This window comes from Protopterus annectens, chromosome 6.part1, assembly GCF_019279795.1.
Source record: "Protopterus annectens isolate FY-2018-M chromosome 6.part1, PAN1.0, whole genome shotgun sequence".
NCBI classification, from domain to species: domain Eukaryota; kingdom Metazoa; phylum Chordata; order Ceratodontiformes; family Protopteridae; genus Protopterus; species Protopterus annectens.
In genome coordinates, this window is record NC_056738.1 from 403,921,484 (window position 1) to 403,993,572 (window position 72,089).

Below are 72,089 nucleotides of genomic sequence, written 5' to 3' on the forward strand. Positions count from 1 at the left end.
TGTCAACTTGGGTCCCCAGGTCCCTGATAACTTCTTCCGTGTTTAATGGATTACCACCTATGTGGTAATTAGGGGTTACCTTGTTTTTCCCAAAGGGTATGACTATACACTTTTGGCATTTAGCTTAAGGCCATGGCTCTGGCACCAGTTATCCATTTCTATGAGACCTTTCTGGAGGATGTCTGTGTCTGATGGAGTGTCAATTATGGTGCCCAGTTTGCAGTCATCTGCAAATTTTGTCAACCACAATCCCCTATGTTTGCCTGCACTTCAGAAAAATAAATGCCGAACAAGAGGGGCCCAGGACTGAGCCCTGTGGGACACCTCGTGACCGGCTTAGAGTCTGACATGGCACCAGCAACTCTAACCCTGTGTGTTCTGTCCTTGAGCCAGTTTGCAACCCATCTTGTGACATATGGGTTTACATCTAAGCTGGTGAGCTTTTCTATGATGCCCGAGTGGGGTATTGTGTCGAACGCTTTTGCTAGGTCAAGGTAGGCTGTGTGAACTGCCTTACCCTCATCAATGGCCTTAGTGACTGTTTGAAAAAGTCGACCAAGTTCAAGAGGCAGGATCTGCCCTTGACAAAGCCAAATTGGGTAGGATCCAGTGTCTGTAGGTCCCCAATGTCTTTATTTATGAGTTCCATTATGATCCTCTCCATAGCTTTGCAGACAAGGCTCGTCAAGCTTATGGGGCAGTAATTTCCAGGGTCCGTAGAAGCACCGCCTTTGTGGAGTGGGACCACAGTTGCCGTACGCCATTCTTTGGGTACGTATCCTGTAGTAAGGCTAAGATTAAACAGCAGCCTTATGTGTGGGTTTAGTTCCTCATTGAGTTCGTGTAGCACACATCTGGGGACACCATCCGGTCCTATTGATGCTGTGTTTTTTGCTTTAGAGAGAGCAGCTCTCACCTGGGCATCTGAGATGTTTGGGAGGCTAGACTCTGGTGGGATAGATATTTCTCCATTTGGGGGGGGAGGGAGAAATTTGCACTGAACCTGTCTGCCAGTATGTTGGCAATGTCTGTGGGTTCAGTGATTTTTTTATCATTTTGGACTAATTCTGAGCATATCTGGGAGTTTCCACCCAGGTTTCTAACATAGCTAAAGAAGGCTTTATGATTGTCTTTTGTGTCATTAGCGATTTTTCTCTCAAAGTTGGCCTTGGATGATTTTATGAGTGATCGTAGTTTTTGCTAGTATTGATCAGAGATGCCTTCCCATTTAAGGATTTTGCTCTGTCATGTAGTAGCTTTCTCCTCTTGTTGTAGAGTTTGTTTATGGCTGGAGTCCACCAGACCGGGCGCCTGCCTTTGGTGGAAAGGGTCTTGATTTTATTAGGGATTGCTTGATCCATACATTCCTGGAGGTGCTCGTAGAAGGCATTTGTAAGGGTTTCAGCAGCGTGGGTTGTGGTTTCCACTGGCTCGGGGCCTTGAAGGATACCACTCCAGTCTTAAGAAGTGTGAAGTTTGCTTTTGAGAAGTTCTTCACTGTGGTATTTTTGCTGGGGGTGCGGGCGGGATGTGGATCTCCAGTGAGATTAATTTATGGTCTGATCTCACCAATGAGGGATATACTTCCGGTGTGGAGCATTTTGTCCCCATGTTTGTGATGATCAGGTCTAGTATATTTTCTCCTCTTGTGGGAATGGTGACTAGTTGTTCCATAGCATTTGAGTTTATGAACTCAAGGAACCTTTGGGCTAGGGTGTTGGGGCTTGAGTAATGTTCCCAGTCTATGTTTGGGTAGTTGAAGTCACCCAATATGATGGTGTTTGGAGAGACATTTATACTCTCCAGTGTCTTCAGGAAGGCTGTGTGGGTTTCCTGAGTTTGAGAAGGTGGTCTGTAGCATGTTACAAACTGTAGGGCAGTTTTACCTATGGTTAATTGCACCTGGATGGTCTCCGATGCTTCGATGCGTTGCCACTAACCTGGAGGTGTGGGTATCCTTTATGAATATGGATACTCTCCTCCTTTTGTGGTTCGGTCCGGATTTTGGGGCCGAACGCATGATATGAGGTATAACCTGATAGTGCTGGGGTGCTCTCAGGAGCCTTGAACCAGGTTTCAGTCACAGCACAAACATCGATGTTCTCCATACTGAGGAGGGCTTCGAGGCGTGCATCTTGAGGTTTAGACTTCTGGCATTGAGCAGTATTACCCTTAGTTTTTCTCCATTTTTGTTTTCTAGGGCGGTAGGTTTATCATTTGAGCCTTGCCTAAAAAGGCACTATGGGGTGGCAAGAGCCTTTGCCAATATCCGAAGCCCAGGGTGACAGGTGCAAGCCGTCCCTTGCAAAGCAGCGTGGCTTGTCAAGCATATCATCCCAGGCAGACAGACATTGGATCCCTTAGAATGACACCAGTAATTAAGCCAATTATTAAAGCTGATCATTTTGTCTCTGTATTGTGGCATAATTCTTGGTGAGGGTAGGATACTGCTCAGGGTCAGGGTCATACCGGCCTGGGCTACATAATCTGAGAGCTCCTCTATGTCTCTTTCATGTAGTCCAGGGAGGTGCGTCTCAGGTCGTTCACACCGGCATGGACAATGACTGAGTCATACTTGTACTTGCTGTGGAGTGACCTGAGTGCTTGTGTTATGTGGCGGATTCTAGCGCCTGACAGGCAGCTAACTGTGATCTTTTCCTTGTTCAGTCTGGTGAGAGGGACGTCAGTGTGTCTGACTATGGAGTCACCTATAACAAGTGTGTCTGGCATTGTGTTTGGCCTTAAGGGCTGTGACTGTTTAGCACACTGACTTTGAGAACTATGTGTTGCATGTCTTATGTCTTGAGGTGGCAGTTGCTTGGGTGTCTGCTTTGGAGGCCTCTGTAATTTTGGTAGATTTTTGATCAGTGCCTCCGAGTATGTCTTTGTGTGTTTATGTGTTTGTTTTGCAGTTGTGATAGTTCTATGTGAAACTGGGTTTGTGGTGTACGTGGTTTCCTTCTCCTCCTGTCTGGTCTTGCCAGTCCTGAGTTGAGAGAGCTCAGCCTCCAGTTTGGCTATATAGTTGCATCTCTCACATGTATTTGTGTTTTGTGGGAGAAGGAGTGGGTATATAGTTAAAATATGTATACAAAAATATATACATATAAATAAAAATATAACAATTGATAAAAATATATGTAGATACATTTCAATAAAAAGGGGGGACCCTTAAAAATCATGGTTAGGAAACTACCTGCAATAGTTAAACAACATACAAATATATACCTTGAATCAAAAAACATAAAAGGACCTATAAAAATACTAAAGGATAAAAAAGCAAATTAGGTATAAATAAAAAAAATATGTACTTTATCTAGTCCATGCTTTCAGTTTCAGTAGGCAAGAAATAGAACATAAATCATGAATGCCCGGCCAATTATATGCATTCAGCAAAATCTATCAGGCTAATTCATTCTTCTCTAACTGCAATGTCCAGGGGCCACCCCAGAAATTTTGAATCACTGTATTAATTGGCTTGTATTTAAATGAGAGTCCTGGTGATTCATGAATGTGCTTAGCCTATGCATTGTTCAAGTTTTTTTTCCTTTATATTGCATTCATGTTCATAAATGCATTGCCTTAGTCTCCTTTCTGTTTTGCCTACCTAGAAGCATAGGCAGGCTGTACATAAGGCAGTATACAGTAATCTTTTGGATTCATAACTGAATATATCTAAATGTTTATATTTGTTTCCTCTTATGTAAAAAAAACATTCCCAGGGTAGATATATTTACAATAGTTACAAAACCCACACTTTTCATCTCAAGTATAAGGGTTTTCTTATTATTACTACTAGTTTTCTCCAACATGTCCTTAAAATTAGAGTCCCTCTGATAAGCCAGAACTGGTTTGTCTCCCAATCTGTTTCTAACATATAAGTCACCCCCTAAGATAGTCCAGTTTTTATATAAAATCCATTTTAAAATCATTATTAAAAGTAGTTACAGCAAACTTGTTAATATTAGTGTCAGTCTGAGTACCTATGATTGTTTCTTTTTCAACAGATGAATCCGTATGAGAACTGGCATTTTGATGTGTGTTACTCAAAACTGGTTTGAAATGTCCCATGTCTCTTTTAACCTTCACTTCAACTAGTTCTACTAGTAAGAATAAGAACATGGTGGACCAAACAGACCATTATTTCTATATTGGTTTATTATATTGGTAAAATGTAGTAGAGCAGTAGTGGTGCTGTGCAAGGGCCTAAAGCCATGTTGTGTTTCTGAGGGTTATTTGAGGTTAGGTATTGCGGGTCTATATTAAATCACCGAACACTTAAAAAAGCGAATGGTGATTGATCGACCCTATGTAAGCGAAAGCTTACAATGTTGAAGTGTCAGAACAGCGATTTTTTCCAAGGGAAAAACAATTGCTGTTCCAACAAAAAAATAAATAAATAAAAATCAGTTTCAAACATTACATTAAGTGGGGGACTTCGCTTTCCACACCCCCTGATGCGGGGGGCTACACCCCCCACAACCCCCCTACTTAAATATACCAACTCCGAGACCGCACTACAGTGCTGAAAACAGCAAAGTACCGAAGCGGCCAAGCAAATTCTTTCCCAGGCAAAGAATTCGTATAACAGCCGCTTCGATATTTTGCATTTTCAGCCTTTTAAGTTAGGCCAAGATGCATTCGAAAGAATGCGCCTTCGGTGTTCTAATATAGACACGGTTTTGCATCAGCTGCCTATGGATGCATTTGTCTAATATTTTGGAGAAGGGAGAAATCACTATTGGTCTTTAGTTATTAAACTCTGTAGATGTGCCACCTTTGTGCAGTAGTACTATGATGTAGGATTTTTTCCAAAGTGATGGGGCATATCTTTCTGCTATGGACCTATTAATTAGTATGGACACAGGGAAGGCTATGACTTCGGTTCTGTGGTTATTTTTAGGTAGTCTGATGGTAGTTGGTCTATAGCTATGGAAGTAGTTTTTAGTGTAAGGATCAACTTCCTTATGAGTGAGGTAGGTACTGGACTAAAATTAAAGATTTGTGGGTGGTTCTGATTGGACAGGGGTAGAGAGAGGAAGAAGATGTATTAGTGTCTAAGATAGATAATATTGATTGTATAAAGTAGGAATTAAACTGTGTGGGGATAGAGCCTGTCATGTTGCATGTTTTTGGAGAGGGAGTGGTGGTCTTGCCAGGGTGGAGTAATTTATTGAGTGATGACCAAAAAGTTTTGGGTTGTTTTTATTTTTGTCTTGTAGGTTGGTATAGTATCTTTGCCTATCCTGTTTGACATGGAGTTTGTCATGGTTTCTAAGATGTCTAAATTGCTGGAAGGCATTTTTGAGTTCTATTTTTAATACATTTTTCCAGGCTTTATTCCTTCTTGTCATGATATTTTTGTTTCTTTTGTCAGCCATGATGTGGGATTGGACTTTACTGTTTTATTACATACTGGTGCTAGATTATTTAATGTCTGTAAGAATATGTTATTAGAGTGTCCTACAGAAGTATCTAGTGGCATTGTTCTAAGTACATTCCAGTTATATTGTTTTAGTGTTTCATTGAAAATATCTTTGCTGAAATTGATTGTATTTCATATTTGATTGTAAATAATATGTTTATCTAGGTTATGATCAGTTCTAATAGCATATGTTGGTATGTGGTTAGTTATGCTATCTGAGAAGCAGACTACATTTGTCAGTTTGTCTGGTTTGTTTGTAAGAATCCAGTCTAATGTTGAGTGTCTCCCTGAAGTTTTATTGATTCTAGTAGGTATGTTTATTGAACGTCTGAAGCTGAACAAGTTTATGGATTCAGTGGGGATAGTGGAATTTATGAGTTGCCAGTGTATATTTAAGTCTCCAAGTATTATATATTCATGGTTAATTTGTTGGGATAAACAATACAGAATGCTTTCAGCAGTATTGATCTTATTCCCTGGTGGTATATAAATTGCTATTAAACATACAGTTTTCCTATTGCTGATTTTTAGGAGTGTTAATAAAAGTTCTGCATTGTTAAATATGGGCATTTCCTGTGGAAGTAAGGTGATGGTTAGGGATTTTTTGTACTTAATTGCTACACCACCTGCACACATGTTTTTTCAGTCATGCCTGAGTACATAGTATCCGAGGGTGACCTCATTATCCTTTCTTTCTTTTCTTTAACCAGGTTTCAGTAACTATGACTATACAAAGAGTGTATGGGTCAAGGTAGGCATGTATGTCATGGATTTTATTGCACATACTTCTTAGGTTCATATTTAATAAGGTGAGTTTGGGTTCTGTTTTATGCTGAGATGTATTAGGTGACTGGTTTATTCTGGGGTTGGAAGTGATGGTTTTATGAACAGTGGGATCTGGGCTGCAGTGTATACCTCCACTAATTTTTACGAATTGATATTTTACTGAGGGGAGAGTGTGTCCAGTTATACTTTGGTCTTGGTTTGGTATTTAATCTTACATTTGGATACTTAGTTTTGAGATATTTATAGATAAATACATCAGATATGGTTTGTTTGTAGAAATAGGGTGTTACAGAGAAAGGTAGGCTGGGTAGATGCTGATATTCTTTGTGAGGATTGGTTGAAGTCCTATGTATTTGAAGGAGCTGGATTTGATAACTGGTGATGAAGGCTAGTAGAGTGCGGAGTAATAGTAAAATAATTTGATTAGGAGCATCTTATTTAGCTTGGGTTTTATGTTTGTTGTAAATAACTATTAGAAAACATTAGGAGTGTATTGGGTTGGTTGTAGAGATGTAATCTGATAGTTCTAGGGGGCAAGGATTAAAGGAAAACAACGGGATATCAAATCAAATATCTCTACCTGATGTCTCTCTCAAATCCTGTTATGTGATACAGCCTCAAAAAAACATAACCGCAGCTTTAAAAAAATCCACTATTCTCTTTTACTGCTTAGGCTTCATACTTTTCCGTACTGTTTGACTTTCAGTTTTAAAACCAAGATGAAAACTGTCTAGTCGTCTCTTAAATAATGATGTCACATCTGCCATAGCTCTTGCTGAAGATCCTGGGAGGTTTCCTCCCCCAAAGTGACGTAAACACTGCCTTATTTGCATGCTGTACAGAATCCCTGTGATCCTCCCACATTGTGATGTCAACACTGCCTTTCCCAGCCCACTGTTAACCTAATAAATGGACTAGGTGCTGTGTGGAACTCCTTTTCTGTGTTAGCAAATCTGGTCGACTCTATTCATGTGAAGCACTTCTTCTTCACCAGCGTTTTGCTACTTCATAAGTAAGGTAAGTCTTATTACTTATTACTTCTTAATAGTGTATCCTAAATGTAATCTGTTCCTGTTTCTATGCCTCCCTAGCCCTGATATTGTGTCCTCCCAACTTTTTAATTGCACATTAGTGGAGTTAATCTTTTTCTGTTTGTAAGGGTGCCACGTGCTTCCCTTTCACAGCTGCATTTTTAGCTTAGCCTACTTATTTTCATTTTGATCCAGGGTTTATATTTCCCCGGTTATGTTTAATGCTGGTGTCTTTTGTATTCTTGAGTTGGCCTGTGTTTCTGTGCTTGCTGCCTTTGGGTTTCCTTCTGAAGTAAGTGTATTGCTGCTTGTAGTAATTGTATTACTGTCTAGTGTTTTTAGTTGCTTGCTGGTATTTTTTTAAAAACTATGCTGTATTTGTAGCTATATTTGGTTTTCTTTAGTTGATGCCTTGTGCTTCGCGATTGTGGTTGCTGGTGTGTTTTTTTTAAAAACCTTGCTGTATTTGTAGCTGTATTTGGTTTTCTTTAGTTTGTTGATGCATCGTGCAGCGATTGCATGCTGCAGATGTTTTGTAATGTTTTCCGCTGTTTGTTTCTGTTGTTGAGCTTCGCGTTTCGGTCTTGTCATGTTTTTTATTTATTTTTTTAATATTAGTAATCCGTTTTATTGGTTATGCTGCTGGGCTTGCTCCGTTTTATTTGTTATGCTACTGTGCTTACTCCGTTTTAGTGTGTGTGCCATCAAACCTGCTACCTGCTTGAAACTTTGCCACAGCTGAATAATACCTTTTTTTTTCCGTTAGCTGGGTAATGAAATTATTTTAATGTGGACGCTGGAGCCATTAGGCATAAAACTTATTTATTGAGTAATTCTGCAGCCTGTAAACATACTTATGAATAGTCAGCAAGAGAGTGGTAGTAGTCCAGGGGTGGTTTCTACAGCTATACTTGTTTCATGCCACTAGGCTAAGTGCATTTCTGGGTTCCCATGTAAGATTATTATAGCAGGTAAATATACAGTGATGTAGGCAATATAGAGGTTCAACATTTTGTCCATCAGTATGTGTCCATAGTTTAGAAGTAGCCTCAGACACTTCACAATGCTCAGTTACACATAGAGCGCAGGTTCTTGTAAGATTAATGTCACGGTTGCTATGATATTCTTTGACCCTGCGTGTTGTTTTGTTTTTAAATTAATGAAAAACGTAAGGGAAATAAGAGAGAAATAGAAGATAGATGGGAAAGGAAATGAGGAATTTTGCTGCTTGTACAAGCACAGCAGCTTAGTCATTGTAAAGCTGCTAAGCAGCATGCCTTGAGTGAGAGTTGCTGCCAATTCCTATTGAAATAATGGAATCGGCATGGCATATATTTTTTTTACTTTGTTATAAAGTTTGGTAGACAAAATACTATTTCTTTAGTCTGCAAAGTGATATTCTGCCTGTTAATATAACATTTTGTGAGTGAGTATAGCACACAAGCCACTGAGAAGCAAAGTCTGATAAAATCTCTAAGGCTGGTAAGCTTTTCTGATCTCAGTTTTCTGGTAGTGAAGTACATGCCTTGCAACCATTTTGTTTTTGTGGACAGGGATAGCACTATCATGGTATGGGCTCTGAGTGAGAAGAAATAAAATAGGAGGAGGAACTTGCTAAAAAATACAGGTAACATATGTAGTGCCTTCAGCTGGAGGCCTTCTAATGTCCATAGGATACAGCAAGGGGCAAGTGTGTGTGTGTGTGTGTGTGAATGCAAGCAAGCGGCAAGTGTGTGTGCGTGTGTGTGTGTTTATGTGACCTAAAAGCAAGGGGGCAAGTGTGTGTGTGTGACCGCAAGCAAGGGGGCAATTGTGTGTGTGACACCGCAAGCAAGGGGGCAATTGTGTGTTTGACCACAAGCAAGGGGGCAATTGTGTGTGTGTGTGTTTGACCGCAAGCAAGGGGGCAATTGTGTGTGTGTGTGTGTGTGTGTGTGTGTGTGTGTGTGTGAGACTGAAAGCAAGGGGGCAACTGTGTGTGTGTGAGACTGAAAGCAAGGGGGCAATTGTGTGTGTGTGTGTGTGTGTGTGTGTGTGTGTGTGTGTGTGTGTGTGTGTGTGTGTGTGTGTGTGTGTGTGTGTGACACTGCAAGCAAGGGGGCAAGTGTGTATGTGAGACTGCAAGCAAGGGGGCAAGTGTGTGTGTGAGACTACAAGCAAGGGGAGAAGTGTGTGTGTGAGACTGCAAGCAAGGGGGCAAGTGTGTGTGTGAGATTACAAGCAAGGGGGCAAGTGTGTGCGTGAGACTGCAAGCAAGGGGGCAAGTGTGTGTGTGTGAGACTGCAAGCAAGGGGGCAAGTGTGTGGGACTGCAAACAAGGGGGCAAATGTGTGTGAGACTGCAAGCAAGGGCCAAGTGTGTGTGTGACTGCAAGCAAGGGCCAAGTGTGTGTGTATGTGACTGCAAGCAAGGGCCAAGTGTGTGTGTGACTGCAAGCAAGGGGGAAATTTTGCCTCTTTCAAGATTTCTTGTGCTGTGAAGTTCATAGATACAACTGATTGAGTAGATTTTACAGGGAGCTGAGAGATGCAGGGCTGTAACAATTATTAGTGCTGCTTATGTCTGCTTGCTTTGCTAATATCACAACAGGTTGTTTGCTTTTGATGCAGAAGGCTGTGGTTTCTACTCACATAGATGCATTTGTGAAACTGTACTGCATTGCAAATGGGGTGGATGATGCACTCCTTTCTGGTGAAGAAGATTGTCATCCATTCCCTACTGCAGTATTACCAGCTTATTGTTCTTGTGTAAGATAAATAAATTATTCAAAAAGGGCAACTATGACATTATTTGTTGATGACATGACTTATCTAATTTTTGGCTAGCAGCAACCGCTTCATTAGTTACAGATCGCTTTAATGTGGAATTATTTACAGGACGTTTACTGCTTCAGAAATTGTGCGTATGTACTGATACTGGTGGACTGTAGAAGTCTGACTACACTTGTGATGGAAATATTCAGAATTGGGCAGTATTGTCATTATTGGTGCATGCATTTTGTTGCACTGTTTTCAGGAAAAATGTTTGAAACAGTAAATATAAAACACCCACTAAAACTGGACTGCATTGTACAAGGAATATAATTATATACAATCAGGAAGGTGTATTCTCATGTGCAAAGGGTCTGAGAATTTTAAAATATCACTAACCGAAAGTGAAACTTAGACTGCCACTGGCTACATGTGTTATCTTTGAATGTCTGTTTCAGTGCTGTTGCAATGTCCAGATTCTGACTGCAAGCAAGGTGTGTGTGTGTGTGTCTGCAAGGGGGCAAGTGTGTGTGTGTGTGTCTGCAAGGGGGCAAGTGTGTGCGTGTGTGTGTGACTGCAAGCAAGGGGGCAATAGTGTGCGTGTGTGCGTGACTGCAAGCAAGGGGGCAATAGTGTGCGTGTGACTGCAAGCAAGGGGGCAAGAGTGTGTGACTGCAAGCAAGGGGGCAAGAGTGTGTGGGGACTGCACGCAAGGGGCAAGAGTGTGTGTGCGAATGCACGCAAGGGGCAAGAGTGTGTGTGCGAATGCACGCAAGGGGCAAGAGTGTGTGTGCGAATGCACGCAAGGGGCAAGAGTGTGTGTGTGTGCACGCAAGTGTGTGCGTGTGTGTGTGTGTGTGTGTGTGTGCGTGTGTGCATGTGTGCGTGTGTGTGTGTGTGTGTGTGTGTGTGTGTGTGTGTGTGTGTATGTGTGTGACTGCAAGCAAGGGGGCAAGAGTGTGTGTGACTGCAAGCAAGGCTTCTTATTTTTGGATTGTTAGTCTCAATTTTTGTGGTTTTCAGTCAAACTCTTTTGGAATAAAGTCACTAAATGAGACACTGAGTTTCAGCCTTCATAACCTTCAGAAAAATGCATGCTAAAGCAATACCTGTTATTCGATCAGCTCTCTCAGTTTATACAAGATCAATTTTTTTGTACTGTTTTGATGCCCCCCCCCCCATATATTTTGCCTTGTCCAGATTTCCTGCATTAACAGGTTGCTAGGTACATGCAAATAAATTGCTTTTTTAGAATTAGGCATATCCCAACCTCTCAATTGTCCCTGAACTTGGCTCAAAATGTTGCTCTTCCCCTAATAATCCCTCCCCAGAAATTGCTATTTTGGAAGAAAACATGGAGGGTTTACCATTAACTGTAATAATCCAGTTAGGGATAACTTTCATTTCATAAATGCATGTTTTTTTTATTTTGTCAGATGTTCAAGTTAGTAGTACTAATATTAAAAGGAGCCCCTTCTTTGACAGGTTACCAGCTGTATTGTGTGGCTATTATCTTTATGAATCAAATTTTTTTTTTGGGACAATTGCTGCCAAATCATTAGAGACTGAAGAATGAAATTAATGACAGACATTTAAGTTTCAGATTTCATACCCTTTTGAAAATTCATACTAATGCAAGATCTACTATTTCATAATCTTTCCTAATTTGATAGGAGCAATAATCCTACTTCTATTTATTTATTTATTTATATTTGTTGACCGGGAGTGTCAGACTGGATGTAGGTCTATTTTTAGCGTAGGCCCGGGGAGAAAAGCTCCACAGTAAAATAGACAGTAGTTACATTGGATTATAGTGATTAACAATTTAACATAGTACTTACAACATATTTACAGATGAAGAACATAGTACATCAGTAGACAGATAGACTCTTTATCTGTGAAGTACATAACAGACATTAACAAATGTTACAATGAGAAGTTCCTGCTGTATAATAAGTACTAGGCTTATGAGCATCTGAGCTTGCTATAATCAAGGTAGTTAGTGGAGTGGAAAGAAAGGTAGTGGTTGGATGGGGTGGATGATATTAGACTGGGAGTTGCAAGGGCATAGCCAGCATGTTTTTAGTTGCGCTTTTAGTAAAGTTTTGAAGTGGGTGCATGATGGTACGGAGGTAATTGTGGGTGTTAGCTATTTAAACAGGAAGGGAAAATAAGTGGCAGATTGCTTTGCAAAGCAGGGATTATTGCCAGTGCTATGTAGCTTGGTTTTAAATTTGACAGGAGTAGTGCAACAAAAAAAGTCTCCCACTGTAAGGAGGAAAAGGCTGACAAGCAAACAGTACATTACTCTGGTCACCTGCTGTGACGAGCTGTCAATCACATGCAGATAATGGGTCAAATTACCCTTGGCTCTTTGACAGCTAGGGAAGGTAGGTGTGAAGTGGGAGGGGAGATTCCTTGAAGAGCTAGATTTCAGCCTTCACAAAAGAAAGCAATTTAGCATTTCTAAGATGAAAGAGCTAGAAAATGCACCTTTCAGTTCTGTTCTGTAGCATTTGCACTGCTTGTGTTTTAAGTGGTCATTGAAAAAGGATAACATTTTAACCAAAAGTAGGGGGTTTTAAGACTGCAGTGAATGCCTGTTAAGTCAATGAAGTGACAGCAGCTTAAGGCAAAACTTGGCAGATCTGATGCAATTTTTTGGAGACAAATAATGCATTCTGGGATACTTAGAGGCAGAGTAAACAGTCTGAATTTTTTCAATATGCCAGACCCCATGTGGTCAGAGTCAGAAATTGCATCTAAAAATATCTAAAAAGCTCAAAATAGTCTCAGAGTGCTATTAAAATGTAGGAAACATCAAACCATGATGAAATCAATATGTTTTTTGAGTCTGAGGGCGCGGTTGTCCTTTAAAACTGTTTGAGAAAGTCTTGGGTGGCAAAAAAGAGTGGATGTTACCATGGGAGCAATTCTATTGATTGTTTGCTTCTGGAGGGAACTGGTAGTATTTGAGTATGGGGGATGGGAATTGGGGGTAGGGTAGCTGAGTGGAGTGAGCCCGAAAATTAGTGAGGGTGAACAAAGCGGGTTGAAAACTTAGCAAAGAGACAAAGAAAAAAATCAATGACTTAACTTAAACTGCCACAAATCTGCAGTTTAAAAGGCTTCTGAGCTAGTAGATGAAAGTCTTGATTTTGTTGCTCTAGGACATAACTTTAATAAGACAGTTAGTCCAATATCACCTTGGCCTGACTAATGGTGATAACATTAAAAAAATGCACTTGACTGTTTGAACAACTGTATAATGTAAGGAGGTTTCTATGAATTTTGAAATGTAAAGTCCAAAGACTACCCCAAACCCCCACAGATCAGCAAAACAAAGAGAAAAAGTAAGACAGAATGCAGTAGTGCACATGTGGAAAATTACTGGCTCTGAACTCAAATGGTTACACAAAAAGAGAAATAAACTTAAGGAAGGGAGACAGTGGGCTGCTAGAAAACAATGCATGGAGCACAGTTAAAGGAGAAAGTACCAATGGGACTGCTGAGGTAGGAGAAAATAGAGCTATTATAGTGGGCAAAGTTCTTCGTTTTAGGCTGTCTGTGAAGGCTGCCAGCCTAGCCAGATAGAATTTTGTAGATAATTATGTCATTTGTATATATAAATGTAAATTACAGGCTTGTTGTCTTAAATGTAAAGAAATACTGTTACATGTGGAACTGAAAAAAAATGTGACAACAGTGCATGCTGCTGTAAAGAAAGCTAAGTCAAGCATTTCTTGTCTGTCCTTTGAAGTTAAAATTATTTCATGTCTGTCCCTTTGAAGTTAAAATTTGGAGTCAAAGAGTTTGGAGTGAAACATCCTGCCTATTGTTTTAACTTAAGGAATAATTACTAGAGTTTACACGTGGAATGTCTTTTATGGCTGTAGTTTCCTGCAGGTGCAAGATAACAAGAATGCAGTTTCTGTTAGCCTGGGAACCCTAGGAAAGTGTGAAAAAATTATGCAATGGGAACAAGGACTGCAATTTCAATTTAAACAGAGAAAATCAGAAAGCATTAAGCATTTTTGTCTTGACCATCCAACACATGAGCACTCTTCCTGTTTTCTTATGTAAGTTATCTTAGACTTGTGTTTTCTTTTAGAAATAGCTAGAAACTACAAAGATTAGACTAAGTGTTTTTCTGTGATGTCAGAACTGTACTACTGAATTATTTCATGTATTTCTCTGTGATCTCTGAACTCTTGACTAGCACTGTGTAGTAAGAAGTATTGTCTTGTGTTTTTATTATTTATTATTAAATATTTTAAAACCTTTCAACTGTGGCTGTTTTGTGTAGAGATAAGTTAAGCTCTAAGTGTACATTGCATGTATATAAGGATCCTGTACCAAGTCACTCTAATAAGCCTTGACTGTTTAGTCATACTACCAATTGGATAATAATATTCCATAGTAATAATTGGACACCCTTTTAAGGGCCTTTGAGTAGCTGATAATTATTAGTGGGTGGTGGCAGGGTACTACCATATAGTCTGGGAAAAGGGAGCACGGCTGGAGAACCTGTGCCAGCCTTCCCCAGGAGTGTCTGTGTGGTTGTAAAAACTCTTCTCAAAGTGTGTGTGTGTGTCAGCTACTTGGGCAGGGACATGAAGCACTGGTTGGACAGAGATGGTGCTAGAGGTTTTAGCTTCCCCACTAGGCTGAGATCTGGACCCTATAGCTGTGCCAGTGGGGAGTATTATTGGGGACCTGAAGAGCAAGGGAGCGACCAGCCCCGGACTGACTGTGATCTCAGTGTGCTTTTAAGGGAAATTGCACCTTACTGTGTGCATTTGTTATCCTTTCCTTCCTATATGAGACACCATCTCTGGTGTTAGTGGTGAGGATTGAGGCTTCTTGATTGCTGGGCCAGGGCACAGGCATCACATATTAATTGCTTGGCAGTGGTGGGATATCCACATCACATATTGTTTGGCAGAGGTGGGATATCCACATCACATATTAATTGATTGGAAAATACTAATTGGCTTGTAGTGGTGTGGGAAGGGTGATTCTCTGTAGCTTGTGTACAGTGAGCTTTGAAGGTATTTTGTACTCTAAAACAGCCACGCAGTGAATACTCTGAGTTCAGATCACAACTGTTTTATTTCTTTTGTTAGCTTAGTTAGTCAGGGTGTGCAGGCAGGATGTCAGCAGAGGAGTATGGAAAGCTGACAAGGAGCCAGTTGACGGAGATGTGCCAGGCTAAGGGACTGGTCCATGGAACCTGACTAAGGCAGACCTGATTGCAGCCTTGGTTACAGCTGCATCAGAAAACAGCAACCAGGAGAACAATTAGACTAGCAGTGGAGATGTAATAACCTCAGAGAATGGACAGCTCAACCTTTCTGCAGAGGACTTAAAAATCCATCTGGAGCTAAAGAGACTTGAGTTGGAGGCCAGGCATTTGGAGATAGAAGCCGAGGAAAAGGAGAGGCAGAGGAAGCATGAGAGAGAAATGTTGACTCTGTGCCAGAGTCATGGAGGTAATGGGGAATGGAATAACTGGACCCCAGAAGCACAAAATGTCAGTAAATTTCTTCCGCAGTTTAATGAGGGGGATAATTTTGATAGTTTCATTCATATGTTTGAGAGGGTATGCAAACAGTATAGTGTTGACCAAAGGCTCTGGGTACGGTTCCTGACCCCCTTACTCCATGGTAAAGCTGTAACTGTTAAAAACAAATTCCAGGCAAAGCTGTAACTGTATTGTCTAAAATATCTGACATTGCATGTTTTGATTATACTGCTGTAAAAAATTGTCTATTAGAGTTTTTTAAGCTAACACCTGAAACATATAGGAAAACGTTTCATGAGCATAGATGCAAGGCAGATGAAAATGTGTGTGAATATGTTGCTGAACTGAGCACTTATTTCCATAGGTGGGTGAGTGGATGTCAGGTCACCACTTTTGAAGGGCTGGTAGACCATTTGGTGAGGGAACAAGCCCTTAGCATTTTGCCTGAGGACATAAGGATCTGGTTAGCTGATAGACAGTGTGCTACTTCAGGTAAGTTGGGGAAAAAGGGAGACCTATACCTAGCAAGCAGGGCATCACTGTGCAGGAAAGTGTCATCCAGTGCTGCTCATGGGTCTAAAGGAACCCATGTTGGGCAGCACAGACTGCCTGAACAGAATCTATCAGTAGCGGGGGAAGCCACTAGTCCAGGTACATGTCCAGGAGCTAGGGTTAAATGTTTTGAATGCAACCAGTGGGGCCATGTGTTATACAGGTGTCTACGGAGGCAAAGTGGGGAACAAAAGGTGAGGGAGCCACTAAGTGGAAAGACAAAATGCTAATAGTAGGTTGTCTTGAGACAGCAGGGGTACTAAACTACCATCCTGCAGATGTCCTGAGATGGAAGGATTTGGATGAGGCACTACCATGTGCTTATGCAGTTACACACAGTCAGACTAGGAGACAAGCATGTGGGTCTGGTAGCCTGGGGGAGACCAAGACAGACTGCATACTTGCAGCCAGAACTGGTGAGGTGGTTACTTCAGGGAGGGAGCTACTCTGTAGCAGTGAGACTGAAGAAAAGCCACAGCTGCTTGTGGGTACTGATGATCCCTTGGACAGAGTGACTGCAAAAGTAGAGGTGAGTAGTAGTACCCAGGCTAACAGTGAGGCACCACTGTCAGAGGATGCCAGACTTTCTGTGGAAGGGGAGCTGGGAATGGTTACAAGGAGAGAGTTGAGACAGGCTCAGCTCTCAGACCCTACATTGCAAGGCCTGAAGCAGGTAGCTAGGGAGGCACCTAATTCTTAAGGAAAGGGGGAATCTGTATCCTGGGACAAAGGGTTACTATACAGAGAGTGGACCCTTGAGGGAGGGCTAAAAGGTGAGAGAGTACAGCAGTTGGTAGTGCCTAGAGCCTACTGCCTGGCACTTCTAGCCATAGCCCATGATATTCCCTTTGCACATCATATGGGCATAAAACGTACAAAGAGGCATATCATGCATAACTTTTACTGGCCTGGAATTTCCAGAGATGTAACAGGGCACTGCAGGACCTGTGAGCAGTGCCAAAAAGTAGGCAAGGCAGGAGACGAGGTTAGAGCTCCTTTGATGCCTTTGCCTGTGATTGAGGAGCCATTTCAGAGGGTAGCTGTAGATATTGTGGGCCCTCTGAGTACCCCAAGTTCCACAGGGAAAAAGTATATCCTAGTGGTAGTGGATTATGTTAAACGATACCCTAAGGAGGTGGCTTTGTCATCCATTGAGGCAGAGAAGGTGGCAAATGCTGTGTTAGAGATTTTCAGCAGGGTAGGTTTCCCAAATGAAATACTGACTCAGAGAGGTGCCAATTTCATGTCAGACCTGCTGGCTTGTCTGTGGAAGTCCTGTGGGGTGAAGCACGTGAAGACCACCCCCTACCATCCCCCAGATTAATGGTCTTGTTGAGAGGTTAAACTCTACAATCAAGTCCATGCTACAGGCATTTGCAGATTAGTTTAAGAGGGAGTGGGACAAATATTTGCCCCATCTGTTGTTTGCTTACAGAGAGGTTCCCCATGAATCCACAGGTTTTTCATCCTTTGACTTGCTGTATGGGCATAAGGTGAGGGGACCTCTAGATTTAATTCGAGATGAGTGGGAAGGTGAGTGCGAGTCTCATAAGGAGTCTGTTGTGGCATACGTCCTAAACTTCAGGACAAGGCTCAGGGAACTCATGGGCTTGGCTCAGGAGGATCTGGCAGAAGCCCAACAACAGAAAAAGGTGTGGTTATTACAGGAATGCTCGAGCGAGAGAGTATGCTGTGGGGCAGCAGGTAATGGTTCTCATTCCTGTCAGACACAACAAGCTGCAAGCAGCTTGGGAGGGACCCTACAAGGTGGTAAGAAAGGCAAGTGATGCTACTTACATGGTGGAACTGCTAGGCAGAATGCAGGGGCACAAATTGTACCATGTTAACATGATGAAACCATACCACAATAGGGAGGCCCTTGTGCTGAGCATTTGCAGTGGATTGCAGGAGGAGTCTGAGGGAGATCTGGGGACTGATCTCCTCAATGAAGCTCGGACTGACACCTCAGTGGAAGGGGTAGCAATGTCCCAGCAGCTATCTCCTACCCAGGTTTGAGAAATCCGAGCAGTGTTGCATGAATTTGGGGACATGTTCACTGAGAAACCAGGGTGCACCCACCTGGGGCAGCACCAGGTGGATACAGGACCCCAAAGGCCTATTAGGCAGGCCCCGTATAGAGTGCCTGAGAGAGTCAAACAGACTCTGAGGGAGGAGATACAATCGAATTTGGAACTAGGGGTGATTCAAGAGTCCAACAGTCCCTGGGTCTCCCCAGTGGTGTTGGTGCCAAAGAAGGATGGCAGCACCAGGTTCTGTGTGGACTACAGGAAATTAAATAGTCACACAGAGTCGGATGCTTACCCCATGCCTAGGACAGATGAGGCCCTAGAGCAGCTGGGAGGGGCTAAGTATCATACAACCATTGATCTTACCCAGGGTTACTGGCTGGTGCCCTTGACTCCCAGTGGTAGAGAGAAGTCAGCCTTTGTGACTCCTTTAGGCTTGTTTGAGTTCACAAAGATGCCCTTTGGGATGAAGAATGCCCCTGCGACTTTCCAGAGGTTGGTAGATCATATCCTAGCAGGAGCAGGAGGGTTTGCCCTTGCTTACCTAGATGGTATTGCCATCTGCAGACATTCCTGGCCAGAGCACCTTCAGCATGTCAGGGAGGTGCTGGGCAGACTACAGAGGGCAGGGGTGACCATTAAACTGAGCAAATGTCAGGTGGGTATGGCAGAGGTCTCCTCCCTAGGACATAGAGTGGGGAGTGGTAAGATAAGGCCTGAACCTTCCAACATGGAAGCCATTGAGGCATGGCCTGCACATGTTATTAAAAAGCAGGTGAGGGCATATTTAGGGACAGCAGGGTATTACAGAAAGTTTGTCCCCAGTTATAGTACCATAGCTGCTCCCCTCACAGACCTGACAAGGAAGAACAGGCCGGATAAGGTAGTGTGGACCCCAGCATGTGAGCAGGCATTCCAGAGGCTTAAAGAAGCTTTGGGAGGACCCCCTGTCCAGTCCAGATTACAGCAAATAATTTGTTGTGCAAGTGGATGCTTCAAACCATGGGGTGGCGGCTGTACTTAGCCAGATTTCTTCAGAGGGAGAAGAGCACCCAGTGGTTTATCTCAGTCATAGGCTCCAACCCAGGGATGAATGCTATGCAGCCGTAGAAAAAGAATGTCTAGCCATAGTGTGGGCACTGCAGAAACTTCAGCCTTATCTGTATGGAAGGAAATTCACTGTAATTACCAATCACAATACCCTAATATGGTTAAACAGAGCCAGCCAGCAAAATGCCAAGTTGCTAAGATGAAGCCTAGGGTTGCAAGCATATGTCAGTGGAGCACCGCAGTGGGAGTAGCAATGCCAATGCAGATGGGCTCTCAAGGCAGGAAATGGGGTATGTATACTCAAATAGACCTGACCCTCTCAAGCAGCATTTCTCAAGGGTCACTTGATAAACTAGGTTGAGTTCTCCGGGGGGGGGGGGGTGTGAAGGCTGCCACCCTAGCCAGATAGAATTTTGCAGATAATTCTGTCATTTGTAAATATGAATGTAAACTACAAGCTTGTTGTCTTAAACATAAAGCAATACTGTTACATGTGGAACTGAAAAAATGTGACAACCATGCACTCTGCTGTAAAGAAAACTAAGTCAAGTATTTCTTGTCTGTCCTTTGAAGTTAAAATTATTTCTTGTCTGTCCCTTTGAAGTTAAAATTTGGAGTCGATGAGTCTGGAGTGAAGCATCATGCCTATTGTTTTAACAAGGAATAATTATAGAGTTTACATGTGGAATGTCTTTTATGGCTGTAGTTTCTGCATGTGCAAGATAACATGAATGTAGTTTATGTTAGACTGGGAACCCCAGGAAAGTGTGAAAAAATTATGTAATGGGAACAAGGACTGCAATTTCAATTTAAACAGAGAAAATCAGAAAGCATTAAGCATTTTTGTCTTGACTAGCCAACTCAGCAGCACTCTGCCTGTTTTCTTATGTAAGTTATCTTAGACTTGTGTTTTCTTTTAGAAATAGCTAGAAACTAGAAACATTAGACTAAGTGTTTTTTCTGTGATGTCAGAACTGTACTACTGAATTATTTTAATTATTTCTCTGTGATCTCTGAACTCTTGACTAGCATTGTGTAGTAAGAAGTATTGTCTTGTGTTTTTATTATTTATTATTTAATATTTTAAAACCTTTCAACTGTGGCTGTTTTGTGTAGAGATAAGTTAAGCTCTTAGTACATTGCATGTATATAAGGATCATGTACCAAGTCACTCTAATAAGCCTTGACTGTTTAGTCATACTACCAATTGGATAATAATATTGCACAGTAATAATTGGACACCCTTTTAAGGGCCTGTAGCTGGTAATTATTAGTGGGTGGTGACAGGCTACTACCGTATAGTCTGGAAAAAGGGAGCACAGCTGGAGAACCTGTGCCAGCCTTCCCCAGGAGTGTCTGTGTGGTTGTATAAACTCTTCTCAAAGTGTGTGTGTGTCAGCTACTTGGGCAGGGACACAAAGCACTGGTTGGACAGAGAGGGTGCTAGAGGTTTTAGCCTGCCCACTAGGCTGAGATCTGGACCCTATAGCTGTGCCAGTAGGGAGTCTTATTGGGGACCTGGAGAGCAAGGGAGCGACCAGCCCTGGACTGACTGTGATCTCTGTGTGCACTTAAGGGAAATTGCACTTTACTGTGTGTATTTGTTATCCTTTCCTTCATATATGGTGTTAGTGGTGATGATTGAGGCTCCATGATTGCTGGTCCAGGGCACGGGCATCACACTGTCATAATATTTATAATTTACATAAAAAATATAGACCACAAACTGGTGTTCAAACTGCAGACTTCATTGTTACATGCATATCCGTTTGTTTGCAGGGACACATTTATAGCAAAATAAAAATACACTAAAGAGACAGTTGCGTGCTGAGTCAGTGCTGACTGTACACAAACACTAGCTCAGAGTTGAAAGTGGTTTTATAACTGTAACAAGTAAAACTTTAGAAGCTTGGTCAACTATGCTAGGAAATGATCAAAAAAGATGATACAAGTCTCCTATAAGAAGGGGAGAGGTCAAATGTTAAAAGGGTATGGTCAGTATGATGAACTGTTAATAATAGTGTAAAGTAGTTTTTCAGGTAGAACATGCAGGAGAGGTAGATGGGCATAGCCATGTGTTAGTTATGCTTTGAGAGAGAACTTAAATACATGGAGTCTTGGTATAGCTCTAATTGCATGTGGGATAAAGTTCCATAGTTTGGCTCTGCAGTGTGAGTGTAGACTTTGTCCCATACTTTTTTTTTGGTTTATATATTTCAAGCAGGTTTTTGTCTTGAGAGCTCAGAAGGCAATTTGGGCGATAGTGATGAAGTATTGAGGTGACAGAAGGGTAGGTAGAAGGTTATATAGTATTTTATGGATTAGAAGAAGTTGTATGTGGGCTGGTTGATATGGGAGTTCTAACTAGTTTTGAGCATGTATTACAGAGCAGTGATGAGTTCTCTGTATGTGTCAGGTTAGTTGCAAATCTAGCTATCTCATTATAGCATTGCTCCAGTTGTGATTTAAGAGAGATCTAGATTTAAGTCAAAATAGGCGAGCCATAAAGAAGAGAGGGTATAAGAGTTGTTTAGGGTGTTTCTACAAGAAGTAGTAAGGATTCTTTTTGCTCTGTATAGCAGACCTAGCTTTTGATGATTTTTATACAGTTTTGTATGTAAAGATCAAACATTAAGAGCCTAGAGTTTAACAGTGTTTTCATACGTCACAGAGCTGCTTAACAAAGTTGTATTGCCCTGTCATCTATGGTGACTCCAAGCAATTTGGTATGGGTAACTACTTCAATAGCTGCATTGCTTAGAGAGGTAATGTGGAAGTTACTGTTAACATTGGCATGGGACTTTGGACAAATAGTAGTATTTTAGTCTTTTGGTGGTTAAATGAAACTTTTCATGTAGCCACAGTTCAACTGAGTTGAAGGCTTCTTGTGCCATGGATTGTCATTGCAATGGCCTGTTAGAAGAGCAGATGAGAGTTGAGTCATCTGAATAGTAAATTTGTTGACAAATTCATCTAGTGGTGGGTTTTGAGTAGAGACCATCTGAAGGATTTCAATAAATTATTGAGTGCATCAAGATGAAAGTAAGAAAGATTTTGGGTAGTTTTATAATATTTTTTTTAGCTAGTGAGTGATTTCTCTATTCACAAATGTAGGGTGATGCTCACTAAGGGAAGCAGGTAGTACCCCAAAGTTAGCATAGCCGCTGGGCTCTGAGACAAGTATCCAGTCACAGATATAATTTATGACTCCATTTGTTAACTCAAGTAAAAAAAGAAATAAACTGTTTGAACCCATACAAGTTTAGAGTAGTAGTTGGGGAGTTAGAGGTCACAGATAATCAGTCAATGTTAACATCTCATAAGATAATAGTTTCAGTAGTAATACTTGTAGTTATTCAACAAAGAATTTTTTCTAATAAGATAATATTATTCCCTGTGATATGCATGAGGCAACTATACATAGCTTCTTATGTTTATTAACATTGAGAAGAGCAATAAGAAATTCTGAATTGTGGAAGGTTATTATACTAGTTTTGAGGGGTGAGAAAGTGAGAGTGTTATTATAATACTACTGCCATGCCGCCCCCATGTTTGTGTAGTCTGTCAAATCAAATTATATTGTAGCCAGGAGAAAGAGTTTCAGAGCATTTTATATGGGGTTTTAACCATATTTTGATAATGACAGTAACATCTGATGAGTATTGAAGAAGCCAAGCTTGAAAGTCTGTAACTTTGTTTAGAAAACTATGAATATTATTAGAGGAGGTAAGGAGAAATTTTGTAGGTGCACAGAAGTTAGGGGTAGAGGAGGGTGGAATGAATGAGTCTGAGGGGCCAGAGTTTTTGGATGAATATCATCACAAAGAGTGATTTTAGAGAAGAGTGGTTGGGGGATTAGTTATTTATTTACCTTTTATAAAGTATAATAATTTATTCCAGGTTATATCAAAATAAACTGAATTGTTTGAAGTTTTGTATTTGAAAAAGTGAATAGGTTAGACATTAGACAAATTTGAGGAAATGGGTATGAAGGAGGGTTTAGCTGGTAGGTAGAGTGGCTGGTAGTGTATGAGTGTGAATAAAGTGAGAGAGTACCATGGTAGGTAGTAAGGTGACAGAAGATAAATAAGAGATGTGAAGATGCATAAGGATAACATGGTAGATACAGAGGACTAAGGAGTAGTTAAGGGGAGATTGTAGTTGAATGAAAATGAAAAGATGTTAGAGGACAAGGAAGGAAGGTAAAGGGAAAAAGATGATAGTGGAATTGGTTTGCCTGAGATTCCAGACAAGATGATCACTTATTAAGGGAATGGAGAAGGGTAATATTTTAATAGAGAATAGTCAGTCAGAGGAATGTAGAATATACCACAGTGTAGTAGGGTGAAACTGTGAATTAGAGGAAGTACTAGGAAGAGAATAATTAAGTGGGAGATATGTATAATAAAAGGTTTGTGAGTATTATATTTTGTGTCAATATTATGAAAAGGAAGGGTAATATTGAACAAGGACCATCTAATGAAGAAGGTGTGAATATTGTACAAGGGGGAAAAGGGTAATAAAAAGTATAGACTTTAATGTTAAAACAATAGAGATGAGCAAATTAAATGAAAAGCAGTAGAGAATAGTAAGTGTGGAGGTAAGGTGACATAAGATTGTAAAAGGTTTGGGTGAATGCTATTGGATAATAAAGTAGTAGCAGACATTGATGAGGATAGAAGGAAGAGGAGGAGATATTGCAGTATACATTCAGATAAGGAGGGGTGGGTGGGAATTGGAGCAGGATAGGGGAGCATAGGGAGACAGAGCAGGCTGGAACTTCTCACAGATGGAATTATTCAGTCAAGAAAAACAATCAGTGACAATGGAGGTAAGGGGAAGATTTAAACAACAGTATGAGTGCTTTTTCTAATATAACGTGAGCAATTGAGCAGGTTGGTGGAGCAAAGAATGTTTATTAACGTTGCTCATGAGTAAGAAAGCAATACATTAAAGAAAAGACAGGCTGCTCATGGGTAAGAAAGCCATACATATCAAGGTATGGTGGTTTTAACAAGCCTGCAAGTTCAGTGGTACAGATGGTTTTAGTAGCTTATCTTGTGGCACTCAAAGGTGGCAGTCTGTATACTAGCTGCAATTAAAAATATTTTTTTGCAGGCTACATAGCATCCCAGGGGAAGACAGATAATTTTATGCAGAATTATGCAAAAAGACAAGGAAACCAATGACTTATTTATGTATAACATTAGGTCTTTTTATTTATTGATTTACCTTTGTTTACCTAGAAAGTTGAGCAAAGTTCCCTTTTCAGCTTAGGTTGGGGGAGTAAATCTCCACATTACCACATCTCTCAACTGTACCTCGTTATGAGGAAAATGTCTCTCAACTGTCCCTAATTAATTTATTTATTCAACATTTGTTTACAGGAAAAGTATGACTGGGCTTAGAACCTATTTTCAGTGGAGGCCTGAGAGAAAAGCTCCAATAACAGGACATTTACTACATGTACAGTAAGACGTACAATTTGCCTATTATTTTTGGTCTGTCCCTCATATTTTCTTTTTCGGACAGCTCAGTGGTGCAGCGGTTCCACTGTTGCCTCATATCAAGAGGTTCTCCGGTTCAATTCTCGACTGGGGTGCCTTCTGTGCAGAGTCTACATGTCCTCCCTGCATTTGTGTAGGTTTCCTCCGGGTGCTCCGGTTTCCTCCCATGTTACAAAGACTTGCGTCTGGGGTGTTTCTCCCCAGGCCTCCACTGAAAATTGGCTTCATTCTAAGTCGGACTTTCCCGGTAAACAAATGTTAAATAAATAAATAAAATTATTTTTTTCTTTCTTCCTTTCTTTCTTGCTAGTTGGTAAATCATTGAAGACTGCAGTCACTAAATAAGGATAAACATTTGAACTTCAGTCTTCATATCCTTCAGAAAATACATACTAATGCAATACTGTTATTCTGGCAGCGTTGAAAGTATGTAATATCATTATCTAAAAACCTGTCTCTGATTTTGGGTCTTTGTCTTTCATTACAGTTTGGCACTCTCCCTGATTCTTGTTCTAAGAGGTTGAGAGCTATGATGAGGAACATTTCTCAGGTGGAGTCTTAGATTCTGTTTTCTAGACTGTTCCACATTCAAAGGGTTTTACTTGCATCCATTGTTAAAAAATGTCGAACATATACTCATAGTAAATAACAGTGAAAGTTGCAGAATCATTTTATTTCAACAAAATAACAGTAATTAAGTATGAAGAAACAGTTAACAGCCATACTGTGAGCTTCCTAACTGAAGTTTTTAGTACATATTACACATTTTGCACATTTGTTCCATATTGTGAGAGGTAGTGTTCAACATAAGCTAACAGTAAAACTATACCATAACTCCCAAGAATATATAACTTAACAGCAGATAACCAAGTTACATACACTATATACAACATGGTAACATAAGACACAACTACAAAAAAATAATATATTTAATGTGAAACACACAAATACATTAATAGAAAAGTCAGCATTATTTTCTAATGTATGTACATATTCTCACTGCAGTATTAGCACGCAGACAACCAATAAGGCATGTGCATATTTTATCCAGTTAAATTCATTTGAGACCCATAACCAGGGGATTACTAAGTATGAGAATTTTGTGACATCTGTTTAATTTGAGTAGGGGATTAGTAATGGGGTTGGTATTGTTATATCAATACGCGTGAGTTCACTGGGATTGTAAATTATAGACAGGATACAATTTAGAATACAAAGGGGATTTGATAATGGGGTTGGGGTTGTTACAAATGCAGGACCATTTGTTGGTACATCAAAGAAATTTTAAATTGTAGATAAGATGAGATAGTTCTAATATCTGCTGGGCTTGAGTTCTGCAGTTTAGCAATGTATACAAACTACTAACAGCATTATGATTTCTGAGTACTAAACATTGGTTTAGTGAGCGCATTTCTCTGGGTGGTATGTACCAGTTTAATCACTTGCTGGAGACAGTGTATCTGCCTGTGTGGAAGATTTTGAATTAATATATATATATATATATATATATTTAATCACTGTATATTAATAAAGATCAGATAATGGTAGTAGAAATAGTGAACTTAAACTCATCCTAAGTCAAAAAATAATAAAAAATATATTTTGAAATATTATACAGAATTACTAAGTAATCAAAAGTAATACAAGCAGGGTAGTCAATCTGTTTCCAGTTGAAAATCCTTTATTAAGCACACAGACAAGCAATCAAAGTAAAACAAAATTAACAGAATAATAGTTTCATCACAAACTTTCTAACTATATATATATATATATATATATATATATATATATATATATGTATGTATATATATATAGGTTACCGTTAGAACATCGACCGCTCGAAACATCGACACATGGAAACCTGGGTCCCAAACTAGACACGTCACTTCTCCCAAACATCAAAATATCGACGTACAAATGATCGACACTCAGATAATCGACAGGGGAACACCAACACATGCAGAATGCCAATCTGCATTGAACGGTCCAAGTAACTCGGCAACATCAGCATAAAACAAATTAACACATAGCGGTGTATGCAAATAAAACACTTCCCAGACACACTATTTCCCGTCTCACACTTCAGCTCCTCAACATGCCCATGTTTAAACTGAGTGTTGAACATTTGCAGGTTGACCAATTACACTGTCGGTGAAGTAACTTGTCGATGTTTTGGACCCGGGTTTCCGTGTGTCGATGTTTCGAGCGTTCGATGTTCTAACGGTAACCTATATATATATACACACACACACACACACACACACACACACATATATATATATATATATATATATATATATATATATATATATATATATATATATAGATATAGATATATATACACACACACACACACACACACACATATATATATATATATATATATATATATATATATATAGATATATACTTTTTATCAGGTATGGAGTGGTTTATTGTGCTTTGAAGCACATTGTATTGGCATACATATTAACAAATTCACATACCTTCCCCCATCAGTGTGAAATTCAAACTGGTCCTGCCCTACTTAGTAGCTGACATAATAATATAACCCTTAAATACTTTAAATAAAATTAATAATGATGTGGTACCTCTTATAAACTTAAGTGTAGGATTTCATGTCATCTGGCAGAAATCCGCTCTGGATGTAAAAATAATGCACTAGCCAAACACCTTGCTCTGCATAAAAGATACACAGGTTTTAGATTCCAGATACTGGATTGCATAGACATGGGTGATCTGAAGGAGACATCCTGAATATGCTGGAAAAACTTGAACTCATGTGGCAATTAAACCTGAACTCTTTCAGGAAGCCTGGACTAAACTACTACTGTTCAATTAAAAGTGTACTAGAACTTAGAAAATTGCCACATTGTTTGCATGACTAATTTTATTTTATTCTTCCAGTTGGTTTTAAATACCATAATAAATAATTTTTAATAGAAGTGTATATTTTGTTTCTATCATCACATATTTTCTTCTTCTTTTTTCTACTTTATTTGAAATGATAATTAATAACAATAATATCTAATTATACAATATTTTTTGTAGATAGTTTTTTAGGGTTCTTGTACCCAGACCGGAAGAAGTCTAGAAGGACAAATGCGGTCTTTGTTAACAACAGGTTATGGAAATAGAATATGGTTTGCACAATGGATTTTTTATACACAAAATGTATATGTATATAATATATATATATATATATATATATATATATATATATATATATATATATATATATTTTTTTTTTTCTTTGTTTTGTACATTGCCAGATGGTCTAAGGTTTAAATATTTCCAATCATGTAGTCTATTGTCTTGGATAAAATATTGTGACTTAATAATCTGGTTGATAAGAGGTACTGCATCATTATTAATTTTATTTAAAGTACTTAAGGGTTATATTATTATGACAGCTACTAAATAGGTCAGGACCAGCTTGAATGTCACGCTGATGGGGGAAGGGATGTGAATCTGTCAACATGTATGTCAATACACTGTGTTTCACAGCACAATAAAACACTCCCATACCTGATAAAAAGTATATATATATATATATATATATATATATATATATATATATATTTAGGAAGTTTGTGATGAAATTATTCTGTTAATTTTGTTTTACTTGGATCACTTGTCTGTGTGCTTAATAAAGGATTTTCAACTGGAAACAGACTGATTACTTAGTAATTCTGTATACTATTTCAAAATATATATTTTTTAATTATTTTTTGACTTAGGATGAGTTTAAGTTCACTACTTCTACTACTATTATCTCATCTTATAATTAACTAGATATATATGAATTGAACATCTTCCACACAGAGATGTTTCTTACACTGTTTTGTTTTTGGACCCACTGTACTTGTTTAATCAGTTGTTTGAGACTTTGGGGATGCCACAGAGATTGCTTGATAAATAATAGCTACAGTAAAGTATAAATCAGGGAAGAAAATAATGAGTGTAACAAAGTTGCAAAATTAGGAGCAACTTTTCAAAAATAACTCTAATTTCCTCAGAAAGACTTTAGTCCTCAGTAATTTATCAGAAAATCAAAAAAATGTATGATAGGACACAAGCATGAGGTAAATCCAGGGACAACTGAAAGGTACAATACTGACACTTCCTGTGACATGATGAATAAACCCAGTCCTCCTAATGTAAAAACACAGTAGAAGAGACCCACAAGTGCAACGGTACCCCAAATCACTTGAACAACTCCTGGAAATCTTTTGCTGAAGGCAGTTTCAAGACAGTCTTACAGCAGTAACAATGAGAGAAAGAGCATTTTTTTTGTTACAAAAAAAAGTCAGTGAAATGCACACATAAAGCAAGAAACAGTAGCAATTTAGCAATCAAAGGTACTTAACTTTGTCTGGATGGCACTGGATAGAAGTAACACACTTCTAGAATATAGGCTAGGACTGCAAGCTTTACTGAGCTCCTGGAAAATGAACTGGAGACAATATCTAGTAAAGGAGGTTTACTCGAGAGCAATAATGGTTTGCTGGGTGAGAACTCAGTGGGTGGTAAGAGTACATAAATAGTTTATACACAGGGGCGGCTCATGCTATAGGACTGCAGGACTGCATCCCCCCCACCTGTAGAAAGAAGAAAAAAAACAAAGCAAATTGTCCCTGAACTCTACGCATGTGTGTTTGGAGTTCCTGGAACTCAAAGAACTCCAGACTGCTGTGTCAGCAGTCTGGATGGGGAAAGGCATCTCTGCCCTGCAGATGCCCAGAAGTCTGTACAGTGACGACTGCATAGAATGGAAGAACTCCAGACTGCATCATCTGCTGGCTGGAGCCAACTCTTGCAAGGACAGTTTAGCCTTCTCACAGGGAGGAAACCAGCCATTAGCTAGTGCGGGACGGGACTGAGGATACTGGAACACTCACTGAATTCAGGTAGTGTGTGTGTGTGTGTGTGTGTGTGTGTGTGTGTGTGTGTGTGTGTGTGTGTGTGTGCGTGTGCATGTGTGTGTGTGTGATGCCCCAGTTGCTATATACAGGTGGATAGAGAGAACACATGGTGGTAGGTAGACAATACCTCAGGCTTGAACCAAGGGCCTGAATTCCCTACCCACCACCATTTGTAAACAAAATGTGCAGATTTTTGCCTCATATTTGTTCTGTTCCTCATAAAATCTGTGGTTTCTGTATTGAGTAGTGCAGTGGTGCAGTGGTAGCATTGTTGCCTGACAGCTACAGGTTCTCTGGTTTGATTCTTGGCTGGGGTGCCTTCTGTGTGGAGTCTGCATGTCCTTCCATCTTACAAAGACATGTGTCTCTCCCTGGGCCTCTGCTGAAAGTTGGCTTTTGTTCCAAGTCAGACTTTCCTGGTTAACAAATGTTAAATAAATAAAAATGACAGGCATTTGAATTTCAGACTTCATCTTCTTCAGAAAGTACATAGTAACACAAAACCTTTTATTCTAGCAATTTTCTAAGTTTATAAGATGGATATTTGAAATGTGTCCCTATTTATGGGACTGTATCCCTCCATTATTGGCTTCGTCCAGGTTTTTTGTGCTAAGGTTGAAAGCTATGGTGAGAACTGAATTCACTGAATATGTTTGGGGGCTGTATTCCCCCATTACCGTCTTTGTCCAGGTGTTTTTGCTAAGAGGTTGAGAGCTATGGTGAGAACTGAATTCAGTGAATATGTTTGGGAGCTGTATTCCCCCATTATTAGCTTTGTTCAGGTGTTTTGTGCTAAGAGGTTGACAGCTATGGTGAGAACTGAATTCACTAAATGGTAGCCATTAAAGTTTCAGTCTTCCTCTCTTTCACAAAACAGCTGATTTGGCATAGTGGTATGTTGCTCTGACTGTTTTGCACAGGGTCCTGGGTTCAAGACTTGGCAGTGGAATGTATGGTGGTAACACAGCATTTTATTCTAGCAACTTTCCAACATTATACAAGCAATGTTTAAAATGTGTCCCTGTTTTTTTGGGCTTTTGTCCCCCCAATAAATTTTGACTTTTTCCAGATTTCTTGTGCTGCAAAGGTCAGAGATACAACTGAGTATTGAGTAGATTTTACAAGGAGCTGAGAGCTGCAGGGGAACAAACGTTTAGTGCTGCTTATGCTGAGTCTGCTTGTATTGTTAATAGCACAACAGGGGTAGTATACTTGCATTTGATGCAGAAGGCTGTGGATTCTACTCCCACAGTAGGTAGAGGCATTGCTGATACTGTACTGTGTTGTAAAGGGGGTGGATGCTGCAGTCCTTTTTGGTGAAGATACCTAGTAACTATGAATATGTTATCAATTTGCCATCCATTCCCTATTGCAATATTACTAGCTTATCATTTTGTAATGCAACATAAGCAATTTATTCCTCAAGAGCAACAGGCACTTTATTTGTAGATGAAACAATGAAATATAAAGTTGTTTGCTAGCAGCAGCCTCTTCATTAGTTACGTATTTCATTAATGTGGAATTATTTAGATGACTTTTACTTCTTCAGAGATTGTGCTTATTTGCTGATACTGGTGGACTGTAGAAGTTTCAGTAGACGTTTATGATGGAAATGTTCTGAACTGGGCAGTTTTGTCATTATTGGTGCATGCATTTTGTTTCATTGTTTACTGGAAAATGTTCAAAACAATAAATTTAAAATGCCCTCTAACAACTGTACTGTATTATACAAGGAATATAATTTAATACAATCAAGAAGGTGTATCAAAGAGCACGTGTATGTTTTGTGTGCAAGGGGCCTATGATTTGAAAACACCCCAAAGTTAATCTTTATCTGCCACTGGCAAAATGTATTTTCTTTGAATGTGGGTTTCAATGCTGTTTCAATGAATGTGAGTTTTAAGGGCAGAGAAGTTTTAATGCTGTCTTTTTTCATTGTGAGACTGCATTGCTTTGTTTAGCAGATATCTATTGGTGTTTGTGCTGTAAAATGCAAAATAAAACTTTCAAATGAAATCCAAATCATTGCAGAAGTAAAGCAGTATGCACATTACAGTGTTTATGGTAAATGGAGCAAAATAACTAAGGAATGGGACATAGGAATGGCTGCAGGGGGAGGCTCCATTCGACCATGATTTTGTGAGGGGGAAGGGCAACAAAATCAAAGACAGCCCTGGCTGAACTATACCTCTCAACTGTCCAGATTTTTGCAGAATTAATAGATTTTTGCTTATTATTTTTGGTTTGTTCCTCATAAAATGTGTGGTTTTTCTGGCAAATTATTTAGGAATGAAGTCACTAAATAATGACAGACATTGAGTTTCAGACATCAAACCTTCAGAAAAATACATGCTAAATCAAGACCTGTTATTCTAGCAACTGTCTTAAATTTATACAAGAGCAATTTTTAGTACTGTTTTTATGTTCCCCCAATATATTTGACCTTGTCCAAATGTCCTGCATTAATAGGTTGAGAGGTACATGCAAATAAATCACTTTATAGAATTAGGAATATCCAAACCTCTCAAATGTCCCCAATTTTGGCTCAAAATGTTGCTCTCCCCCTAATAATCCCTCCGCAAAATGGCAATTTTGGAAGAAAACGTGGAGGGTTTACAGTTATAAATAACTGTAATGATCAGAATTATAGATTACTTTTATTTCAGAAATGCATGTAGATTCTCTTATTTTGTCAGCTGCTCAAGTTAACAGCACTAATATTAAAAAGGTATCCCTTCTTTGACAGGTTCCCAGCTGTATTGTGCGGCAGTTTTATATTTTTGCATCACATTTTTGGTCTGTTTTTCATAAAATTGTGGTTTTCTGGCAAATTAGTGGCAAATCATTAAAGATTGAAGTTAGAAAATAATAGCAGACATTTGAGTTTCAGATTTCATACCCTTCAGAAAATTCATGCTAATGCAAGACCTACTATTTTATTATCTTTCTAAGTTTATAAGAGCAATATTTAAAAATTGTCCTTATTTTTGGGCCTGTGCCCCACTTCTATGTATGGCTTTGTCCAGATTTGTTGCTCTGAGGTTAAGAGGTATGAGTGTCAGAGCCATCACCGTCAGGCAGAGACATTTCAAATTGTGACATACTTGTTGCGCCCCACTCCCCCATGTAGTGACTCTGGATGTGTCCAAGCAAGGCAAGGAGCAGTTATGCAGTGTAAGTATGCAGAGTATTCCCCCATCCAAGGTAGACACAAGAACAACAGTGGCTTTTCATCTGTCCCTGATTTTGCAGAATGTTCTGTTTTTTTGTCAAATTTTTACACTGTTAATTTATGCTTCTTATTATTCAGAAAATGCATGCTTTCGCAGTGCTCTGTTGCTCTGTGTTTAAGTAGCAATGCTTTAATGACCATAAGGCAAGCTTGTCGGAGATTGTAAGATGCAAGTAAGCTTTAATAAGCATACTGTTAAAGAATTACCAACATTGAAAGCCTTTTTGTTGTTGCCATGCAGAGAATATTTACATAACTAGATAATATATAAGCCTTAAGTATTGAAATGCATATGACAGTATTTGTAATAAAGGACACAATTACAGTATTTTCAGAAGCTCATTACGTTTGTTGGAGACTTGCAGTCATCTTTGCAGGCTTTATCCATAAACTAAACAGAATGCCAGTCTATCATGTGTGGTCCATCACTTGTGCAGTAATCCTTTAAGCAATTTATCTTGAGCTTGTTTCTTGTTTGCTGTTCATTTTTATTTTGATCATGTCTTCCCCATAAAACAAGTAGATAATTGTCAGGCAGCAGGTCTTTTTTGGATAAGAAACATTTTTACAGGTGGGGGTATCACAGAGATTGCTACTTTCATCATGTTACTTGGTAATTTTATAAAGCTGAATTATAATTAGAACTGTAGTGCAAGGAAAAGTGGTTTGAGTTGAGTGCTGCTTGTTTTTTTTTTATACTTGATTTTAACTGGCATTCCAGTAATGTTTTTAAAAAGTAATTTAATTTTTCATGCCTCACAACCTTTGTGTTTCCATCTAGATATTAAGTACGCTGTCATGTAGCCAATGCATTGAAATATTTTTTCCTTCTACACTTCATTTTGTCTTGATTGGACTCTCATAATTATGTTTTGGCACCCAGGGCAGCGTATTTAATTAAAGTCCCAGTTTTTGTGGTTTTGAGCATAGCCCCACCCCTTTCTAGTTGACCACACCCCTTCACATTGGCCCCACCCATTCAGCTATCTCCTGCAGCCCCCCTTTAATTTGAAGTCACCAGCCACCACTGCTTATACAGCAGTCAAGTAGCAGAAAGGGGAGGGAGGGACATTGGAAATCCGATTATCATAAGGGATGGAGGTCAGAGACAGAGCCTTAATATAAAAACAACAACAGCAATAAGGGGGGAGGGTTTGGGAAAGACAGGCTGGCTAGCTAGAGAGGCATACAGTCTAATAAAGGCAATACTGGAGCTCTTTCAGAAACTTAAGCTTAATGTTTTAGTGGGAGTGTACAGTAGCAAACACATAGAAAAAACAGGTAATAAAACTGCACCATGTAAAGCTGCTAGTTGAGAATCAAGCGGTAATGCCTACAAATTTACTTGAATTCAGTATTATGCAAATATTACATTTAGTAGATATTAATACTGTTTATCATAATCTGTTCTGATAAATCGCTCTTAACAGCCGTCTAACCTGAGTACACCACCCCACTTGTTCACAAATCAAAGGACTGGATAGTATGGATATGTAATTTCCTGACTTCTCTTTTGCCAGCTTGGTGGATACGGGCATTTTGAGACAATGTAGCAATTGTTTCATATTTACTGACAACCACTTAATCCTTAAAGAAGCAGACACAGTATGCAAGAGACACTGGAGACTAAACTCTCGCATACAAGTGCACATCAGATTGTTGAAATCATGCACACAACACCTACCTCACATATTATACAGCACACACACAGACTAACGTATGCTGAGGCACATAAAGGAAATCTTCCTGAACAACAAAGATCATGTAGATCACTCATTGTCAAAGCTATGCTCAGCAAGCCCAAAGGCACTCAGAAAAAAAAAACACCTATCGACACACATACTGTCTATCCCAGTGAAGCCTCAAACACTAAGCCCCTAAGGCAAGCAAACGCACTTTCCAGGACTCTTGTCATTGTAAGATGAAATGATGCACTTCTAAACAGGCTGAACAAGGAGAAGATAACTGTTTTTTTGCTTATCTGGAGACAGAATCTGCGAAATTATGCATCAAGTTATTACTGCGCAGATACTAATATGATTCCATCATAGTCCATGTAGGTGTAAGTGACCTGAGATATATTTCTTTAGACTATATGAAGAGAGAAATTATGGAGCTTTCAGACTATGTGTTTCAGGCTGGTATGAGCCTAGCATTGTGCAGCATATTACTATCACCGAAGGCAGATGCCACAATATGAGTAAAAAAGTATTGATTTCAACAACTGTCTGTCTTTCTGGTGTCATTCTAAGGGGATCCAATATTTGTCAGCTTGGGAAGACATGGTTAACGGACCACATTGCTTTGCCAAGGATGGTCTGCACCAATCCCCTATAGCCTTTCAAATACAAGATAAAACTTAATTCATCCCCATAGTGAATTTTTAGGCAGTGCCAAATTGACAAACCTGCCAATGTAGCAAAATCAACTCAAATGAATGTCAAGGTGTTATTGCTCAATGCCAGGAGCCTAAAGACACAATACACTCCCTCCAGCATTGCTGTATTATTTAAGTCTTGGAAAAATGCATGATTTTCTGTAGCACATTCCATATTATGTTTCTATTAATGCTTAGAAAATTGCTGCTGGAGTTACATAACAATTAATTTGCCAATACGTTCAGATACCGAAATAAGCTTTTTCGCCATAACATGCAACTAATTAAATTAAAGCATAGATGTTCATCAACCCATTGAAATGTAATGTCTTTTACCTCATAAACTTTAAAACTGCATTTTAAATGCATACTTTTATCTTCTGTTTATCTCCACTGTCTGCCAGTCATCAGTCCCCTCCCAACCAATTAGCCAATATATTCCTCACCACTGAGAGAGGGTTAACAGGGAGGGGCCATCATTCAGATAGCCATCAGAGACGGATCAAGATTTTTTTTTTCATATAGTCCTAGCCTCATCACACAACTGCCAAAGTATCAGAGAGGAGACATTCAATGGTCTGCAGCAGAGAGTATATCATCACTTCCAGAAGGAGCATGTACTCTCAGGCAGTCCTGCCCCTCTTCTAAACCATGAATGGTATAATCACACCTACTTAGTGTACCTACCAAGTGAACACATTCCTTTTCCACAGGGAAGTGATTGAGCCACATCCTTCCACCCCTCCACCTAAATGGGACTGCTGATCAAGCCCTGGTTACCTTGGTCATTCTCAAGGGTCTGCTCCCTTCTCCAATGAGACAGGCATAAATACATATTTAATTGTTACTTTTGTTGTTTAGCAAGTAAAATGCACATAGTAAGCAGATCCTGTTTTTATGTGTCATCTGCTAGAATGAAAGAATAAAATGCTTAGTAGTCAAATACATATAACTAATATGTGAAATATATGTATATATACTATATATATATATATATATATATATATATATATATATATATTTATTTATTTATTTATTTACATTTGTTAACCGGGCTAGTCCAACTGGATGCAAGTCCGTTTTCAGTGGAGGCCCGAGGAGAAAAGCTCCGCTATGTACTACATGGTAACAACAACAAAAACAAAATTAACAATGGTTAAAAAATCAAAAAGAAGAATATAAGTAACAAACCAGAAGGACAGTAATAACAATTTTAGAATGTTACAAAAAAGGAGGGATAGAGAGAACAAAGAAAAAGTGTAAGTATGGTAAGGAAGAAAAGGGAGAGAAGAATTTTTTTTTTTTTTTTTAGTTAAGATAATAAACTTTCATGTCAAAGGGAAAACAGATATTCTAGATAGAAGAAATCTATGTAGGAAGAAGTATGAGAGATGAAGGGAGAGAAGGAGATGTAAGATGAGCTAGCTCAACTAGGATTGATACAAGAGCAAAGCCAGTGTTTAGTTAGAAAGAGTTTTAGTTTAGTCTTAAATAGTGAAGTGGAAGTCTGGGATAAAATGTCTAGAGGAAGTTGGTTCCAGATTTTACCAACTGAGTTGGAGAATATGGAGTCACCTGCTGTATTCTTTGCAAGAGATGTTTGAATCAGTATTTTATTGGAAGAGCGTAAGGTTTTAAGTTGTTGTAGGGTTTTATAAGGGTGGAGAGCATAGGTATGTTTTCAGGATGGTAAAGAGTTTTGTGGGCAATTGTAAGCTGATAGTACTGTATTAGGTGAGGTAATTCAAGCCATCCTAGGTTGGAGAGGTTCAGGCAGTGGTGTGTTTTATATGGAGAGGCAGTGGCAAATCTCGCAATGTTGTGGTAGGCTGTAGTGAGCTTATTAATGTTATGTTTAGATAGATTAGTATAGATGGGGGAGGCATATAGTAGAGTGGAGATAAGATGTGTTTTGCTATGGTAGTTCTTGCTTCAGGGGTTAGGAAAGTTTTGATTCTGTAAAGAGAACCTAGTTTTCTATTGGTTGATTTTATGGTGGAGTTGATGTGAAAATCAAATTTTAGTAGGTTGTCAATTGTAATACCCAATAGTTTGGTAGTTTGGTCAGGAGAGATAAGGGTGCCATTGTTAGATGTGATTGTGAGGGGGACAGGTGTGTAGGTAAGAAGAGGAGAAGTTTAGTTTTCTTAGGGTTTAAGAGAAGACAATGGTTAGAGAACCATTGCTCAATAGTAGTAAATGTCTTTTGGGTAAGGTAATGCAGGTCATCTTGGTTTGTGGCAGAGCAAATGATGGTGGTGTCATCTGCATATTGAATACAAGTAGTTTTAGGTGTGGCAAGATGCAAGTCATTAATGAAGATGGAAAATAAGAGAGGACCTAAGATGGAGCCTTGAGGGACCCCTAAGGTGGTGGGCACAAGTTCAGAGAGATTATTGTTCCATAAAACAGCTTGTTTCCGGTTTTGAAGATATGAGGTGAACCAAGTTAAGGCAAGATTATTGAGAGAGAGTGATTTTAGGCGATGTAAGAGGAGTTGGTGGTTCACCATATCAAAGGCTTTAGATAGGTCTACAAAGAATGCTGATGAAAGAAGATTGCTATTACGGTTAATATTAATGGAGTCAATAAAGGATAGTAAGGCTGTGGTGGTGCTATGGTGAGGACGAAAGCCATGTTGGCAGTTAGCAAGGAGATTATTAGAAAGAAGGTGATTTAGTAACTGTTTGTGGATGCATTTCTCCATAATTTTTGCAATGGGTGATAGTAGTGCTATAGGGCGGTAGTTAGAGTATTCAAATGAGTCGCCTCCTTTGAAGAGGGGGATGATGTGTGAGATTTTCCAGAGGGAAGGTACAGTACTTTCTGTTATGGTTCTGTTTATGAGTATAGAGATTGGGTAGGCAACTGCTTTGGCTCCTAGCTGGAGATATTCAGGTGGGAGTTTGTCAGCTGATGGGGTAGAAGCTTTAAGTTTTTTAAGTAAATTCAGAATATAGGAGGTGGATATGGGTTTAAGTTGCATAAGTGGAGGAGAGAAGCTTGGGTTACCCAATAATGAGGGGTCAGGTGTTTGTTGGTTAGCCAGGTTGAGTATTGTAGATGTAAAGAAGTTATTGAAAGCATTAGCTGTTTGTAAGGGAGAGTCAGGGCAGGAACCAAGTGGATTGGGAGTTTCAACTTTTCCAGGGGAAAGAAGTGTGTTAATAGATCTCCAAAATTTGTGTGGATGGTGGTGGGGAATGCTGTAGCTGAGTGAAAAGTTCTTTTTATCTTTATAATAGCTTGCTTTGTCATATTCCTTTTTTGTTTGAAGCTCAGATGGTCACTGGGGTCTTTCGAGGTTCGCCACAGAGACCATGCCTTATTCTTATTACGAATAAGCTGTTTTGTGTTGGTTGTAAGCCATTGGGCTGTCTTATGTTTCATGCGAATAGATCGCATGGGTGCATGTTGATCTAAAATAGTAAGAAAGGTTTTATTAAAGTGGTCTACAGCGTCATCAATTGGGAGAGTTTTGAGAGGAGACCAGTTAACCAGGTTGAGGTCATTTTGAAACTGATAAAGGTCAAAGTGTTTTTTGCTACGTGATAAACGAATTAGGGGAGGTGGTTTTAGGTGAGTTTTGTGCCTAATGATGTAGGTGAGAGAGTGGTCACTAAGGTCATCTGGGAGGGTACCTGTAGAATACCTTTGTTGGGGACTATTTGTCAAGATCCAGTCAAGTATGGTATCTTTGTTATTGCTCTTATTTGTTCTTGTTGTGGAGTTGATGGTTTGTTGGAATCCATGCAGGTTGATAAGGGTGGATGGATTGGTTTGGTTACAGACATTCCAGTCAATATTGAAGTCACCTAGTAATATGGTTTCTTGAGGAAGATTAGTAGCAAACCAGTTAAGTAGGTTTTCTAATATGGGGGGGTTGTTGCCTGGGGGAAGATAGGTACAGATAATATTAATAGTTTTGTATATATATATATATATATATATATATATATATATATATATATATATATGGGTCTATGTTGCTTGCTCGAATTCCCAGAATCTCAATCAAGCAACATCGACACCCATAAAAGCGAATTGCATTATTGCGAAAGCCAGTTTTCCAAACTGGCGAAAAACAAAAGAAATACTGATAAAATCAGTATTTTGCAGGGGGCAAGCCCCCCTGCACCCCCCCATGTGGGACCCCCCCCTACTTAAATATACCAACTCCGAGATTGCACTACAGTGCAGTAACGGGAAATATTCCCATTACGCACTGTATGTAGATCTCCATGTAGTCAGGTCGAGCTTTCACAAACTCGATCATATGGGGTCGGCCATATGAAGTTCGAGATTGTGGGAATTCGACCATTTGCAGTAGACCCATATATATATATATATATATATATATATATATATATATATATATATATACATACACATATACATATATGTGTGTGTGTGTGTGTGTGTATGTGTAAGCAGGGCAAAAAGTATGATATGTAAGTCAATATACAGATATAAAAAAGAAGAGCCATAAAAGACTGCAATAAGAATACCTTTTTAATGGTGTCCTTATGCCAAACTGTTCTTCAAGTAATGAGATTCACATCAGTAAGATAAAACAGACAATGGATTCTCAAGCATGTGTAAGTTTGTCTGAACAAATAAATTATTTGCATTTTGTAATAAGATTTAAAATGACAGAAAATATCAGTTTTTACTAAGAATGGAGTATTGTTTTTTGTTCTTATTTAAAAAAACAGTAATGGTATGATTCAGATTATATAGTAAGTTTGTCAGGCTGAGAAAAGTGTGAAATATACATGTTTGTTATCAGCAAATGAAAAAAAACAACAGCACAAAAATGTCAGTATAGGACTTATGGTACAAATAGGGCACATAGCAATACAGGACCATATCTCTGAAACTGTTTGACATGTTTTACCATACTTCTTAAATGTCATGTAGATGTTATGATCATCAGCTACAGAATGCACTTAGTTGGCAAGTGTGGGTTTAAGGACATTATACACAAAGTTATCCTTGTGTCAAGTCCTTCACTGCATGTGTAAGTGTAAATGGGGGCAGGTGCAATCATAATTCCAATGGGACAAAAGAAAAAAAACTTTCCTACTTAGGAGAAATGCATAATATCTTTATTTCTAATGTAATAATGAAAACTTAGTGAAGATTCAAAGGTTTTAAATATTAATCACATACCTCAACTTAAACAAAGTTATATATCAGATCAATATCGTAACATAGTATAACAGAAAAAAATAACAGATTTTTTTTATTTTTGTCTAAGCTTTTACAAGCAATTTTTCACATCTTGGAAACTGTACAGCCCAGACATATAGTAGTTGTTAAAGGAAAAATTTACTCTTTCTGTTTGACTTGAGTGTATGTGACAAGCAAACAGGTGTGTCTTGCCAGTGTGGTTACCATAGCATTTTTGACAGAAAACAGCCAAGAGCCAACTTTACTAACCTATAAATCCTTGATAAACAATCCACCATAGGCACAAATCCTCCTTTCACATAGCCAAACAAAAAAACACACCAAAACTTTTCTGAAAGGAACTCACCCTAATCACTGTTTGGCAACCCCCCCCCCACCTTGCAACAAATTTTCTAACTACATAATTTGTGGTAAAAACTTGTTTCCACCCTGACATTCTCAACAAATTTAACAATATCCAACAAGCTCACAGCAGTTCAAACTTCAACAACTCTGAGCCACCCTCATTCATCCCCCTTATACTTCAAACACATTAAATCCAAAGAAGTCCCCACCCTTCTTAGTAATATCCCTGCAGATATTCCAGGTTATGACAATCTTAATGCACACCCAGCAGTACCTTATCCTTTCATTAGGCAACTGGCTTCTTGTCAGGGTGCAGTACAATGACTGCTCTCTGATCATAACCAACAATATTTTACCCAGCGCAGACAATGGCAACCTTTCTAGAGCTCTCTTCATAACAAACTATTAGAAATTGGTATTAATATTAATAATACCCATTTGTTAACCAGGTAGGCCCACAATCCCGGGAGCAATGTCTGGTTAAGTAACTTGCTCAAGGTCAACAAAAGACAAATGAGGGCTGAAGGAATGAAATCCTAGACCACGTGAACTTTACATCCTTAACCTCCATGCCAAATGCATTAGCCACAACTCTCTATTATGGGTCAAAGACATAATAATATCACACAGGCACTTCAAAATCAAAACTGGAACCTCACTATCAAATGAAGGAACATTAAACACAGGATGACTACCTTTGCTCTTCTCTATATTTATTAACAAACTTAAGTATGACCTCTCACTTATACCAGTTATTATATATGCAGATGATATTGTAATCTGTCATTCCACACATACTCTCAATGACATCCAACCCCAGACTCAATCTGATTTATTCAGCCTCCACCAGTGGCAAATAAACCATAAGCTCATATTTAACCCATCAAAAAAAAAACATGATATTGGAACTCATCAAAAAATTGCCAAAAACCATAAAGATATCCAGATCGCAGACATTAGTCATACCAACATAGAAACTGTCACCTCCTTCAACTACCTCAGGGTCCAGATTGATCAAACTTTCAGCTTTCACCTCCATATTGACAAAACAAGGGAAAAAAAAAACTTTCTTCCATTCTGAGCTAACAAAATCTCATCTTATATTACAGGTCCAACAAAATCTGTTAAAGGCAAAGGGTTTCTGCTGCCCCAGTTAGAACAGAGTGTTCCACTCATCACTGTTACCTCCACAAAAAAACAGGCTCCTATGTATGCTATATACCATCACCAAAAAAAAATCTGCCATTTTATCAGTAACTCACCTGCCCATGAGCATACCTCTCAACTGTACAGATTTTTGCAGAATGTCCAGATTTTTGCCTCATATTTTTGGTTAGTTTTTCATAGAATTGTGGTTTTCTGGCAAATTAGTGGCAAATCATTAAAAATTGAAGTTAGAAAATAGTGACAGACAATTAGGTTTCAGACTTCATACCCTTCAGAAATTTCATGCTAATGCAAAACCTGTTATTCTATCAACTTTCTAAGTTTATAAGAGCAATATTTAAAATAAATGTCCCTACTCCTTCTCTACTCAAGCCTTCATTCTTTGGCAATCTTTCCCTGTGTACATAAGGTTGATAGGTGTATACTAGGCTAATGACCACCAGGACCTTTATAAGCCTAGCCATGCAGTCCAAGCCAATTGTATCCCTAGGTATCATGGACATTTATTAAGATGGGGTATGCTAGTTAGGTTTCTCAAGATCATGTGATGGAGGATATGTTATTTTGGGCATTACTATCTGCATCTGTCTATCAGAAATGTGGGGGCCATTCCCGGGGGGAATTTCTGATTTCCCATCCCTTGGTCAAGGTTATGGTTAAATAGGGTTAGGAATGGACTCTGCTTCATATGGATGGGGAGCCTGTTTCAGAGCATGGGGATCCTCTGAGACACATATCTCCGTCACACACGTCTTATTTATGCTACAAGCAAAATTAAGGTACTTTTAATAATTCTAAATAAGGAACTCTTCTCCTACCTCAACTAAATAATTACCTGTAAGGAGAAGCCAAAGCTCCTGCTTCCAAAGAGTACACAACATGTAAACTCTTAACTTGTTTCTTCTCTCTCACTTCCTACCCTCCTTCCACTAGCCTAGAAGCTACCATGTATATAATATACATAATGTAAATAACAACATTTTAAACAATCTTTTAAATTAATGCATCAACATGGCCACATTGTACCCACTGATGTTATGTTATATTATATTTACATCTTTTTTCTTGTATTTTTGCATTGTATGTTTAATTCTGTTTCAATACTGTATGTGCAATTTTATGTGTGATGTATTCACCCAGACTATGTCTGAAAATGGTCAGTGTTGATCAATGCACTACACCAGTAAAGAAAGAAAGAGATAGATAGATAGATATATAGATAGATAGACAGACAGACAGACAGACCGACAGACAGGCAGATAGAAAGATAGACATATTTTTGATATAGAGTATTTTGTGATATTCTACTGTGGCTTTGCTATACTGTAAGCAAATGATTTTGGGGGCGAGCAGTAACATTTATATTACTATAATTTATATATAAGACATTATAATAAAATAAAATGAAAATGTAACTATATCCTGCTTGCTATAATAAAATAAAAGTAAAACCTAGCTGTAACCTGCTTGTTATGTAGCTCTGGTTACACTGTGCACAAATATGTATACTTTATGCTATTGTAGGCATCCCTGATTTTAACCAGATGTCCCTGATTTTCATAGCATTGTCTTTGAGTCTGTCCTTTGAAGTTAAGAGATATGCTTGACATCCATTTCTCAACCATTTAACAAGATGATTATGATCAGATACCCAAATCATAATCTGCTATGTACTGCATGGAGCACTGCAGTTATGCTGAGATTTCAGCAAGAAGGCAAATTTATTAATCACCTTTCTGACATAAGAAAAGTGCTTAATGAAACTTAAGCAACTTTGTTATGCACCTTTTAGTGTGTTAGTCTCATGCTACAGGAGTTACCACAGTATAGTAGCAGGAAGTACAAACAGCTTTAAAAGCTGCAATTCACTTTGGGCTGCCATGTTTCTTCTTTGTTTATGGTAGTACAGAAGAGTATTACAGCCTTTAAATCTGTTATAGAATTGGATGCATTTTGCTTCTGTCTGCTGTCTATAAGGCAATGCTAAGTCTGTTACAGCTTTCAAAACTGTAAAGAGCTTCATGCTTCTAGAGGTTTTTTTTTCTTTCTTAAAGTGCTTTGAAGCAGCTAAATATCCATATACATAAATACTTGTTATAAAGCACTAAGTATGTTACAACTTTCAAAATTGTAATATTCTTGCTCTCCAACACTTTGTTTTCTCTCTCTCTCTCTCTCTCTCTCTCTCAGTAGGTGGTAGTATATGGAGTAGGTAAAGATCCGAGTACTATAAAGAATTATGGTTATAACTTTCTGGCAACAATCAAGTGGTAGTATTTTCTCAATGTGGATGTCAAGGCACACTTCTCAAGTTTGGTTTTGCTCTGTACTTGAGGTGAATTTCTTGGCATCCTTTTCTTGAACAAATAACAAGCTAGTTTTGATCTGAGATGTGATCATAATTGTTTATATTTTATTTATTTATTCATTTATGTTAACATTTGTTAACTGATTAGGTGAAGAGTTCCATAAACCCTTTTCAGCTATGACCTGAGCCACAAAGGCAAGAGTAAGTAAAACATATGGATAATTTAACTAGTCAGTAGATGTGTTGTTTTTTTGTTTTTTTTTCGGAAGAAACCTGAGTACCCAGAGCAAATTTGCACAGACATTGGAAGACATACAAACATACCATTCAACTGCACCCGGCTTTGAATCAGAATTTTACTCCAACTCTTTTAAAGGAAACCAGGGATATTTTGAGACTAGGTGTTGCACAGTTGTCATCAAATAATGGTAATCATTGTAGTTACAGACTTAACTTGTTCAGAAAGATGCCAAATCATGCATGTCCTCTTACTCTGTCAAATTTCTATCTTAGTAGGACCGATTAAAAAATGTTTCACCAGTGTGGGGCTTTGTTCCTGACTAACAACTTTGGGACTTTGTGCCTGACTATAGACTGAGATCTATAAATGTAAATGCTCTTTAGACAACTACTGTAACTTAGGATGGAACCCTAGACCCCAAAATTATGAGGCAGAGAAATTTCCACTGAGCCATCATCTTTGACTGGGTTGTATTCCACTTGAGGGCATAAAGGCCATGCCTTTGTTGTTTATAGAATTTTTTAGTGTATATATTCAATTTACAATGATCCAGTTACAATTTATAACAGATCAGAGTATTTAAAGACAACAAACTATAACTATTTGAATCTACTGTATCATACAGCAGTAAGCTTGACTTGTTAGGAAAAACATGTCATAGTAAAGCAAGGGAAGTAATTTACCATAGCTTATTTTGATGAACATGTTGGTTTGCATTTGAGAGTGATGTGGTTAAACTGTCTAAACTGTGTTTGTTAGTACTTCTATGTGTACCGATAAAAATGGGCTTTGTTCAGCTGGCTAAATTTGTAAAATTATAAATAAATGCAAGCGTGACTTTTATATTGTAATGGAGTTGTACTTATATAGTTGTTACACTAGTAGCTTTATTTAATTAGTAGATTCTTAGAGAAGACTTTTGTGCATTTGTATATATTAGTTTAATTCTATAAAACTTCCATATAATGTATTTGTTAATACTTGTGCATGTAACTTTCTCCCTGGACCTCTGGTGAAAACGGGATTTGTTCAGTTGTATAGACCTAGCAAATATATAAATGTGGGCATGACTTTTGTATTGTAGTAATGATATGATTATGCAAATGTCACTTTAGTAGCCTTCTATCACTAGCACATTCTCAGAGAATGTTGAGAGTAAATAGGGTAGCTTGCCTCATTCCCAAAATCTATATTTTCTGCTTTGTTTGTCATAACATTACTATGCAAGCATGACTACAAAGTCATGAAAATATGATTTTGTTGTGGAGGTGCTAATATTAGCAGTATGTTATCCACTTAGAGTCATTGTTAAAGACAATAAGAGACTCAAAAATTCAGGAATATAACCAGAATGGTAATCGAGAAAAAATGTTTTATTCACAGATACTATTATTTTGTACTCAATCAGTCCAGAAAAAGACATTTCAATGTTGTGGAACAACTTTAGACAGTTTCAAGTCTTTCCAAGACATTAAATAAATTAAGATAAACTATGTACCCACACATGAACTGCCTAAGCAATACCCTTATCTATGCAGACATGACAGGATAAAGTAATTAGGTGATGAATTAAAATGGATTCTGTTATGACAGCTAAGGATATATGGGCATAGACTAAACAGAAGGTAAAGTGTTGAGAAACTAGAAGCTCTTGGTTGTGGATATGGGTGCAGTAAGATACAAATAGTGAAAATGTTTCTAGACCATTTAGCTTTTATGTAGGCCAGGCATATGTTTATCAAACAGAGTTGAAGTTGTGGGCCATATTAATAATGAGTTGAAAGAATTTATTTGTGAGGGGAAGAGGTCAAGAGTTAAGTAGGATAAGTTGTATCTTCCCATAGAAAAACTTGATTTAGGATTACCTGATTTGCATAAACTTTAGAGCTAAACAGTTGAGGCTCATATACATAACACAAACAGACAGTTACAAATCAAAGTAGAAAGGCATGATGATGAAAAATAAGGAGAAAGTAGGATTTTGGATACAGGCCCTTAAGGAGAATAACAATAACCACACTTAATATTATATTTGTATGCAGAGTAGCTAATGTGACAATGGAGAAAGGATATTTTAGGAATGTAGAGAATAGGCAAGAGGGGCTGGAATTTATTGGAGAAAAATTAGCAAAGACATCAATGTATCAAGCACAAATAACTATGGAGGGAAAGGTAATATAAATGGTAGAGGCCAAGCAGAAGTTTGGACTGCAGGTTAGAGATTGCCTTCCCTACCACAGATTGATAATAGAGTATAGGCAAAGAGAAAGGCATAGGGGAGTCAGAACTGAAAGATTATCTATAGTTGAGTTTTCAGTGAGTATAGAGCAAAAAATGCCGTTAAAAAGAAAAGTAGGACATATAAAGTATTGCATGAGACCTATAAGAATCAAAAAGAAGAGGTTAGGAAACACTAGGAAGAGAGATTGGAAAGGCAGTTTACAAAGGAACAGTAGGAGAGCATCTGTATGATTCACTATTATGCAATAAAATCCAGAAGGTTTGGGATTTTTGCATACAAATGTTTGCAGAGGTATTTTTGCATCTCAAGCAGATTTTAGAGAATGTTTCCTCAGGTAGATTATATTTGCTGAAAGTGTGATGGGAAAGAAAGAGGTAACTGAAAACATGTTTTTGGGGATGTAATTAGCTGGCAGATTTAAAAAATCCTTACTGAGTACTTTGTCATAGTTTTTGCGTGAGCAAATGATTTGAACTAAGGAAATTATTCTTTTGAGCTGAGATGTAGGATCCAAATTGTCTACACAAGGTATTATCTGCCAAAAAAGCAATAACTAGAAAACGAAGATCAAAATGTAAGCCATCCATAAATTAAATATTAAATATTGTGAAGGAGATTGGATGTAGGATCTTAAAGATGGAAGGAGGGAATTACATAGCAATAAATGGAATTTATCAGAATAATACGTGCAGAATAATGTTCAGGAGAGAGTGAAAGTTAAGGGAATACAGGACTGGAGCAATTTATGTAATGTTAGAATAAATGATAATTGCTGAAAAAAAGAAAACATATATGCATAATGTTTGAAGTTGATAAAAATGTTTAAAATGGGTTGTTTTCTTTTTTATAACTGTATGTGCACCTTTTTCATTTTTCAATGTGTGACATTAATTATGTTTAACAACGGCTTTATAGGTAACTTTTTTTTTCTTGAGATCTGTAACAGTAACAGAAGTCATGCGTAAAATCTCCTAATTTGTAACAAATTACCTCAATATATTTTAAACTCACTTGTGTTGCTACAATTTAATTCAGAATATTGAGTTTATAACCTAGAACTTTTTTTGTTCCAAAGTTTTATGACCCAATTTACTTTTATATGTTCCACTTTCATCTTTATTTTTATATACCTGTGTGCAACTCGTATTTTATCTCATTTTTTTTTAAAAAATGCCTTTACTTGAAAATCTGTGACAAACCTGAAAAAGATTATTTTTAATACTGTTTCTTAGCTTAAAAAGCTATAGAATTAAGAGTTTATAAACATAACATGTCCATAAACATAGCATCAGCCATTATTTAATGATTATCTTTATTGTTCTAGCTCATATTTTATGTGAATTGAAAACAGCACCAGTTTTGTGGGAAGTGCTACTATAGCACGAGGTCTTTAGTTGGTACTAAATGCAGTTCTCTCCAAGTATTTTAAGTAGTGAGAGTTGTCTGCATTCTCAAGTGAGCACAGGTCTCTGCTAAGAATATATTTTACTTTATTTCTTTCCAGCTGAGATCTTTATGGACATGATATCAAAGCACAATCAGGACACAGGGAACCTCCAAACTGTGGACCCGTCTCAGTTTGGATTCATCAAGGGCAGGTCGTGCTTCCTCGGTCTGGTGGACTTTTTTTGAAAAGGTCACCAAAGCGATGAAGAAAGGCAAAATTATACATACCTCAACCTGGCTAAAGATTTATTTATTTGTTGATTTGTTTGTTTGTTTGTTTATTTATTTATTTATTTATTTACTTACTTATTTATTGCCATTGCTAATCTTTTATTTGTATCAAACAATTGACCAAATAATGTTCAGTCAGTGCAGATCCATGTTATATCAGCGGATTATTACAGTGATACAGCAACAGGCCTATACAAAGTGTGAATCTAGCCTTGATACACTAATATAATTTTAAAGGTAATGATATTTTGAGCCAAAGACATGGAAGAAAAAACATTGAGAAGAAAAAGAGTAACCAAAGGTAACAAAGATGAGTTCTAACCATGTTATAACTTAACTCACTTTTGACTCAGCACAATCAAGTTTCTACATAAATCCCCATGCAACAGACTATCAATCTTTCCAGTGAGAGGGGAAAAAAAGAAAATTGGAGTAATTAAATAACATTTAAATCCAGTATGACTGTTTAAACTTTAAAATAGAGGGCTCATTGATTACTCCTCCCATGCTGCATCCCACAGCTGCCATTTTCCCACAGGGTTCCACTAGTCCTTTTACCCTGGACATCAGTTTCCAAGAGTCTGATTTTATTCATCATAGACACCACCTCCCTTAGTGATGGGGCCTCCTTCCTTTTCCATAATTTGATTATGGATTTTTTGTCACTAACATTAGTAGAGCAAGAACTGCTCCCATTGGTTTAGTGGCTTTTGTCTTAACTTTGATTAGAAGGTACATTTCTTTACTCAAATGTATCTTTCCTCCACTTACTTTTATTACTAGGTCTCCTAACTCCTCTTTGAATCCTAAAGGGCATCACCTTCCCAGAACACATGTTCTCATGTTCCTATCCAAGGGAGTGCAGATCTCCATCAGTGCCTAGATTTAGTTGCATATCAAGGAGCCGCCACTATATTTTGACAGTCCATCAGAGAAAGATAACTCAATCCCTTTGTGGACCAGCTTAAATATATACACAAGTCACTTTGGTTTGTGACTTCTTGGAGTGCCTTATAGATCCTGCTTAGCAATCTGTATCTTGCTTCAGTAATGAAATTTGTCAAAGCTGGAGTGCTGCTTTGATGTAGGTATCATCTTCTATGATTCCTATATTTGGAAAATAAAACAGTCTCTATAATTAAGATTATGTGTATCGCTAATATTTTGCCTTTCCTTGGGCTCAACCACTATAAATAACTGTTCCCGAGAGTACTCCCACCTTCCCTGTGAGGTCTGAATACTGTTCCTATTGGCAGGACCCAGATTCACCAATACTTAAATGTCCTTAACTCCAAGACTGTCTTGAGTCCTTTGTAAACAATGCTCAGGGGCTCCTTTGATGGGAGGGGGGCCTCCAAACCATTCCAGAGGATTAGGGCTGGTGAGCCGTACCACTCAAATGTTCCTGGGTAGAGCAGTCTCTTCCAGTTAACCTGATGTTCACTTATTTGCATTAAATATACTGTCCTTAGCTGGCTAGCTTTAAAATATAATTTTAAGTCTGGCATACTGGGTCTATATTATATCATCGAACGCTTAAAAAAGAGAATGATGAATAATCGACCCCATATAAGCGAAAGCTTACAATCTCGAAAGCTTGGAACAGCGATTTTTTTCCAAGGGAAAAAAAACGCTGTTCCAAAAAAAAGGAAAAAAAAAATGAAAGAATAAATAAAATGGGGGGCTTCCCTCCCCCACTTAAATATACCAACTCCGAGATCGCACTACAGTGCCAAAAACAGCAAAGTAACGGAAGCGGCCACACAAATTCTTTCTCTGGGAAAGAATTCGCTTAAAAGCTGCTTTGCTATTTTGCCTTTTCATTGTTTTAAGTTCGACCAATACGCATTCAATAGAATTCATCTTCGGTCATCTAATAGGAACCCGGCATACCTTACCTCATTCTATTGGTAACATCACCTTATCCTATTTTATTCTTTCCTTTTTACCTTCCCAAAAAACTTTTTTAGCTCTTTAAGTAGTTTATTCCAATGAGTTTTTGTCTGGTTCATAATAGTATGACTGGCGTATATACAGGTTCAAAGGGACCAAAAACATCTTTACTGCCTGTACTTTATTAACTTCATCCATAAACATCATAGCCCATCTCTGCAAAGTGTTAACTATTTTTTGTAATGTCTCTTCCCACAGTTCCAGTGCAGCTTGCTGGGCATCTTTTTTTGATCAGACTCCCAAATACTTCAACCTATGGTGGTCCCAAACATAGGGGAAGAACTGTACTGGTTCATGTGTAGGTGTGTAATTAATGACTATAACTTTAATTTTGCTTTTATTTATCTGTCTTAACTTGTCAAACAGCCTAGCCAAATCCCCTTCAGGGTCAGTTGCATAGATGAAGTTATCATCTGCAAATAGGGTGATCTTCTCTTGGGTATAACTCCATACATATCCTGCTATATCAAGCTGTCTAATACGTTGAACCAATGGCTTCAAATACAGTGCAAACAATAAGGGGGATAGCAGGCATCCCTGCCTGGCTCCTCTTGATACTCATAGTGCCCTAAAAAGCTCACTTCCACATTTCAAAACTGCTGTGGACCCACCATAAATCTGAAAAATTACTTTTAGCCATTCCAAGGGAAATTCTGCATTCTGTAAAGCATTCTTGACAAACCATCAACTCATTCTGTCAATTGCTTTCTCTGCATCTAGAACTAGCACTAATAATTTTTTTCCCCTTGTGGAAGCATCCTGATAGATAAGCATGGCCTGATTAATATTGTCAAATTCTGTTGTCCCTTTCTGAAACCACAGTAGTCATGGTGGATCAAGCTTGGAAGTAATTTTGATACTTGTTATGACAATCATAAATGTTTTATAATATGGTTCAGTATAGATATGGGTCTGTAAGAACCCTAGGTCCAAATGGTCTTTTCTTTCTTTAGGTACAGTTACCAAAAGTGCCTCTTTCCATGTATATTGTTAAAAAAAAGAATGTACCAAATGTCCAAGACTTGCTGTCTAACACTCTTCCAAATTTCTTTTGGCAAACCATCTGTAGCAGCTGACTTTCCAGCCTTCTGATGTTGAATGGCCTCCAATATTTCCTCACTACTAATAGTGGCCATCAGCTTTTCTCTATCTCCTGGTTGTAATTTGGGTAAACAAAGCTGCCTTAGATAATGTTTTGCTCTTCTTATTTTTGACTCCACCCCAGGGTCCTCAGCATAAAGTTAATTATAGTATTCTACTAATAGATCCTTGATTTTGTCTGGGTCTCTTTCCAATTTACCTGTTAAGAAATGCCGTAGATCTTTTTAGCTTTCTGTCTCCTTAGCTTTTGTCCTAATAACTTAGTGGTTCTATCTGTGTAGGAAAAATAAGTGTGCTTCAGTATCTTGGCCCTATGTGTATTTATATTATCCATATAATCTTTAACAGCTTGCCTGGCTTCTAATAGCTTTATCTCAGCAGCTGTATTTGGGTACCATTTGCACTGGCCTACTAAATGTTTTATCATATCCAATGCAACTGTGTATTTTACACTATTCATCCGCCATATATTTCCTGTTTTTAATACAATCATCCACTTTATTCTGTCTTTAGTCTCATCCCAGGCCCCCACTAAGTTCTGTGCAACAAGGGAAATCCCTTTTAACTCCTTCTTTACTATATCAATAGCTCAAGATATATTTCTTACTCAACAGGTGGGGAATTGCCAGTGCTTTTTTCCCTCCAGGTTGTACCATCTCTAATAGTATGGCGGGGGGCATGGCCAGATAATGTAATGGGTTGAGGTCCACTACAATTAACTCAAGTAATATGTTCCTTAGTTAATCAGACGACTCTATCTAAACTAGCCCAACTGCCTGGTCTTCCTGAATAGTGGGTGTAGTCAGTCCTGTCTTGCAGCATTTCATGAACACCACTCAGCACAAACATTTTCATGTATTTGTCTAAAAAGAACCCTTGGCCTGTCAATCTCTGTTGCAGAGATCCACCTGACATATCTTCCCTGTTGCAAACAATATTCCAGTCCCCTGCAATGAGTAGTAAATTCTACTGTAGTGCCATAACCTGTCCCAGTATATATTTTATCTCCTGGGTTGCTATTTTTGGTGGAAAGTATATCGACATCAACGTTATCACTCTTGCCCCTCATCTGACCTCAACTGCCACAAATCTACTTAGTTTATTTGTAACGGTTTCTGTGGAAGACCATTTAGCATTATGGTTAAGGTCTCTGCCTACCATGCACAAGGTAGAAAGTTCAATCCTGATCTCTGACCAATGCTATTGGAATTTGTATGTTCACTTGTCTCTGTGGGTTTCCTCCCAGCTCCAAAAAACATGCTGAGTGCTTCCATCTCAGACTTATCAAAGAACAGTGCTATGGGCAGCAGCACAGACTCTACATGGTGTACAAACCACCTTTGGGCATCTACTGTGGTGTGCAGTATCCTCATGATAGGAGAATACAGATCACAGACTGCATGCCATGGCAGGGCTAGAACAGTGTAAAATATGTCTCTAGGTGATTCAGTCATGAAGACTAATGTCATCAAATGGGCATGGGTATTAAAGTCCATCAGCCCTGGGCCAATAAGCTACTGGCTGGCTGGTGTCCAGCTACCAGCTTGGGTTACCTGGGATAACCTGTTGAGCAAAAGTTGGAAGTAAAACCAATCAACCTGCCAAACATGAACTAAGAATTGCTACACTCAATGTAGGTTCATGGACTGGAAGCAGCTTGGAAGTGGATGCCATGATGGTAAGGAAGAGGTTGGCCATCCTGTGTATCCAGGAGACAAGATGGAAGGACAGTGCAACAAAGCCACTTAGCTTGGGATCAAGAGTCTACTAAAATGATAGGGGAATTGTGACAAGAGAGAGGCTTCAGAGGACAGTGAGAGATGTCACCAGACTTAGTGAAAGACTCATGACAATCAGACACCAGACTAATGATAAAGCAGCATTCATAATCTCAGCTTATGCCCCACAGCAGGGATGTGATAGTGAGAAAAAGAGTGCATTCAGACAGCAGTTGCTGGACCTACTAGATAAAGCAGGACAGCATGAATTGCTGTTAATAATGGGTGACTTAAATACACATATTGGAACAGAGCGAACAGGATATGAGGACTGCCTGGGTCCATATGGGTGGGGCAACAGGAATAAAGAAGGAGAGGCCATTCTAGATTTCTGTCTGGTAAATGGCTTGATAGTAGCCAATACATGATTCAGAAAGAGAGACAGTGACAAGATCACATACAAGAATGGCCAACATACAACTCATTTAGACTTCCTCCTAGTAAGGAAAGAGCACTGGGGTAAAATCAGCTATTGCAAAGTCAACCTCATTGAAACAGTCAGCCCACAGCAAAAAGCACTGGTTGCCACAATCAGCCACAAGCAGTGGTCAGTGAAGGCTCAAAGGTCAACAGAGATCAGGCTGAAGACCTGGTAGTTGATTGGAGAGAAACCACAACAGTTCAAGGAATTACTCAGGGTTCTAGCACCTCAAGAATAAGAGGAGATAGGTGGAGATGAAGAAGAATGGTAGAACCTCAAAACAGCATGTATGAGGAATACAGAATAGATATGCAGCTGAGCCAGATAAGGACATAAGGTACATAAGGAAAGCTGGTAGTGGAATATAGAAGTCTAGGAAGTCAGCAAAAGAAAGAAGGAGTGCGGGGAAAAAGTGGGCGATAGAAAATACAAAAAAGGTTAGGAAGGAATAGTGATTGGCTAACAATGAAGCTAAGACAGGAGTTGCAATAGCAAAGAACAAGGCATCAGAGGCACTCTACCAGCTTCTGGAAAGTAAGTCAGTAGATGGCACAGATAAACTATATCAGGTTGCAAAGCAAAGACAGAAAGATAAAGAAGAGAGTCAGACACCCTTCATAATGGATGCCAGCAGCAACTTACTCACCAGTCCACAGGACATCAAGGTAGATGGAAGGAGTACTTCCAGCTGCTTCTGAAGAAAACTCCACAGACGTTGTACTGCCCTAGACATAGCCTACAATGAGAGAAGAGGAGGAGCCCTCCATGGAAAAAGTAAGAACAGCACTAAGGAAAATGAAGTCAGAGAAAACATCAGGCTCAGATGAAGTCACAGCAGATATGATAAAGATGCTGGGTAAGACAGAGGAGAAATGGCTCCTGAGGGTACTCAGCAGTGTGAAGAGAAAGGCGACTGAAGAATAAGCATATTAATGCCAGTGTTCAAGAAGAAAGTGGGCATGGGCAATACAGAGGTATCAAACTTCTGTTACATTGCGTGAAAGTTCTGGAGAGGGTGATTGGTAAACAGATATTTAGTGTAGTAGAAAGTATGATGGAAGATGAGCCATTTGGATTCAAATCAGGATGCAGCACTACTGATCGATGTTTGCAGTGAGACAGACAGTTGAGAAGAAGCTAGAGATGAAGAAAGAGTCCAGCTGGGCATTCCTAGACATGGATAAAGCATATGACAGGTTCCCAAGAATGCTGATTTGGGTGGTCCTGCAATTTTTCGAAGTCCTAAAAACCCTGGTAGGATTAGTGCAAGTTATGTAGAAGGACCCAATGGCTCAAGTATGAACAGTGTTTAATCTCACAGAGGAGTTTCTCAGTGGGAGTGGGCATCCACAAGGGTTCAGCTTCGAGCCCACTGCTGTTAATATGCTGATGGCCTTCATTAGCAAACAGGTTGGAGGGGACAGATCAACAAAGCTACTGTATGCAGACAATGTGGCATTACAGGCAAGAACTTCAGCAAAAGATAGCAGAATGGAATGCAAAACTGAAGGCACATGGGATGAAACTGAGTACAGAAAAGACAGTTGTAATGACAGAAAATTGTAGAGTTCAGAGGAGCTGAGAACTGAGATAGAAGGGAAAATAGTGGAACAGGTTAACAGCTTCAAGTATCTGGGAGGGGTGGTTGAGGAGAAAGGAAGTCTGAATAAGGAGGTCAAAGCTAGAATCAGAGGGGCTGCATCCAACTGGCACAGAGTGTTGAGTATGGTATATGACAGAAGAATGGCAAAGAAGCTGAAATGCAAGGTTTACAAAACAGTGGTGTGACTAGTACTACTATATGGTATGGTATATGGAAAACTGGGCAGTAAAGGCAGAGCAGTTGAGGAAGCTAGAGGTGATGGAGATGAAGTACCTGAGAAAGGTGATAGGATGCACACTGTGGGACAGATGAAGAAATGAGGACCTAAGTGTAGAAGCCAAAGTAACGCCAGTTGTAGAAAAGATCATAGAGAACAGATGACAGTGGTTCTGGTACATGTGCAGAAAAGCAGAAGACAATCTGGTGAAGAACATTTGGGACTGACAGGAAGAAGGCAAGAGGAAACAAAAGTGTCCAGAAAAGAGATGAACGGATTGTGTGAGAGAAGACCTGTGACAATCAAGCATGAGTGCTGAAGGCAGGAGAGTGGCATTGAAAAGAAAGAGATGATGACAGTTGACATAATACCCCAACCCCATGTTGAAGGGGTTGATGATGATGATGATAGTTACTTCTATTTCCATATGAGTGGATTTTCCAATCAGGAGTAAAACCCCCAGCTTTTGATACCATTTTGACTGGAGAAATAGCCTCTCATTCTATTCCTGCCTATTAATTTTCTATGTTCCTATGAATTTAGGTGGGTTTCCTGTAGAAGTACAACTGGCATGGCAGTTTTCTCCATATATCTTAAAACCCTTTCAGTTTTGCTCTTGTCCACTACCTCATTTACGTTCCAAGACAGAACTCACAGGTCTTAATAAGAGATCTTGAATTACTTGTAATGAGTATGGGCACCCTTATTTCTGGCTTTGTAGTTTTCTCATCTATTGTTTGAATCTAGTTTAATAAATGGCCTGACTGCTTTTAGTTTGATCCACTGATTTTACCACATTCTGTTGCATATCAATTTCTTCCTTTTTATGTACAGAGTCTGTTGCACATTTTTCTCCTCATCCCCAAACAAAATATAAAGCTATGTAAAATACCAACAACACTGTCTGCCTCTCCACATCTTGAGTTATAGATCTTATATAGCAGCAAAACTCCCTAGTAAAAAAAGGTATTGACAATTGGTGTATTTTCTCCGGTCATTCTCGCCCAGTCATCTTGAGTGTAATTAGCTTTTCTCACTTCCCCAGGTGCTTGAGGTAGATTGTTTCAAGAGCCATAGATTTAAATGGCTACTGTAGTACTGGTTGCTTTCTCAAGGATACCCGACTCTTGTGTTACACTCAGCTCATTATTTAAAGACATGCGGTCTACATATGCCTCCTACCAAAAAAAGATCTACTCTTGCACTCAGTACAGAGAAGGTTTATTACTTTCATATGCAATCACTTTGTACGGCAACAAAATCAAGGTCCCTCCTTGTAAATCACTGTGTATTGCTACTTGTAGTTAAATGGTTGACAAGACATCTTAGGTAGAGGGAGAAACCTCCCCATCCTCAGTTCTTCTGGAGACAAAAAAAATGTTTCTTTTAAGTTTCTACCTGAGGTGCCTGAATCTTAGGCCAGTGGAGATCTTTAAAAAAATGTTCCTTTTTCAACTAGAAACAAAACAAAGATAATTGTCAGTTAACTGTCCAACATTTCACTGGCTCAGTCTTGTGACCTAATTTTATACTGAGTCTTTTCTAGTATATCTTGTAAGTTAGCAACCTGAACTATCCTCATAGAGTGCTCCTGGACTTGCCTGTCATGATCCTACATTTTCCACTAAATAAGGGGAATAGCTTCTCTGGAACTTTTTCTTTTGGCTACTTCTCCTTCTGTTGTTCTTTAGTGGAAAGCCCACTACTATTTGCAACTCCTTGTGGCTCCTTAGCTAGCTCAACCTGCGATGCTTGCAGCTCTTCCATAACTATGTCTAGATTCAAGCAAATCCTTGTGCCTGAAGGTAAAAACAGCTTAAAACTAGAGGGATACAAAAGTCTGAGTCACAGGTGCATCTCTTGGCATAGTCTAATGGCTGGAAGGAAAGCATTTATTTTTTGCCTGGCTGGAGCAGAATAATCATTATCGGCATTTACTCTCATGTTGCCTACTTTATAAATTGTTCATTGCTTTCACAGTATTAAGAGAATCTGCTCCTTTTTGATAAAAGTACTAAATTTAAATACTGTCAGCCAGGGATGATCACCATGCCTATCCCTCGGTGAGTCAATTATTTGCCCTCTTTCAATATATAAATCTGCATGAGAGATGCCTGTCCATTCACTTAAGCACTTTATCATGAAGTCTCTGTGGCCTGCTCCTTCTAGCTTCTCCAGGACTGGAGTAATCTAATATTTTCTGTGTGAGACCGGTCTTCAGACTCCACAAGCTTATACTTTAACAGATCCTGTTCACTCTCTAAACTTGGCAGTTTCTCCTTCATCACCTTTTTGGCAGTGTGCAAGCCAACAATCCCATCTGGTTGCTTAGAAAGGGTGTCCTTTAGCTGCTACATCTTCCGATTGTTGGTGATAATGTAGTTACTTATATTAAAAATTTATGCATATATCTGGTCAATTTTTGTGCTTGCTGAATACTCAGAGGAAAATTCTACCTGGAGACCTGTCTCTGTGTCTGACATGGTCTGCCAGTCTAGTCTATTCTTATCCTAATGGTCCCCAACCTTGTGAGCTTGTGGAGAGACTGTTAATCTTTTGTATCAACTCCCTGAACACTTTTTGTACTTTTTTGTGACATCAAGATAATGGGACATTCATCAAGGTGCAGTCTTTACCCAAGCACTGGATTTAAGGCTGTTTTGTGGTTGGGTTCAACATTTGCCATTCGGGAGGGCAACTTATACTTCTGCCACCATAACTGGAAGTCCCAACCCGTTCAAAGCTTTTGACACAGTTCCCCCACTCAGACATAGTGGAAAAGCTAAATAAACTGGGAATAAACCCCTGTGTTACCTGCTGATTTGCCAAGTGTTTAAACATAGGATGCAGGAAATCAAAATAGAGGAGGTTTGCCAAGTATTTCAGACATAGGATGCAGGAAATCAAAACAGAGGAAGTTACCTCCACAAAGTCACCAGTCAGTTCTGTGTTGGGACTTGTCCTGTTTGGCATCTCATTTTCTGAAGTAAAAGCCAATACTAAAGGACTCTGGCTGACTAAGTTTGCTCCTAGCTTGCAGTTATTTGCAGTCATTGAATCCCCATATAACTTAGCCATTCTGCAGGAAGGTTTGTCCCAAATAAATAACTGGTGCCAAAATCATGGACTGAGACTAAATGCCAGAAAATGAATTATTACATTCTTTGGGAAGTCACCTACCCCAGAGAACTACCACAATGACAATAAACCCCTAAGAGTTGACTCAGCTGTTCAGGATTTGGGAACATATGTAGACAGTGACCTAACTTTTGACCAACATGCATCTAGTGTAAGAAACTATTTCTATATTGCACAACGTATAAACAAAGGGATTATGTCTAGATCTAGGGATGTTATGATTCCTCATCACTTACCTCTCATATGGCCAGTCATTGAATATAATACTTTCTTTGACATTATTTGTCCAGACACTTGCAACAGTTGGAACACCCACAGAGAGACCTTACTAAAAGGATACAAGGCCTAAACACCATGTCCTACATGGATCATGTCAAAGCCCGGTCACTATACTTGGTATCCTACATACTGCTAATGAGTGACCTGTGTCTGGTATACAAAGCATCCTTTAACCCAATACTGATGGATTTATTGCACATCAGAAAGTCAAAGGGCATCAGAAATACTCAGTCAAGGGATCTAAACCTCTGCAACATCAACAGAATGGTTTGGAGGGAGAGGTATATCTCCAGAGGACACTGCTGCTCTGGAACAGACTCCCCATCCACATAAAACAAAGCTTATCCCTGTCCGCATTCAAATACAACTTGGATCTATGGATGGGAAATAGAAAATTTACCACCAGGACTGCACCTGTACTACTAATGGACAGAGACAGCTCCTAAATGCCTTATCCTGTGCATGTGTCCCCTCAAATTATCTATGGTATGATCCCAGTTATTTTCATTAGGGGTAATGTATAATTATCGACCATGGGGATGGGTAAGGCCAATCTCTAACCAAATGGAATAGGTTAATTTGAGCACACAAAGGGAAACTGGCTAGGCTTAAAAGGGCCCTGAGGGGCAACTAGTCTAGTACTTACCGATGAACCTATAAATGTGAGGTGGATGATTATCAGAGTCTGCTGTATATTCTACTGATATTTAAGTAAAAAAGTACTTTTCCTTAATTGTATTGTATCCAGGCTTGACACTGTAATGAGATAAGAAAATCTTGAAAGAAGTTAATAAAATGTTATGATATGGAGCTGCTAGAGAGATGCAAAACCATATTAATTATATTATGCATAGAATTAAAAGACAATGTCTAGGAACCAGAAGGGCTTACCATGAGGTAGAAGCCTTAACATGGCAGTTTTCCTCCATATGGTAAGCCTTTCTGACACACATGGTGCCCTACCACTGAACTTTCATAGGTTCATAGGTTCATACTAGGCTATCTGCCCTAGGGCATTTATAAGCCTAGCCAGAGTGTGTGTGGCTTTCACCACCCCTTAGGATGAGAATACTATACCCATTAGTTTGCTGTGCCTCTGTCCAGCAGTGATACAGAGATGATTCCCGGGGTAAACCTACGATCTCCCATCCACTCGTCAAGATTTCTCTTGAACAGAGTCAGTGAGGGGCTCTGCCTCACATGGACTGGGATTCTGTTCCATAGTGTAGGGAGTCTCTGGGTGAGGAATCTGTCCCTCCCCCACTAACAGAAACCTCAGAATGGATGGTAGTCTTGTTGATAGAGCTGCATGTTATTGCAGCAGTCTGGGGGAATGGCTAATGTTAATTAGCCGTGTGGTCTCCCTAGAAATGCTAACAGCTTATGATTTATACTGTTGAGTGATTCAGAGAAGCACTTGGCTGTGTAAATGTTCACTATTGGAGGAAAATGTGAAAATCATTGAAAGACAGTAGTCACCCATTTAATCCTCACCTTTGAAAACTGTCAGGGTGCAGATAAGTCCAGTGAAGGCATGAGGGTGGGGGTTATTACTGTATGTATATGTGTGGACGTGTGTCTGCATGTCTGCAGGAACATGAATCCAGATGCATGAATGTGTGTGTGTGTGTTAGTGTCTAACTGGGTGGTTGCACTAGGGAGACTGGGTAGGAAATCAAGAGTCTGGATGTGTAATTGTATGTGTGTGTGTGTGTGTGTGTGTGTGTGTGTGTGTGTGTGTGTGTGTGTGTGTGTGTGTGTGTGTGTCTGTGTGTGCACATGGGTGTGCTTGTATGTGTTAGAATGTATGTGTGTATTGGAGCATATGTGTGGGTAAATGGGTGAGTGTTTCCATTAGTCTGATTGACAGTGGGGGATGTGTGTTTGCTGATGAATGAATGTGTGAGGTGTGGATGTGTATTTGTAGGACTGTGTGTGCATGGGTGTCTGAATATCCTTGTGTGTGTGAGTATAGGGGGGTGCCATTGCTAATAAAATGTGTGAGTTTCTAGGGAGAATGCTACTATTGTTGTGTCTGACATTCCTAGAATTATCTGAAATGCAATTCAGAGAATGCTAATAAGCCAATAATAAAGGTATTTCTCATTGTGGCCATAACTGTTTCTGAATTGCATTTTCTCATCAGCATGGAAGTTATGCTACATACAGTAGGTACTTTCCTCCAGTGAAGAGGCATTTTCTGAATCCTAGGGAGTATTTCCCTCTGTTTTTATAGAAGTGGATGTCTGGACTAATTTCTTTAGTTTAAGTAAGTTTTAGTTAATTATTTTTTTAAGCAAACATGCTTGAAATGCAAGAGAAAATAATGAAAATTAGACCATTTTAGTTATTTCTTTCTTGCATTTGAAAAGTTATTAGCTGCTTACTTTTCTGTTAGTACCTGATTTTATGTGGGGATAATCAGAAAGTAGGTGCAAGTAATTGACCATAAGAGGTCTGACCAGTGCGTTCTGAATTAAATCTACAAGGGCATTTAAAGGAAAACAACAGGATATTAAAGCAGATTCCCCAACCTGCTGACTCTTCCAGTCCCTGTTCTTTGATAAAAGCTTAAAAAAATCACCCTTGCAGCTTTAAAAAATAACCGACTCAACTGTTTTCCCTGTTCTCCTTCCTAGCTTTCTATACTGTTTTTGTTTCACTTTGCAAACCAACTTGAAAAACCTGTAGCTGGCTCTGAAATTATGATGTCACATCTGCCATCTGCTCTTGCTCTAGCTATCGGGATGTTTCCTCCCCCAAAGTGACGTAATCCCTGCCTGATTTGCATGCTGTATAGAAGAGCCAGTGTTCCTCCCACATTGTGATGTCAGACCTGCCTTACCCAGCCCACTCAACCTAATAAAATCCATGTGGTGTGTGGAACTCCTTTTCATTGTATGTGTATCCTGTCAACTGCATTTGTTTGAGGGACGACTGAAAAGTTTGGATTGCCTGCATTTTCGTCTGCATTTTTTGCTTCATTGGTAAGATAAGTCTTCCTAGTGAATTCAAAATGTAATTCTACACACAGCCCCTGTTTGAATGCACTTCGTCCTATTTTGTGCTGCCTGATATAGTTTATGACTTTCTTCTGAACAGGAACACTCTCTTCCCCCCTATGAGGATTCTGCTGCTGAAGAATCTACCCCTTCAGCACTCCTCCTGAGGATTATTCTTTTGGGGAAACCCTGTATACCATGAGGGAGCACTTCCACTGGGAGAGCCAAGACTACTCAGAATCTAAGAAAAGGCTCAGAGACTTTCCTTTACTACCTCAGCACAGGCCTCTTGCTATCCCCCCTGTTTTAGACATTGTAGATGATGTATTTTCAGAGTCCGGTCTGTCTCCTGACTCTTTACCCCCTGCACCTGTTAAGCCAGACAGATACTACAGGGTTCCAGATTCACATAAATTTCTTTATAAAAACCCTGCTGCTGACCCAGAAACTATTTCTCAGGGTCCCAAAGGGGTCATGGCTTCCACTGCAACAAACCCTATCCCCTCTGATAGGGATTCAAGGGCACTGGACAGATGGGGAAAAAGGTTTACACTTCTGCTACCGTGGCTGAGAGGGCTTTAAATTGTCAATTTCATATGCTTAAATATCAGCAATACTTAATGTCACTGCTTAAACAGAAAATATTAACAAATTCTGAATGTGCAGAAAACAAGGAAATGCAGGATTTATTGCATGCAACTGAACAAGTGGGAAGGCATACTTTGCAATGTGGTTTTGATTCTCTGGATGCTTCTTGCAGGGCCGCTGTTACGGGTTCTGTCATTAGGAGGCATGCTTGGTTAAAGGAACAGAATCTGCCTGATCATGTTAAAGCAAAATTATTAGACGCTCCATTATAGCATGATACTTTGGTGTTAAAGCAGAGGAGGTGTTGAAGAAAATGGAGGACAAAGCAAAGTCCATGCAGACAGTTAAGGATTTCTTACAGGTGCAGCCACCCAGATTTAGCAGGAACTGGCCCACAAAGAATTGGTCCTTTCTGGTGTCAGACAGGCCACAAAGAGGCAGATACAGATGCCCCAGAGGCAGATCCCAGCCCCAAGGCTCATACAGATCTAAACAATGGGATACTTCTACCTCCAAAAGCGGAGAAGACAAATCACAGCTATACAGGAAACAGTCCCAATGACTTTCCTCTGCCAGCACCAAGCACTTATCTTTTGGCAGCCCCCTTAGGGGGAAAACTAGCACTTTTTTCACAAAATTGGCACATGATCCCTCAGGACAAATGGGTCTTGAATATAGTGTCTCAGGGCTACAGGTTCCACTTTCACACCCTGCCAAGGGCAAAAGGTATGCCAGACCTGCCATACAATCAATGGGCAGAAGCACAAAAGCAAGTTTCATCCCTCATGGACATGAGGGCCATTCAACGAGTACCACAGCAAGAGCAGGGACAAGGATTTTACTCGAGACTTTTCTTGATACCCAGAAAGGACAAAGCCTGGAGACTAATACTGGACCTGTCTATTCTAAACACATTTCTGGACGTTCCAAAATTCAAAATGTTGACTGTGCAGCAGCTTCTGCCCATGCTGGGCAAGAAGGCTTGGCTTGTAACTTTGGACCTAAAAGAGGCATACCTGCATGTCCCAATCAGACAATCTTGCAGAAGATACCTCAGATTCATAGCTGGCTCAATGCACTACCAATTCTCTGCACTGTCCTTTGGCTTATCTACTGCACCCAGTGTCTTTACAAAATGCCTGGCACCAGTAATTGCATTTTGCAGACAAAGAGGAATTCAAATATATCCTTACTTGGACAACTGCCTTATTCAAGCAGAGAACAAGGACATTCTACTAAAGCATCTGGCGTTTGTAAAAAGATTACTAATTTGCCTAGGGTACACAGTAAACGAAAATAAATCAAAACTAGTACCCTCTCAAGAGATAATATTCCTGGGTGCAAGCTTAAATACAACTGCCCAGATGGCTTATCTCACGCTAGACAAACAAAGGCAACTGACTTCTTACTTCAAAATGTTGGCAACAAAGACCCAGTTATCTGCAAGAAAAATTCTGCAGTCTTTGGGCTTCATGGCATCCTGCTAATTCCATATGCCAGACTGCATATGAGGAAACTACAGTGGTATCTAAAAAGTGTTTGGACTCAACATTGCCACAGCCTGGAAACATTAATTACCCTCATTCCCTGCCTGCAACAGGAGTTTCAATGGTGGGCACAGGCCTGTCACCACAACAAGGGACAGCCATTCACTTTACCCACAGCCAGGCAGACACTAACAACGGATGCATCAGATTACGCCTGGGGCGCCCACATGGCAGAAAAATGTATTCAGGGCACATGGCCCGCAAGCCAGATGCATCTTCATATCAATCAAAAAGAGATGCTAGCTGTTCAAAATGCCCTGACAGCTTTCAAGGATCTACTTCATCCAGGACAACTACTGATAAAGACAGACAATACTACAGTCATGTGGTACATAAACAAGCAGGGAGGCACACATTCCTACCCCCTCTGCAGACAAGCCATGACTTTGTGGGACACAGCATTGACTTATCAAGTTTACCTGCAAGCACAATTCCTGCCAGGAAAGATAAATACTCTGGCAGACAAACTAGGCAGAAACCTCATGGATCCCCACAAGTGGAAACTGGATCCACAAGTCTTCAGCAAGATAACAAGGAAATGGGGATGCCCAGACATAGATCTGTTTGCCTCCCCTCACAACTGCCAACTACAGAGATTCTGCACAAACACTTATCACAAGCAAGCATGGAAAGTGGATGCCTTATCCTTCAGCTGGAAAAACCTAACAGTATATGCCTTTCCTCCACTGCCTCTCCTCCCCGAGGTACTCCTAAAGGTCAGACAAGAGAAGCCAAAAATGATACTGGCCACGCCAGCATTGGTACTCAATCCTAAATAATTTGTCTCAAGGTCCAGCCTGGACATTGCCTCAAATTCCTCTCTTACTGACCTAACAAAACAATCAGATCCTGCACAGCCAACTCAGGACCTTAAATCTGGCAGCATGGCAGATAATGTAGCCATTCAGAACACTCCTCTCTCCAAAGCTGTGATGGATGTTATTTTGGAGGCCAGGAGGCCCAGTACCAGAAAATCTTATTCAGAAACATGGAAGAGATTCTGTGCTTGGAACCAGGCACAAGGAATTGACAGGTTTGTTGCAAACATTCCTCAGATTTTACAATACTTAACTGAGATGCTGGACAGAGGCCTATCCTTTTCATCAATTAAGATCCATGCCTCTGCCATTTCAGCCCATTACAATACAGAACCACCTATCTTTTCTCATTCTTTAATAAGGCAGTACTTCAGAGGGGCCAAAAACATAAGACATCCAAGGAGAGCACCAATACCTGCATGGGACCTCAATTATGTCTTGGAAAAACTCATACTGCCTCCTTTTGAGCCAGCCTCAACAGCTGATATAAAATTCTTATCCTGGAAAACAGCTCTGCTCCTAGCAATAACCTCTGCAAGATGAGTCTTGGAGTTACAGGCACTCATGGCTGTGGAACCTTTCATCATTTTCCATCCAGACAGGGTTTCTCTGAGGACAAACCCGACATTTATGCCTAAGGTGGTGTCCAGTGTGGCCCTTAACCAAATCATTCACTTACCTACCTTTTATCCAAATCCACAGAACAAGGGTGAGAGACTTCTGCATTATTTGGACATACACAGACAGCTATGCTTCTACTTGGACAGAACTAAAGCTTTCAGAAAGTCTGAGCAACATTTAGTGGCATATGCTGCAGGATCACAAGGAAAGGCCATCTCAAAACAGACTATTTCAAAATGGATAGGCCATTGCATTAGTTTCTGCTATTCACAACATGGCAAATCAGTGCCTAAGGACATTAGGCTACATTCAACCAGAGTAGCAGCCTTCCTCAGAGGAGTACCAACCAAAGACATCTTAGAGGCTGGAACTTGGAGTTTGGTGCACACCTTTACAAAGCACTACCACTTACCTCTCTACTCTAAATCCAGAGCAGGATCCAGAGCAGGCTTTGCCACTGCAGTTCTGCAGGGCCTCATAGCCTCTCATAATCCTATTTAGCCCTAGCCACCCATCCTCAGCTTTGGGATTCAACCCAAGAGTAATGACTGCAACAGTGAAACACGATCAACATAGTACAGTTGTGTACCTACCATAAATGTAGATGTTCGAGTGTATTCACTGTTGCAGTCCAGGTTACCCTCCCACCATCCCTCTTTCTTTTGCTGGATCTTATCTGTACTTCTCTATTCTATACAACCTATGTGGTGTATTTGCTTGTAGATGAAGGAAATGGTTACCTTAGTGCATGCATGTTTATTGGCATAATTTGTAGCCTACCCTTTTGGGGGCACCTGACATCTGGGCCAAGAAAAACTGAAGAAAATGGCGTCGGCTGCATCTTTTATACCCCTTGCACACTGACGTCAGGGAAGAGGTGACAGCAACCGACGCCAGACCAAGACTTTGGAATTCAGGCCGACAGCAAGTAGCCTGCCAGCAGGATAACCCAAGAGTAATGACTGCAACAGTGAATACACTCGAACATCTACATTTATGGTAGGTACACAACTGTACTTTCTGCTGAGTCAGCATAGCAGGAGTATTCATTATGAATGGAGAATACTATATAATTTCATCAGTGGCACCCATTTGTTTCCACTCATATGTATTATTAGCATTGATATTTTGCAATAACACTGGTCTTGTACAAACTGACTGTTCGCTCAGGTTTGCTAGATTGTCTTACTGTAACACATCAGTAGCTTTAGTGGTGTTAATTGTACCATGCCAGATTTTTCAGTTATGGACATTGGAATTGCTTTATCAGCATAGGCAGTATGATTAGTGATGTGTGTGAATGCAAGCAAGTGTGTGTGTGTGTGTGTGTGTGTGTGTGTGTGTGTGTGTGTGTGTGTGTGTGTGTGTGTGTGTGTGTGTGTGTGTGTGAATGCAAGCAAGGGGCAAGTGTGTGTGTGTGTGTGTGTGTGTGTGTGTGTGTGTGTGTGTGTGTGTGTGTGTGTGAATGCAAGCAAGGGAGGGCCAAGTGTGTGTGTGTGTGTGTGTGTGTGTGTGTGTGTGTGTGTGTGTGTGTGTGTGTGAATGCAAGCAAGGGAGGGCAAGTGTGTGTGTGTGTGTGTGTGTGTGTGTGTGTGTGTGTGTGTGTGTGAATGCAAGCAAGGGGCAAGTGTGTGTGTGTGTGTGTGTGTGTGTGTGTGAATGCAAGCAAGGGGCAAGTGTGTGTGTGTGTGTGTGTGTGTGTGTGTGTGTGTGTGTGTGTGTGTGTGTGTGTGTGTGTGTGTGTGTGTGTGTGTGAATGCAAGCAAGTGTGTGTGTGTGTGTGTGTGTGTGTGTGTGTGTGTGTGTGTGTGTGTGTGTGTGTGAATGTAAGAAAGGGGCAAGTGCGTGTGTGTGTGAAGGCAAGCAAGGGACAAGTGTGCGTGTGTGTGTCTGTGTGTGTGTCTGTGTGTGTGTGTGTGTGTGTGTGAATGCTTACTAAGCTGGGTGTGTGAATGCAAGCAAGGGGCAAGTGTGTGTGTGTGAATGCAAACAAGGGGCAAGTGTGTGTGTGTGTGTGTGTGTGTGTGTGTGTGTGTGTGTGTGAATGCAAGCAAGGGGCAAGTGTGTGTGTGTGTGTGTGTGTGTGTGTGTGTGTGTGTGTGTGTGTGTGTGAATGCAAGCAAGGGGCAAGTGTGTGTGTGTGTGTGTGTGTGAATGCAAGCAAGGGCAAGTGTGTGTGTGAGAATGCAAACAAGGGGCAAGTGTGTGTGTGTGTGTGTGTGTGTGTGTGTGTGTGTGTGTGTGTGTGTGTGTGTGTGTGAATGCTTACTAAGCTGGGTGTGTGAATGCAAGCAAGGGGCAAGTGTGTGTGTGTGTGTGTGTGTGTGTGTGTGAATGCAAACAAGGGGCAAGTGTGTGTGTGTGTGTGTGTGTGTGTGTGTGAATGCAAGCAAGGGGCAAGTGTGTGTGTGTGTGTGTGTGTGTGTGTGTGAATGCAAGCAAGGGGCAAGTGTGTGTGTGTGTGAATGCAAGCAAGTGTGTGTGTGTGTGTGTGTGTGTGTGTGTGTGTGTGTGTGTGTGTGTGTGTGTGTGTGTGTGTGAATGCTTACTAAGCTGGGTGTGAGAATGCAAGCAAGGGACAAGTGTGTGTGCGTGTGTGTGTGTGTGTGTGTGTGTGTGTGTGTGTGTGTGTGTGTGTGTGTGTGTGTGAATGCTTACTAAGCTGGACATTAATCCCTACGTCACTCGATGGGTTGCCAACTGGCTTACTGACAGAACCCATGCTGTAAAAGTAGCCCAGTCCAAATCCAGCTTCTGACAAGTCAGAGTACCTCAAGGGTCAGTCCTGGGACTGCTCTTGTTTGGCATATACTTTTCTGAAGTACAGGCCAACACTAAGGGATTCTGGCTAACAAAGTTCACAGATTACTGTAAACTGGGAGCCATTATTGAATCCCCAAATGTTCTGGATACTCTAGAAAAGGGCCTTACAGAAACAGATGCTTGGTGCCAGAGCCATGGGCTCAAGCTCAGTGCCAAGAAATGTATAGTTATCCCCTTTGGGAAAAAACATGTACCCATTCTGGGACATGCTACACTTAAAGAAATCCCAATCCCTCAGAGCTACACGCTCCAGGGATGTAAACCTTGTCATCACAATAAACAAATGCTGGAGGGATAGGTTCCTTACTCAGAGACTGCCCAGACCCTGGAATAGACTGCCCATACATGTCAAGCAGACCGCCTCTTTGGCTCTTTTCAAACGGAACATTGACGATTGGATGGGAGAAAGAAATTAACCCCAGGGATCACGTCACTTACCCTGCTAGACAGGGGTCCAGGGTAGAAAATACTGTGGAAGTAATAGCCAGGGAATTGTTATGGCTAGGCTTGTATAAGCCCTAGGGCCGATAGCCTAGTACAAAACTTATGAACCTATAGTTAACAGACTGCTATCAGAAGGAAGAAGCCCTTGGGTCATTTTAGCTGTTGCCAAACAAACTTTGTGTCTGTGTGATAAGGGGCAAGTGTGTGCGCATCTGTGTGATAAGGGGCAAGTGTGTGCACGTTTATGTGATAAAGGGCACTCTGCCAGTATCTGCTGAATTTTACAAAACCACTTTATCTCTAAAGCTGTCCCAGCACAATCTGGTAGTTAGATGTAACTTTAAATAAACTATACTGGCATGTTCTTCATATACTGAATTGATCAAGTCCGTTTTGTGATTTATGATTTAGTGTTGAATTGTCACTTAATTCCATTAGGTACTGGTGTGCCTTTGCTGGGTAATTTTTTCCCTGTGGTTGTGGAACTGTGTAGTTATAAAGACAGGAAGAATTTGATTGTTCCCAGGTGGTGTGGGCATGGTTGCTTAACCCTCCCCTGAAAACCGTAACACCTTTAGTTTTGCAGCCATGTTTGGATGGATTTGGATCAGGGTGATTGCAGTTTATAGGTCTCCTTTTTGCTGGGATTTATGTAAGACCCCTAAAGTGGGAAGGATGAAAGTTTAAAAATAAAACATCTTTCATGAAAGGTCTGAGGTGGAAGATTGTGTATGTGGTTATGCTGATAAGAACTGGAAATTCCTATGTTAACACTAATGTACAGTAGACAGTTTATTGGACTGTGCTGTAGAAGCTGAATCTGTGGACAGGTTTACTGGGCTGTGTAAAGTAGGGCTCACTAGTGTTGGATTAAAGTACTTTAATAATGTTGTAGGTGGAAAACTGTTCAATTGGTGCATTTCATATAAAATTTGAATGGAGCAGCTTGATGTGTAAGATCTGTGTAGGCATGTGTTTCTGTTTCTGATGTCTGCACAGCCAAAGTACATAATTACTCGTGCATTCCTCGGATGAAGGCCTGGGGTCATTCTTGGTGTTGCCAAAACAAACTTGTGGTTAGGTGTGTGTAAGGGTGAGTGTGTGAGCTGAGTGAGTGTGGTGTGTGAGCTGAGTGAGTGTGGTGTGTGAGTTGAGTGAGTGCATGTGGGGGGTGAGTGAGGGTGGTGTGTGGGTGGGTGAGTGATTGTGGTGTATGGGTGGGTGAATGTGGGGAGTGAGTGAGTGTGGTGAGTGAGTGTGGTGAGTGAGTGTGGGTGAGTGTGTGTGGTGAGTGAGTGGGTGAGCGAGTGAGGTGGGTGAGCAAGTGGGTGAGTGTGGTGAGTGGGTGAGTGTGGTGAGTGTGGTGAGTGGGTGAGTGGGGTGATTGGGTGTGGGTGAGTGTGGTGGGTGGTGAGTGAGTGTAGTGAGTGGGTGTGGGTGAGTGAGTGTGGGTGGGTGAGTGAGCAGTTGAGTGTGGGTGAGCAGTTGAGTGTGGGTGAGTGGTTGAGTGTGGGTGAGCAGTTGAGTGTGGGTGAGCGAGTTGGTGTGGGTGAGTGTGGTGGGTGGGTGAGTGAGTGGTTGAGTGTGGGTGGGTGAGTTGAATGTGGGTGAATGAGTGAGGGTGGTGAGTGTGGGTGGTGGGTGAGTGTGGATGAGTGAGTTGAGTGTGGGTGAGCGTGAGTGAGTGTGGTGAGTGAAGTGTCTGAGTGAGAGTGAGTGGTGAGTGAGTGGTGAGTGTGGTGAGTGAGTGTGGTGAGTGAGTGTGTGTGGTGGGTGAGTGAGTGAGTTGAGTGTGGGTGAGTGTGGTGTGGTGAGTGGGTGAGTGTGGGTGAGTCTCATTTTTGGATGTAATTTCTAAATTTTGTAAACTTTGTTTTTGTATTGTCATATTGCTTTACATTGCCCTACCAATATGTGACAAATTACAGGCAGAAGCACAGTAACAGCTGCAAAAACTAAGAGCATAAATTTGCAATAAGCATGTGTATACATTAATTGCACGTTTTTATATAAGAAGCAGATGTCCGTCACAATTAATCGACAACACTACATCAGATTACAAGAAGTATGCAATACCGTAATTTTTTAAATTATGTCTTAAAAAAGCATGTTGGTGCTGTCATGCAAGTCTGTGAAATATTTCATGTTTATAGTGTGTCATTTGTTAGCTATTTAATCAAACGGGAAGGAAAAATAAGTGGGAGTTTGATGCTTTGCAAAACTGTGATTATTCCCAGTGCTATGTAGCTTGGTTCTAAATTTGACAGGAGGAGTGCAACAAAAAGTGTCCCACTGTAAGGAGGGAAAGGCTGACAAGAAAACAGTACATTACTCTGGTCACCTGCTGTGAGCTGTCAATCACATGCAGACAATGGGTCAAATTACCCTTAGCTCTTTGACAGCTAGGGAAGGTAGGTGTGAAGTGTGAGGGGAGATGCCTTGAAGAACTAGATTTCAGCCTTCACAAAAGAAAGCAAGTTAGCATTTCTAAGAAACAAAAGCAATAAAATGCACTTTTGAGTTCCATTCTGTAGCATTTGCACTGCTTGGATTTGAAGTAGTCATTGAAAAAGGATAACATTTTAACCAAAAGTAGGGGACTTTAAGACAGCAGTGAATGCCTGTTAAGTCAATGAAGTGACAGCAGCTTAAGGGAAAACGTGGCAGATCTGATGCAATTTTTTGGAGACAAACAATGCATTCTGGGATACTTAGAGGCAGAGTAAACAGTCTGAATTATTTCAAAATGCCAGCCCCCATGTGGTCAGAGTCAGAAATTGCATATAAAAATATCTAAAAAGCTCTGAATAGTCCCAGAGTGCTGTTAAAATGTAGGAAACACCAAACCATGATGAAATAAATATGTTTTTTGAGTCTGAGGGTGCGGTTGTCCTTTAATTGGATTTGAAAAGTTCTAAATCCTTTTTTCATCAGCAAATGTTTTTTAATTGGAGACAAGGAGGCTGTATATGCAAGCAGTTAGTCATAACGGGTCTGACAGGTGTGTACTGAATAAAATCTACAAGGGTTCTTTCTTGCATTTGGATAGTTACTACTTATTTTCCATTAGCAAATGCTTTTCATTGGAGGCAAGAGTTTGCAGGTACAAGAATTAATGATAAAGGATCTGAATACTGTGTTCTGAGTGAAATGTATAAGGAATGATATAGTTATCTTTTAAAGAGAATGTGGCAAGTAGTTGAAACTGTGGGAGGAGAATGGTTATACAATTATGTAGCCCCTTAGTACTATAATGCATTAAATATAACCTTGCACAATTTAACTTATTTATTTAAGGATAACCAGTGCAGTTTTTAAGGTGAAAGATTAAAGTATACTGAAAGCCCTCAAGCTGTTTTTCACAACTGGAAGGAAAATAGATATAAAATAAGGACGT